Source organism: Juglans microcarpa x Juglans regia, chromosome 6D (genome assembly GCF_004785595.1).
Source record: "Juglans microcarpa x Juglans regia isolate MS1-56 chromosome 6D, Jm3101_v1.0, whole genome shotgun sequence".
Classification (NCBI taxonomy): domain Eukaryota; kingdom Viridiplantae; phylum Streptophyta; class Magnoliopsida; order Fagales; family Juglandaceae; genus Juglans; species Juglans microcarpa x Juglans regia.
In genome coordinates, this window is record NC_054604.1 from 15132123 (window position 1) to 15204211 (window position 72089).

At 37.5% G+C, this 72089-nt stretch overlaps 2 protein-coding genes and 1 non-coding gene across 3 annotated transcripts in view; 1 reads left to right on the plus strand and 2 right to left on the minus strand.

The window, feature by feature from the left end:
* Nucleotides 1-40798: 40798 nt before the first annotated feature.
* On the minus strand, nucleotides 40799-40905 carry LOC121236253. Its single transcript, XR_005934694.1, has one exon. It is a non-coding gene; the product is annotated as a small nucleolar RNA R71 (small nucleolar RNA).
* A 562-nt stretch (nucleotides 40906-41467) lies between these two features.
* LOC121235406 lies at nucleotides 41468-42313 on the plus strand. Its single transcript, XM_041131752.1, has 3 exons — nucleotides 41468-41795; nucleotides 41942-42059; nucleotides 42091-42313. The coding sequence occupies exons 1-3, from the start codon at nucleotides 41468-41470 to the stop codon at nucleotides 42311-42313; spliced, it is 669 nt and encodes a 222-aa protein (XP_040987686.1).
* Nucleotides 42314-70881: 28568 nt separating this feature from the next.
* LOC121235407 overlaps nucleotides 70882-72089 on the minus strand; it is a 2194-nt gene continuing 986 nt past the window's right edge. The window contains exons 2-4 of the mRNA XM_041131753.1: nucleotides 71860-72057; nucleotides 71295-71353; nucleotides 70882-71178 (exon numbers count right to left, since the gene is read on the minus strand). Of these exons, the coding sequence (XP_040987687.1) occupies nucleotides 70882-71178; nucleotides 71295-71353; nucleotides 71860-72057 (554 nt within the window). The remainder of the gene's footprint in view (nucleotides 71179-71294; nucleotides 71354-71859; nucleotides 72058-72089) is intronic.

The following is a 72089-nucleotide window of genomic DNA, read 5'->3' on the forward strand; positions in this document are numbered from 1 at the left end:
AAGCTAAATCGTTGGCGGGGTATTTTAAATTTTGATGCTTCATATTCTAATGGTGCTTCTGGTGGTAAGTTGTGGGTCTTTTGGCATGATGACGTTCAAGTTAACATTATTCAAGAGTCGAATCAACATGTTACTCTTATGATTAATTCTTTATTGATTGTGTCTGGTGTCTATGCAAAATGTACATGTATGGAGAGAAGGCAGCTTTGGGCTGATCTTCTTCCATTTGGAGATTTACAGATACCATGCATGATTATTGGGGATTTTAATATTATTTGTTATGATGGGGAAAGAAGAGGAGGGAGGGTGTCCACGTCTCCTAATGACAATGGAAGAATTTTCCTCTTTTATCCAAAATGGTGATTTGATTGAAGTGCCTTTGTCTGGAAACAAACTGTCTTGGCGTAATGGGCATGGTGGTTTGGCTCGAAGCTGGGATTGGCTAGATAGGGCTTTGTGTAATACACGACTTTTAGATATGTGGCCGATTGTGTCGATGAATTATTTACCTCGAAAATCGTCAAATCATGCGCCTATGTCTATTCGGTTGGTGAATTCCAATACGAGGTACAGTCCAAGCAATTTTAGATTCCAGCAGATGTGGACTTTGCATGAAGGGTTCTGGGATTTTGTTTCTAGTTTATGGAATCAGGAGGTGGGAGGAGTTGGTATGTGGAAGCTGGTCGCTAAGCTTAAAAAAGTTAAAAAGGCTCTTAAAAGCTGGAACCACGAGGTCTTTGGGTCGACTACGTTACATTTAAAACATTTGGAGGAGATAGTTACACAAAGGGAGTTCCAATTGCAAGAGTCTTACTCCTAGGAAGTAGAATTGGAATGGTTCATTGCTCAAGCAGAGTTAAACTCTTGGCTGAAAAAAGAGGAAGCTCGAGTTGCTCAAAAAATTAAAAACACATGGATAGAACATGGGGAGGTAAATGCTTCTTTCTTTGCCGCTTTGTAGACTAAGAAGAAGAGTAAAATTAACTCCATGCAATTGCCGGATGGAAGAATGTTGTCTTCGCTGGAAGAGATTCATAACGAAGCGGTTTTACAATTTGCTAAATTTTTGAGATGCAAGCCGATAGCTTCAGTGATTACTTTAACTAATGTTATTTGGAAAGAGGTGAGGGACGCTGAAAATTTGAATATTTGCTGGAGCCCAATGGAGCAGGAAATAAAAGATGCCTTATTTGATATTCCGATTTTTAGTAGCCCAGGTCCAGATGGATTTACTTCTGGTTTTTTTCACCATTATTAGGATTTTGTTAAGATTGACTTGGTAGAGGCTGTTTGGGATTTTTTTTAGGTACCTTGCTACCAAGGTACTATACCGCTTCCTTTATTGCTTTGATTCCTAAAGTTCTGAATCCATGCTCATTTGATAAATTTAGGCCTATTAGCCTATGCTCGGTCATTTATAAAATTTGTTCAAAGCTGATTGTGACTAGATTATCTGCGGTTTTGAGTCGCCTGGCTTCTAAAGAGCAAGGAGCATTTTTACCAGGGAGAAGTATTTTGGAGAATATAAGCCTTACGCAGGAATTGGTTCAAGTCATAAATAAGCCAATAAGGGGGGGGGGTAATATTATGATGAAAATTGATATGGCCAAGGCTTATGATACGATTGACTGGGAATTTTTGCTACAAGTTCTGAAAGCTTTTGGTTTTTCATTGGATGTTTGCAACCTTATCTCCATTGTGTGTCTTCAACTTGGTTTTTTGTGGTTATGAATGACACTTCTAAAGGTTTTTTTAAGGGTGGAAGGGGTCTCCGTCAGGGGGATCCCTTATCCCCCTACTTATTTATTTTGGTGGAAGAGGTGCTCTATCGGCTTTTGTACAATAAATTCTAGGATGGGCTTATCGGATATTATTTGCAGCCTCGTAATGGACTTTTAATCTCCCATTTGCTTTATGCGAACAATATGATTATTTTCTCTTCTGGTAGGAAGAATATTCTAGAAGTTCTTAATCTCTATGCCAGTGCTCTGGTCAAGTGGTCAATACTTCTAAGTCTTCTATTTTTTTTCTCAAGCCGTATACAAGAGTCAAGGCGACAGGAGCTGCTTAGAGTGTTTGGATTTTCAATGGGGCACTTTCCAGTGAGGTATTTGGGGGTTCCCATTTTCCTAGGTAGGTTGAAGTCATGCTATTTTGATGATTTGCTGCTTGAAATTTCCAAAATGATTGAAGGTTGGAAGATGAGGTATCTTTCCTCTGGTGCCAGATTACTCTTGATTAAACATGTTCTTTCTAGTTTGGCGGTACATTTATTGTCTGTATTACCAGTGCCTAAGCAGATATTTGGTAAGATTAACAGTTTAGTTAGCACTTTTACTGGGGTTCGTCGAAAGGATGAAGAAAGAGGAAATGGGTGAGGTGGGATTCAATTTGCAAGCCCGTGGATGAAGGAGGCATGGGGTTGAGAAATTTTGTGGATGTCCACAGCTCTCTTCAATCCAAATTTGCCTAGAAGCTCCTCTCGGAGGATACTTTATGGTCTCGTTTCTTTAAAGTCAAGTATGTGAAGCACCAACATATTTCTCTTGTCGGTTTGTCTAAAGGCTCTAGATTTTGGAAGATGCTTATTAAATCGGTTTCATTTGTTGTTGACAAATCTGTCTGGCGCGTGAAAGAAGGGAACTTATCCTTTTGGCATGGGAAGTGGATGGATTCAGGCCCTATTTGTCAAGCTGTTCAAATTTCTGATTTTCTGCTTTTAAAAATAAAGAATTACAAGGTGAAGACTTCTTGGGACTTGGATTTGATTATTCAACTAGTGGGTCAGGAGGTTGCTGACAATATTTTATCTCGTGTTGGTGGTACTAAACCAGGGATGGATACGTTAATATGGTTCGGTAGTAAGGATGAGAGATTTTCAACAGCTAGTGCTTGGGATTGGATTCATATTTCGGTCCTGAAGCATCAATGGACGGATTGGATTTGGCATTTTGCTTTGCCAAAGAAATTTTTAGTTGTTCTATGGAAGACAATGACCAATAGCCTGAGTGTGGATGAAAGGATTAGGCGTATTGGAATTCCCTTAGTTTCTAAATGTGAATGCTGTCCACATGGAGGTTTTGAAGATCTAAATCATGTTCGATACAATGGCAAGGTTGCGGCTAGACTTTGGCAATTGTGCTGCAGTTTCTTGGGTTCCCTATGTGCCTAATCGATCTTGGCTAGCAACTGTTGAAGCTCGGTTTCGAAGAACAAAGAAGTCTACAAAGGTTGGTAATTTGATTGGGCTGGTTCCAGGTATTTTAATATCGAATCTATGAATGTGGAGGTGTTCAGCTCGTAAGAAGGGACACAATGATTGTTTTAATTTTTTGTGGAGGAAGGTTAAATACTGGCTCCATTGGGTTGGTTTGAGGCTTAGGGAGTTAGGAATTTTGCATCATCAAGACCAAGCAATTTTAGAAGGCTTAAACTTGCCGGTTGTATCTCTTTCATAAAAAAAGTTTATTGCAATCTCTTGGGAGAAGCTGGAGGTGGATTAGTTCAAATTAAATACGGATGGTAGTAGTTTGGAAAACCAGGGGGAATCGGGTGTTGGGGGCTGATTAGAGACCATGAAGGAAATATGGTTGTTGCTTTTTTTGAATATATTGGATTTGGTTCAAATAATAAAGCTGAGTTGCTGGGGGTCCTCTTTGGTTTGTGCAAATGCAAGGTTAGGGGCTTGGTGAATATAGTTGTTGAATTAGATTCGTCTCTAATTGTGAATTGGCTGGAGAAAGGTAGCTGTTAGGTTTGGTACTTGGAGGATTTTTGGGAGGAAATAATCTTGCTCACCCGAGGTCTTAATATTCGGTTTAAACATGTGTTTAGAGAGGGGAATAAAGCTGCAGATTGGCTCGCTAAAGGTGGTAGCACTGGGATGATGCAAGAGTATATGTTGAATCCCATCCCAAGAAAGCTCAAAGGGATATTACGCTTGGATAAGTGTGGCTTACCATACATAAGATGGAGGTAAGTGGTCGGTTTGCCGCTCACGTTGTTTACGTGGGTTTATGTTGTTTACGTGGAGTCGCTCGCGTTGTTTGTGTTTGGTTTGGCATTCCATCTTCATTACTTTTACATTGGCACGATCATCCTAAGGGACCTCGTCTTCGTTACTTTTAATCTTATGTTGGCGCATTTCGTCTTCGTTTCTTTTACGTTGTTTATGAATTGGTTGGCTTTTTGTCTTAACTTCTATTGACTTAGTTTTGATCATTGATTCATAGGCTGTTTTGATTTGAATTTTTGTAATCCTGTGGATCTTGGATGTTGAAATGGTGTTCCTCCGCCATAAGTGAGGTTTTCCTAATAAAACTGGGTTAGGGTCACTATCAGACATGTGACCTCGTCTCTTCATAAAAAAAAAAAATGTAAATCCAATTACATAGCAACAGATTATCATCAGCTAACGAGTGCATATGTTAGCTAATAAGAACACAACATTCACTCAACATATACAAACATTATCCAAAGTAGGCTAAGAGTTTACTTACAAACATTATCCAAAGCAGGGTAAGAGTAAAAAATTAGCAAGTTAAAAATATATTAAACAATATTAGACAAAGACACACAAAAAACCCTAATCCGAGTGGGTGCATGTGTGAGTGTGTCGTGCCTAGGGTTCACTCCCCTCATGGCTTATGAAATCCATTTCACGACTAGAAAGTTTCTTTATGCATTCAAATTTCACTCTTAAGGCCGAAACTTTATAGAGAAAGGAACCCTAGTTCAAACTTAAAAGGGTAATCATGGTCATTCTTCCCTTCTAAAGTCTCATGCTCATGTGTATAATGCTAGTGGTGGTTTGGTCTTTCCCTTGAAGAGAAACCCTAGCCATTCCCGAATGTGCATCTCCAAAAGAATACATGAATCCAAACCCTTTCATCACCCTTTTCACTCTAAGTGGTCGTGCGTGTGTGTGTGGTAAAAATGGTTGAGTGGTCCTTACCGTGTGTGTTTGTTCCTCTTGGGTGGATTCAAGACTTCCTTTTTTACTCGTGAGATTGGTTGGATGAAGGTGGAGGATACGTACAAGGTGTTTGGATGGTGAGAAATGGTGAGAAAGTGAAGATATGAACTTCTGCCCAAGTTGGTCTTGAGAAAGTGAGAGAGAGAGAGAATCCGAAAATCAAATGGGCAGAGGTGTCCCCTTTGTGTGTGCCTCTCTTGGGCATCGGCCCTTGGTCTTCTCCATATATAGACTCTCAAGTTCTCACACTCCCAAGACATAGGGAATCTCAAGGTTGTATGCCATGTGTCATATGGCTTGGCTAAAACCCATCATCTTCCTCTCTTGGGAAGTCCAAGTGACTTCTATTGTTTGAGTAACAAGTGGCTCATCTTCCTGTTTATGAAGAACTGAATTCCTAAGTGCCCTTAGGTGTGTGACACAAAGTAGTCTAGGTTCATTGGACCTCTAAGGCCTGTTGTCATTTGACAAAACCCTAATCTTAGACCTAGGGCTTTTTAGGCGTGTGCATGCTTGCCCTTGGCAAAAAGTAGTTGGAACCCTTGAGAAGGCGTGAAGCCCTTCTTGAAACCAAAACCCTAATCCTCTTAGTGGGACGTGCCTTAGCTCCTTGAGCCCCCTATGTCCCACTTCCCACGGAATCTCCTTGGAACTCACATGGTTTTGACAAGTGGTATGAAAACGTGTGTGGTTGGTGAGTGGGTGCATTAGCTGAGTGATCCATGGTCTTCCCTAGGTGCCCCATGATTGCCTCCTTCTAGAAACCTTCTACATGTGTGACAAGTGTCAAGACAAGTGGCCTTTGCCATGGTAGGCATGTTAGGGCTTTTGGGTTACCGAAACCCTAAGTCTTTCACCCCTTCTTCACATAATCATGTTTAGATTTGTTGGGCCTTGCATGTGTGACACGTGGCCTAAAGGTGTGATGTGGTTGGCATGCCCCTTGTTCCCTTAGGGTTTTTGGCTTTAGCCCAATGGGTTGGTTGAATTGCTAAGGCCTAGTTGGGCCTATCTTATGGGCTCAGATGCCTAGTGCATTAGAACCAAATAGGGTCCAAGGTCTCTAGGTACTCTACTCCTCTTGCATGGCGCAAATTTAAACATAAACTATCAACGCAATACCGATGAAGACTTGGCAATATCTTGGTCTTATTTTTTTTATGGAGTATAGTTAACATTCTAATGTGTAAGTTTGATGAAGATTTGTTGCATGTTATAAGCTTTTGTTGAAAGTTTTACTTAGATCCAAAAAGTTGAAATCTTTATATGATGATCCTAAGAATTTGATTTACATTTTGGGATGTTAGTTAAGGGTTTTTGGTGTTGGTTTTTAAGATGAGCTTTTATGCATGAAGGAGTTCGGTTAGGTCATGTATTTGAGGTTTCCAGGTAGATTGATGTTTTAATTTAATTTTTTCCATTTGATCTTGATTTTGATACTTGGATATACTTTAGGACATGATTTTTAACCAAATGATGTAGTTGATTTGTGAGTTATTTCATGCTTTGATTCAGATCAAAGGGTTTGATCAAAACCAAACCATAAAGGAATCAGTTTTGGTGAAAGTGTTATGGTCGAAAGCTTTGTGATGGAGTTTTGTAATTTTGCAGTTTTTGTTTGATGACTCAAAGCATGTTAATTCTTAGGAGTGTGTTATGAACATATTGGAAGCATGATTTTGAACTTTTGGAGTTTTTAGAATTATTTTAAAAAGAGATAAAACCTTGAGAACCAAGGGTTGTGGTTATAGTTATAAAGCTTGAAACTTTGAATTAAAAAGATTTGTGATTTTGTTAAGTGAATTTTGTTTGCTTTTCTTGTATTTTATTTTAACATAGGATATGATTTTCTATGTTGCAATAATTCAGTTTAAGCATGAAAAATAGGTTGGATAGAATTGCAATAAAAATCAAGAGATTTGGCCTATGAGTGTTTCGGCCAAGGCATGTTTGATATAATGGTGATGTGCTTTAAATTTTTCTAATTAGATATTTGGATTTATGACAAACTTTACATGAGGAATGTAAATTTTGGTGATTTTTAGAGTTAGGATGTGAAATCCTTAAGTTAGGGGTAAAATTGTCATTTTTCCACATGTACAGGCGTAAAATGGTCATTTTACTCTAAGATAGTATTTTTATGTTTCTAAACTATTAGTGATGAGTTTCTAACGTTTAGAAATCTCAACCTATAATTTATAGTATTTTCCGCATTTTTACTTTGTAACGCAACAATCACTATTAGCTTCTAACTTACTTTCGGACTACTATGTATGTTTGTTGGTAAGGGAATAATTGTCTATGTTCTTACGTTATTATATATGTCATGCTATGCTATGTCACTACATGTATGTCTGTTACACATTATATTCTGTCATGCAATATTTATTTATTGCATATTATATTCTTTGACACAATGTTTATGTGTTACAAGTTATGCCATGTCACGAAACGTTTGTCCATTACATGTTATGCCATGTCACGAAATATTTTTCTGTTTCATGTCATGCATGACATACGTCTCACATTACGTTATGTCAAGTCATTTGTCCTTTTTTTTCATGTCAAGTCATGTCTTGAGTAACGAGTGTGTCTTAAAAATAGTTTGTCCTCTTCAAGTCAAGTCTATTTACGTTTATCATGATCCTAAATGCTAGGATGGGCCAATATTCTAGTGGAATTCCTTTGTTCACATTAGAGTATCTAAATTACTGTGAAATTCCCTGGGTTAACAAGGTAAAGATCAACGAGTTTCGAATTGAGCCTAACTGGTCACCAGAGTGGAGCAGGCAATAACACCGATGGTGCCCCCTACTTTCAATTTCATATTATACGTACTCGTGTTGATGCAAATACCTATCACGGGATACGTACATTATGTTTTTCATAGCTAATGCAAATACTTTTGAACTGGTATGTATGTTAATGCACTCACAGCTATTGTAGATACCTGTGTTGTGATGCGTTTATTGATAAGGACACACGGCTCAAAGGGAACCGTGTAGCACCCACATGGTCACTTTTATTAAGCATGCTTATTTAATGAACAAGCTTTCATGTTCATATATAGATAGAATTATAGCATCCTTGACCGAGTTGCACGAGATACTCGACAGATTAGCCGAGTAGATGTATCAATTTATGCATGCACTTATGAAGCCCTGTCTATCACTTTAGTGTTTATGTATTACTTTTCAAATTTTTTGGGATATATCATATTTGGTGCATAGTATTGCTCAAGGAAAAAAAATTATCCATTCCAAATATTGCATATGGCTAGATGCATGCTAAGTGTATTTTATCTTTAATTGTCATGAATGGATGCAGGTAATCTTGTATTGCATATTCCAACACTTGAGAGTTCGACCGATCCTAAGCGGAATCTGGGGGTGTCACAGACTAGGGCAGTGAGCGAAACATTCTCAAGAAACCTTGCTTGGGTGGAGCTATTCGCTGGGCCATAATGGGCCTAAATTGATTAGGCCTCATTTAGGGTTTCAATAGAGTTTTGTTTGGGTTTTCAATTTCCAACAAACCCAAATCTATTTTTTCATGGTCCAATTAAATTATTAAGGTATAAAAGAAGGGATGAGGGTGTACTAATATGAATTTGAGTGGTTAAAACTATGTAAAAGTGATTTATTTAAGTAATTCAACATTAAGCTAAAATCGGTTAACATTTAGGGTTTGGTATAACCATTTGACGTTTGGGGAAACCTTTTAGGGTTTCGGCTTTGAGTAAGGTTTAGGGGTTTCAATTGGATCTCAAAGGTTTGGGGTTTCACTAGGGTTGAAAGCCTCTTTTTGTTTTGGCACAAAAATGAATGATAGGACATAATAGTTTTTTGCTTAGGTGGCATAATCACAATACTTAATTTTCCTTCCTTTCTTTCATATTTCAATCTCATGGTTCCTCTTGATGCTAAGTGTCCAATACTTTTCTCCAAGTGTGGCTAAGATCTTACCAAGTTTCCAAATAAAACTTCTCTAGAGTGATTTGGACAATCTACACTGTGATTTGAAAACAACTGGACTAAATGCCACATGTTAACAATTTAACTCTAAACTGTAAAAAACGAATGTGATAATACCATACATTATGATGTTAATATTAATGTGATTTTTAATGATGCTTAACGATGAGGAAATGTTACATTTTTTTTAAAGTTGAATTCAAAAATATTCTCTGTAAGAAAATGTGCATCAAAACTTTTCTGAAAAAGTTAAGGAATCAAGATGGGAGACAAATACTGATTTTCTACATTGCATGCATCTCATGTTTATCATTAATCATACATTTATTATCTTTGTGCACATTGGTTGTTTAACTTACTGAAATTTCAAGTAAATCTCACCCATTGTGGACCCACTATCATTCCACTCAGGATGATAAAAGTTGTATCAGGACCAGACGAGGATGGATAGGATGGACCAGTGGATCCGAATAATTGAAGAGGAGTTGGACCTCAATCGAAGATTAGATCTTATTTTGACGTTCATAGCTCTAACCCTTCGTATCTTAGAGGATATAAAGGAGCTGATCTAATCATGGAGACTTATTTGAAGTATTTTGTATTGAGGATATGCTACCTTATCGTTTGAACTCATGTTGAATATTAATTTCTTTTTTAAAGAGTGGAAGGTCACATGTCCAATAGTGCCCCCCTCCCATCTTTATTAATAAGGTTCTCACTTGTGGCGGAGGAATACCATGGAAACAAAAGCAAGGCCCATGGTGAAACCGAAAGAGACCGCAACCAAGAAGAAGCAATCTATGACAAGCCTATGGAGGAAAATAAAACCACAAAAACTAGACCTAAACTCGTAACGAGGGAAGGCCTAAGAAATTCAAATGGAGCAAACCTCTAAGAATCTGCGGCATATTACAGTTATTAGAATAAGCCAATTCAGCACTCGAAGCCCTTTCCTTGGCTAACCAATACGCCACCCTATTACCTTCACGAAAAACATGCTAAAAATGACAGTGAATAGTGCAGGACAACCCAACAAGTTCCTCCCAAAAATCCTCTAGGTACCACACACCAAATCTCCCTCTAAGCCACCAAGAGATAACCACCATCGAATCCATTTCGACTACCACATTAGTGATATTTAAAGATTTACAAATTCTCAAACCTTGAAGTAGTGCCATGGGTTCTTGTAACGCCCTGGTCCCGCAGGGATCGAAGAGTTACTCCCTGTAACTTAAAACTCACAATTCCTCCATACATTTACAGACTCCAAAATATAAAGTTATCAGAATACTACAAAAATCTCTTAATTAAATCCGCCGATTCTCAGAAATCTTCTATGAGTAATCCACTATGCTTAAATAATTATCTCACCGATGCTCCATAATCCTGATCCTTAGGTGACCTATTCAAAATCATCTGAAAAAAAAAATTATGGAGATAAGGGGTAAGTTATCAACAACTCAGTAAGGAGAGGACATATACTAGTGTGTAAATATGAACATTTTCAAAGAGTTTAGATTGCAGAAACAAAACATTTCAGTATCAATATGCAAATCTCAAAAATACATATTATCAGAAAATCAGAGCAATTTTTCAAACATTTTATATTCAGAAACCAACTTTTCATATTCAAAGACTCATTTGGCACAACATGACTGAACATCTTCGTCTTATCATATCATATCAGAGCATCATATCAGAACAGAGACCATGTTTAACCCTCGTGGTAGGGTTGTGCATCCTGCGGAAAGCCAAGCAGAACATAAATCACTATGTTACCAAAGCAATTGCACTCAGAACAGAAAACTACTATTATATCCCGTGGCGGGCCATAGGTCACTATTATCTTCCGTGACAGGGCCAGAGGTCACTATTATATCCCGTAACAGGGCCAGAGGTCACCATTGTATCCCGTGACAGGGCCACATATCAGAGCAAAACAGAATCAGAATCACTATATCAGAATCAAAATCAATGTCAGAACAGAATCAGAAAGTCATGCCAAAGGTTTTTTAGATGCCACATCATATCAAAACAAAGTACTGATATTCAGATCATTTCACATTTTCCAAAACAAATTTGGACCATCTTCGTGTCAGATGCAAAATTTATCAAATTTTCATATTCGCTCATTTTTCTCAGTTCAATAATAGAATGCCAAAAATAAGTTCATGTCTACATCAGTCATGCCAAAAAATACCTTATTCTTATACAGAATTTTCATGCATATGCAGAACAAATATCTGAGATTGTTTTCAGATTTCTTTTCAAAACAAACATGCGCATTTTCAAAATTAACCTCGTTTCATTTTATTTTTATGTAAAGTCTAGCACAGGAACCCCGCTTACCTGGACTTCTTAGGTTATCAAAATTTTGCTCAAATCAATGCCGAGTCAACTATAAATCATCACCTATAAAATAATCACGTAATTCCATAAATTTTCAATCAATCACAAATTTACACCATTTAAGCCTAAGCTTTTACTATATCTATTTTAATTCTTCAATACCTAAAAATTCCATAACCTTAAAATATCTTCATTCTCTAAATTTTCTTGATATCAATCAACATTTAAGATAAGTACTAGTAAAAATTTCATTAAATAATAAATAAAAAAATAGCTTTAATCATAATTTAAATGTTCAAAATAAAATTACACATTATAAAAATAATTTGCTACCAATAGCAAAAAATAAACATCCTATTTATTTTCTATAAAAATTTCTTATACTAAAGTACCCATAACGTATTATAGATTAATAGAATACTATGGCTACTTAAAAATCCCATAAAATAAGGCCAACTTAAAAAAAAAAATGAGTTCAATTGAAAACTAAATAGTTCAAATTAACAATATAATCATTTTTTTCTTTATGTAAAATAAAAACCAAGCCCAATCATTAAATCACAACCAGTTAAACCAAACCCATTAAAACATAAACCCACTAAAACTAAAACCACGAAACCACATATTAGAAAACATCATACTAAGGGGCAAAACTGTAATAAAAATCTCAAAATTATTCTTCTTCCTACATAATGCTTTACGGGTGAAAACTATCCTAGTTTGAAAGCTTACCGTGAGGGAAGGGAGACGTGCGGTAGATCCTTGCTCACCAGAGGGAAGCTCACGATAGCGGATTGGGCAGGTACTGGGTGGTCGGCGACGTGAAATAACACTAAGAGAGAGAGAGAGCGAGAGATGAGGGAGAGCGAACGAAGAGGAGAGTTGAGTTTGGGGGTAGCTTACCGAGAGGAGAGCGACGAACTTGGATGGAGTGCAGCGCCCAACGATACTCTCTGTGCGGTGGCGATGATGTGGAAGAGGTTGGCGGCAGCGTCGCTCGGCTAGTTTGCGTCGAACAACGGCAAGTAGAAAAGAAATTTGCTTTGTTTTCGGGGACTAAAACAGAGGTTTCTTCAGTGTTTGTTTGACCGACGAGGAGGCAGGGTGGCTGGGCAGTGGGAGTTGTACCACGGTGGCTGAGAAGGGGTGCAACGGTGGTGGTGCAGGGACGACGCTAAGTGGGGACGTAATGCAGAGGCAGCGGCGGGGTTACGTGGGGTTCATAGTTTGCCAACGGGTTGGGCGGTGGGGCTATCACACGGTGACTTGACTTACGGCTTTTGCAAGGGTGCACCCTCCACGGCTGGGTTGTGGGAAGGAGGAGGTGTGCTCGGTTTGTTCTTGATTGGGTGGACACTGGTGGCAGCAGCTGAGGCCGTGAAGGAGGTGTGGCGCACGGTGAGGTTTTGAGCCTTGATGATGGTCGTTTACAGGGGAGGGTTGGGCGTCGAACTAGGAGGGGTTGGGTGGTTCTAGAGGCTGGTTGCAGCGACGATATAGGGCAATTTTCAATGGTATAAGATGCAAAATGTATATTTATATGAGTGATAAGAAGACCCTAAACAATGAAAAGGGAAAGACGTGCATGGCAGTGACATGTGTGGGGAGGGGGGGGGAAATTTGGAAAATAAAATAATACTAATTATAGTGCAACCATAAAATTATACATTAAAGCAAAGAGTAATTTAAATGCAAATACTAATTAATTTCAAGAAAGCACATCAAACTAAAATTCAAAACTTAAGAATTATAAAATAAATCCAACAAGAAATTCGATAAATTTTAAAACAAGAAAAACAATATTTAAATTAATTAAAATAAACCTTCACTAAAAAAAATACACTAAAATAAGGGGTATTACAGTTCCGTTTTATTATTAGAACTGAAACCAATATGAGAGGCGTAGGCTTGGACATGTCAACCTGAATCATTACGGATAACCCCACCAATGCTACAAGAACCTGGGTTACCGAGACTACTACAGTTCGTGTTCAATTTGTACCACCCCGATGGCGGCTTAACCCACCTAACCACTTTGCAACAAGGAACTTTAGGTACCACCGGTTTTATCCGTAGGGCCTCAAGGATCATGCCATCCTGGCGAGACAGTCTCTTATATTGCTTAGCTACCAGACAAAGGGATCCTAACCACACACAAATAGAATGAACAACTGTTTCATGAGTTTCCAGAATACCTTCCATCCGATCCTCCATAGGCGCCAAGTAACAATGATGGTTATGATGCCAACAATAAAACCCACCTGCAAAGAAGAGCTAGCACGCCTGAACCAAGTCCTAGAATTCTGTTTCCAAGATCTTCCAAGAGGAATACCAAAATGAATACCAAAAAAGGACCATACTTTTTCACAAAAATCAACCTAAAAAAGCACATGGTTAATGTCTTCAATATGACCTTCATTATAGCAATCACATTTGGAAACAAGAGGAATACCAATACGTCGCAGTCTATCGTCCACACTCAAGGCCATATGCCAAGCCCTCCAAAAATGGATAGACATTTTTAAAGGAAGACTATTATGCCAAATCCAAGCATGCCAATCAAGAGAAGAACCTTTGATACAAATACAATTGTAAGCAGATTTGGTAGAGAACATACCTGTCTCCGTAGGAGTCCAAACAAGAACATCCTTTCCAAAATTTGGCCCTAATAAAGAGATTAAAATCTCATCCACCTTATCCTGCCCTACTTAATTCTCCAAAAAATCTACATCCCTACTATCCGACAACATACAATCTTTAACTTTTAGCAAGGGAGAACCCATTATTGGCATCTCATTAACTAGGGGACCATTATCCCTCCATTTGTCACGTCAGAAAAAAAATATATCCTTCTCTAATCTTCTGCTTTGAGTTATTCAACAACAACGGAATACAATTAGCAACCATTCTCCAAAACCTAGATCTCTATGAGAGACCACGGCTTTTTTTTTTTTTTTTTTTCAAAAAGTTAGGGCTACATGTACAATAGGGACCCCTCCCCAATTTTATTTATAAAAACCTTACTTAAGGCGAAGGAATACCATATAAACTTATTGCTTCTCAAGAGAAACTAACAATGCTATAAAAATTAACAAAATCTACCGAAGCCTCTGACTATATACATCAACTACTGGTATCTGGCACCTTTGTAAAATATCAATCTGTCCGCAAGTGAGTATTTTTTCCTCTTCATTTTAGTAGATATGCTTCATTTTAGTCTTTATCCTCCATTCGCAATCTACATCAACGCATCCACAGTGACCATACAATTAAAACAGGCGTGATCCCCCATATATGTTCCAGTTGGGATGAGCGTTTTCCTTTAGAAACCCAGCTACACAATCTATCCCTCCAATTTTGTTGCTGATCATACTGAACCTCCAGCATCTCCAAAGCCTTCCTCCACAGTTTTTGCGCAAAGTCTCCTTCTCCCAACAAACGATCTATTGTTTCAATCTTAGGCTGCTCACAGCAGACACACGCAGAGCATAGAAATATTCCCATACGCTGAACATTTGAGTCCACACTCAATGCCCTTTGTAACCCTTTCCAGCATATAAAGGACATTCTAAGTGGAATAACAAGATCCCAAACAAACTTTGCCCACTTGACTTCCTCATTCTTTGATCGACACACCTCCCATGCAGATTTCACAGTTACCTTAGCTTCCTTCAACGGCTTCCAATAAACCTTATCATCTATCTCCAACCCACCCAGCTTCACATTAAAGTTAATATACCGAGCCTTGTCTCTTCCTATCAATGCCGAAATTACATCTTCCTTCCACTCTGCACCATTAATCACATCCCGCAACATCAAGTTAGGTTGATCAAAATTACTTATCTACTTACCTAGAATGCCAAGTCCAAACCAATTTTCCCACGAGAAGTGAATTTGCGCTATATTAATCTTCCAACTTGATTGATCAATAATGACCAAAAAACAAGCAGATATTGACTTCCATACAGGCAAGACATTCCACTGAACCCTTCCTTGAAAAGGGTGATGCTTTTTACAATATTTTTCTCTCATAACTTTCGCCCATAAAGAATTTCCATATAGAACACTCCATGCTAACTTCACTCTAATTGCCTTCTGAAATTCCCCTAAATCACGGATGCCTAACCCTCCCTCATAAACTGGTTTAGCAACCTTTTGCCAAGACACCCAATGCTTTTTACAACGCTCTTCCGTTCCTCCCCATAAGAACCCAACAAAAATGGAATTAAGCTTCCTAATAACCATCTTCGAGACACCCATCACTGACATAAGATGAACAGGTAAGCTGGATAACACATGCCGAAGCATAATAATGCGTCCCCCAACCGATAATAGCATACCTTTCCATCCATCTAGCTTTACCCATACTTTCTTAAACAAATCCTCAAAACAGCGTACTCCAATCACTGAAGGAGCTATCGGAATACCCAGATATGTACAAGGAAATTTTCCAAGTCCATAACCAGTTATCCTTTGTAGACCTTTTTTCCTTGAATGAGAAATATTCTTTGAAAAATAAATTGCCGACTTATAGGTATTTACCTTTTGTCCCGACCACTTGAAATAACGTTCAATTATTTCCATGAGCTCTTTCACTGATTTTTTATCTGCTTTTAGAAAGAATACGACATCATCAGCATAGATTAAATGAGACACCTACGTACTCACTCTAGGAATTCCAAGAGGTTTAGTTCTCCGAAGATCCACTGCCTGTTTAACCATCCTCGTGAAAACTTCCTCTGCTAGAATAAACAAATATGGTGAGAGAGGATCCCCCTGCCGAACTCCTCTAGAAGACTAGAAATACCCTCGATATGTTCCATTAAGCATCACAGAAAAACTGCAATTTTGAACACAATTTTTTAGAAGGCCAATCAACTTATTAGAAAAACCATAAGCATATAAAGCCTCCCATAGAAAGCTCCACTCCAACCTATCATACGCCTTCATCATATCCAGTTTTAACATAATATTCCCACCTCTAATCTTTCTGTTAAAGCTACGCAATAATTTCTGCACCAACAAAGCATTCTCAAAAATGCTACGGCCTTTAACAAACGCACCTTGTTCTTCTGAAATAATACTAGGTAATAAAGGCCGAATTCTTCCAACTAAAATTTTTGAGAAACACTTATAAATAACTGAACACAAACTTATTGGATGAAAATCAGCGAAACTGTCTGGGCGGTTTGTTTTAGGGATAAGCACCAAAAAAGTAGAAGTATAGTATGGACCCAAAGGCGCTCCTGAAAAAAATTCCTTGACTGCTTTAAGCACATCTGAACCCACAATGTCCCAACAAGAAATGAAAAAACTGGCCCCAAAACCATCAGGCTCTGGGCTACTATCCTCCGGAATTGACTTCATTGCTTTTAAAGTTTCCTCCATAGAAGGTAACTTAACAAGATTGACGTTCTCCTCCTCAGATACAGTCGATTAACCAACTTTCGTATGTCTTCTTTTGCACTGAAATGCACCTCAGACTGCAATAGCTTGTGAAAATAATCCACTACACCATCATGCACGTCAATTGGAGTCTGAAGCACCTGGCCACCCTGTAGCTCCATATGTCCAACCCATGCCTTCCGTCTATGATCTCTGAACACACCATGAAAAAATTTTGTATTCGCGTCTCCTTCTTTTATCCATTTCGCTTTAGCCTTTTGAGCCATGAAAATTTCTTCTCTATGAAGCCACTCATGCAACCCCTTCCAAGCTTCCTGTAAAAGAATCTCATCCTCTGCGTTTCCCATCTCAAGAATCTTTCCTTCCAGCTGAATAATCCGGTCTTCCCATCGTGAAATATTAGCAAAAATATTCCCAAAGGACGTGCGATTCCACACCTTTAACAATTGCTTCAGATGTTTCAACTTAACGGACAGATTCTGAAGACCATCAAAATTTGTCGACACCTCCCAGCTCTTGACCACTACCTCTCGGAATTGATCATGTGTAGTCCACATACGTTGAAAAAAGAAAGGCCTTGGACCATAAAACTGACGAGCAAGTGAATTCTTTAGATGCAGTGGACAATGATCCGAAGTGCTTCTGGCCAACGTAAACACTTTTGCAGACGAAAAACTCCGTAAAAATTCCTGATTTACCAGGATCCGATATAACTTTTCCCATATACTGCCACGCCCTTCTTGCCCATTTCACCACGAATATTTTGAACCTTCTTCTTGTGGTTTCATGAGACCACAATTTATTATACAGTGATTGAAATCATCTTTAACACCCTGTGATTTTAAGAGTCCTCCAATTTTTTCATGATCATCTCGGATGACATTAAAATCCCCTCCAACCACCCAAGGAATATCTTGTCTTTGAATCGACTCCAATTCTTGCAAGGATGAACCCTCCCAGCTTGAAAACAACTCTCATATATAAACGATAATAGCATCTCCTTCTCACCTTTCTTATATATACCAGAAATCTGTTGCTTTGTATTGGAAACCAATTGCATAGATACATTCTTCTGCTAGAACACCCATATTTTTCCTTCCTGCTATTGATGGGTCATAAAACTTGCAAACTTCAACTTCCTTGCCCATTTCTGTATACGGCACTCCTCAATAAATGGTTCCAAAATAGCCAACACATCAGGATGCGTCTCACAGATATGCTTCTGTAATTGAAGAAACGAACTACCCACCCCTCGAACATTCCACACCAATATATTTTCTAGCATATTAATCATGTTTAGATGACCGAGTAATCATACTCGGAAGAACATTAGCACCTCTTTTCTTCTTCTTCAACTTCACAACTGGCACCTCAACTTCCTGGTCCAACTCCATTCCTATTCCCTCTCTACTTTTTACTCATTCAATACCATTTACTTCCTGATTCACACCTTGTACCTCCAGTTCTACATTAAAAAGAACATTTGATTCCTCCTCAATTATCACATCCAGTGACCTAATATTCTCAATGTTCAACTACCTTGTCATTCCCTCCTTAACTCAGCATGACTCTAATACTTCTTCAACTAGGTCCTCCCCTACACACTAAATACTTCCATGTTGATCTTGCATGTTTTGTATAGGACACAAACCCATCTTTGTTAAGCATCCATGCTCCCCTGTTTTCTCATTAATATCCATGACACTCTTCGATCCAGAACCACCATCCACCACCAAATTAGCTATTCTTTCTAATTCAGTGTTGACTATTTCTTCCAGAATTAACGATGCTTCTTCTTGGATTTTATCAACCCCATGTGTATCCTTCAGAGAAATAGTCGTGTTTATTGAACAGCTTCTTCTTGTCTCCCCTTCCGCATTCAATTCCTCATCACTTAACTCCATTCCTCCTCCTTCAATACATAAACAAGTTTCCCCATCCTGTTGTATTACAAGTTGATCATTCACTGTTAAAGATGATACCATCACCCCATCCTGTCTCACGTACAAAATTGGTAGTTCAATTCCATTTCCCTCCTTTTGTTGAGATTGCACTAGATTTGTCTTGTTCACTGATTTCCACACCTGTTTATTCCTCTCAGATCTCTTCAAATCCACTTTAGATTAAGGGACACTTTTTTTTTCTGCTTTCTTGCATTCAACTTTTCCCTTCTACATGTATTTTTTGAATGACCTTGAATACGGCACGTTGAACAATATGCTGGTAAAGTTTCAAATACCACTTCCTGAAAATGACTTCCTGTTTTATTAGGAGGACCAATCCAGAAGTACCTCCTGTGATCTTTCAATACTTCCATATCCAAACACATTCTTGCACCCTTTGGCCTTGATCACAAGCTGTTGCATTATCTCTTCTTAGATATCTCCCATAAGACCCTGTAAAATTCTTTAACGTTGACTCATGGAAAAAATGTGGTTGTAGACTTGGTAAGAATATCCACACCGGAGCCAACACTGATTCCTCATATTCATTAAAGGCAGGAGTCTAGTGAAAGATTTTATAAGGAATGTATGCAATATCCATGACTTCCCTGGACATGGTCGTAACAAAATTTGCTTCATTAGTCAACCGCACCAACACGTTACAAGCCCACCTCATAGCACCAACAACCGGCATAGAGATCAATCCCCAGCGGTTTTTAATATACCCCTGAATGACGTCCAGAAAAGGGCGATGCCGCTGAAATGATAAAACTACAAAAAATCGAAACGGAGCCGCCGTTCGATTGATCTCATTTTTGTTGAAAACAAAACACAACTCCCCCTCAATCAATTTTGCCTCTCGCATATGAATCACAACCTCTGGCATAGGTATTGGATGATCCGATACAATGTCTGCAAGCGTCCTCGCCGTGACAGGCAAGGACCCAGCAACCGCCATTGCGGCCATGCGACGGCCAAGCCTTCACCAACCCTAGAAAATGACAAAAAACGTAATTTTCGTAGAGAGAAAAAAGGGTAAAACCGTCCCTTATTTTTGGACATTTAAAATATTTCAAAGACCACGGCTTCGATCCAACATATTTTGCTTTGAAAAAATTTTCCCATAAAGAATTACCTTGAATAAGGTTCCAAGCAAAATGCATATGTAAGGCTTTATGAGGGTCCTGAAGATTCCATAACCCGAGCCCCTATCATCCATAGGTTTGCAAATATGTTTCCATGCCACCAATTTCTTTTTATCTCGCCCATCGGATTCTCCCCAAAAGAACGAACTCATCAACCTGTGAATCTTGGAGATAGTAGCTTGAGGGACCTGTAAAATAGCAAAGAGATGAATCGTCATGTTGGATATAACATGCCTCAATAGAACAAGTTTTCCACCAGTAGATAGTAGCCTCATCTTCCTGCCACTGATCTTTCGCCTCACTTTATTCACCATATCTTCTAAATGAGCCTGCTTAAGTCTCCCCAAGATTATCGGCACTCCTAGATATTTAAAAGGAAAAGTCCCCTCCATGAAACCAATACGATATAATAGTCTCTGTTTTCGCCTAGTAGAAATTTTCTCCAAACAATACAATGCAGATTTCTGTATATTGATAGTCTATCCCACCCACCTCTCAAATTGACTCAGAATTTGCTAAAGAACTTGAACCGACCTCTAACTTCCATTAGAAAAAATCATTACATCATTGACATACATCAAATGAGAGACAATAGGCATACCTCAGGCCTGAGAGAAAAGGAAAAATTTATTCTCTCGCACACCGCCATGAAGCAATTGGGATAGTACCTCTAGTTCAACGATAAACAAATAAGATGACAGAGGATCACCTTGATGATGACCTCGGCCGTCGGGAAAGAAACCCTTAACTGTACCATTGATCATAACTAAGTACCAATGTCACAACCCAGCCCCGGGAAGGGCGGGATTGCGACATACATACCTGTCCTTTTCTTTTCTTATTTTTTTTCTAATAACATGCGATCGGCATGGACATGACACACGTGTACTCTAAATTTCTCATTTAATAAAGGGAACTCCTGATAGACATTCTATTCTAACATTCATCCATAAAAGACTCTCAGAGTCCATACGTTCATAAAAACATAACCCATCATCCATAAACATAATTGTTCTAGTTAGGGAAGATCCTAAGCTTCTGCCTCTCTGCCTTGCTCCCCAGCCTTTTCATCATTACCTGGATGTTTAAAACATTTAAAACAAAAGTGGGTCAAATACTCAATAAGCAGTACACCATGCAGTGAACATACTAGGCATCTATTCTTTTCCTTTGAAAACATGCATAACAATTTAATAAATAAGCTATACTTTCATGCATAAACATTTTAAGGAATAAGCAATACTTTCATGCATAAACAATTTAAGAGATAACTATATTTCATGTATAAACATTTTAAGAAATAACCATACTTTCATGTTTCACTTTCTTTGGCCGGTACACACTGTTATGCTCCGTGTGTTGGGGTTAGTGGTCTTCCTTCGGACCTTGATTCCAACCTTGGCCACAAGTTGGGAATCCCTTTCAGTTAGGGGGCAGCATTGGGTGCACTACTAGTACTATTTACCCGGCATTGCAATCTGCCCATTCCTTTGGTACCCTTTTCATTTATATGGTTGTTACGTATTTTCATACAATAAGAAATTCATTCATTCAGTCCTTTCTTTAATTCATTTCAGTGCTTTCAGTCCTTTTCATTTAAGAGTTCATTCATAGAAAGCGTCATTTAAACGCATGAACTTAAACATCATCTTTTCATTTAATAATGCATTCATGAAAAAATATCATTTTAAAAGCATGAGCTTAAACATCATTTTTTATGGAATCTATAAAGCGTCAGTTCATAGGGACAATCTAATCATTAGTTCATAGGGACATCTTCAATATAGGTCCCCTATTTCAATCAATAGCATAAGCGTGTTAATACCAATACAAGATTCTTTAGCTCTCCCTTTAAAAGAGAAAGCCATGATATTACGATCTAGCGTCCCTTCCATGCTTAGCATTAACCCAAATGACTACTCCTCACCTCAACTTATAAGAGAAATAACTTAAATATTAAGACATGCTAGCTGTCCATGGAATGGCTATTTTAAAAGCTTACATGAAGAGTAGTTAAGAATTCATAGGCTTCAAGCAAGGTCTCTTTGGTTCAAGCTCACTTTGGATTGTGGACAAGCTCGCAGAAACTCAAGAGCTCAAGTTAGATCCGACTAAAGAGTGAATGAGATGAATGGAAAAGAATGAAATTGCGTGTCTCTATCAAATGACGGTTTTTCCTTTCTGCTACCCCGTTCTGTTGAGGAGTATGTGCACGTTTGATGTAACATTCCATGTTGAGCAAAATGATTTTGAAAATCATGAGAAGAAAGCATTATCAGAACGTTTGGATGGAACAATTTCCAAATCCTTTCATTAAATATAACCAAGTACAAAGATAACAAAACCCAAGCAAGCTAGTAGGACCCGGAGATAAAACCTAGAAATTGTCAACAATGAGCTTTAAAATAGATTTAGGCATCTAAAGTAGGCTAAATAAGCTTAGGAAGCATACCCTTTGGATCAACTTGTAGTCCCTCATTATAAAAATGTTAGCTTATCAACCTTTTGGACTCTTGGGTTAGGTAGAATTTAATCAGACGAGGGACAACATAAATGGGCTAGTTTTACATTACGACATGGCATGACATGGGCTTAGGGGTACTTGGACAGCTTCACATATCATAATATATTATGCACAGTTAATCTCTTATATATAAACTAACTCAGCTATAACCATTTCACATAAGCAATATTTAAATAATTTAACTAGCATATCCCATTAAAATTAAACATAGCATAAAGTATAGCAAAGTTATCCATTAAGCAACTTTAAAACTTTTAAACACTCAAGCTTATGCTTTACCCCCTTAATACCTTTAAAGGGCAAGATATAAAATTATAGAACCAAGCAAAACCTTTAAACCAAACCTCTAGCATCCTAAAAATAGATTACCAACCAAACCTCAACACAAGGCACATGATACCAACATATATAATTTAAAATCACTATAATCATCACCTACGATTAAACCAGTTTAATAACAACATAGCATTTTCAAAATATGGGAAAATATATAGCAAAACAACTATAATACCATTCGGTTTGGGCCAAAAACAGGGTATACATATTTATTTGCAATATAGGAACTTAACGACATCAAAACACAAGCTAAAACAACTTAGTTGACTTCCAAAATCACATTAAAAACACATAAGTCAAATTAGGATTTTTACCTTAATCTCTTAGCTCCTCTCAAGAGGCAAGATAGAGGACCAAATACTGGTATAGCCGTGTGGATGAAGAGCAAAAATGATAGAACTATTTTAACCCCAAAATTGAAACATTGTGGGTAAGAAAATGGTGAAACTCGAAACCCACATGTAAATCATACTATGGAATAAATTAAATGTCTATTGCCTTCAATATTTCACCATTTGAAAGATGAAATCAAGTTTTAGTTCCAAGCTTTGAGGCAAAGCCGAAAATGGGCATGGAGAGAGAGTGTTCTTGTACGGTTTGAAGAGGATGAGAGAAAAATATTTTTCTTCTTCCCTTGCTATGGAGTCACAAAGTTTGGAGACGATGAGGGGAACATGGTTTCTTGAAGATGAAAAGAGAGTAGAAGGAGAGAGGATCGACTTTAGCTTGGAGAAGAAGATGAAAAATTTTCTTTTTCTTTTCTTGGGTGTGAGGCCGACGGGTAGGAGAAGGAATGCTTAGGATAGTTTTTTTTTTTCTTCTCTCTTTTGTTGTCTTAATCGATGGGTGCAAAGAAAGGAAAAAAGATAATTTGTGGCTTGCTTAGGAAGCCTACGAGCTCAAGTCCAAGGAAAGAAAGAAAAAGAAAAAAAAAAGGATTTAGTTGCTTCTGTTGGAAGCTTACGAGTTCAAAGGATTTAGTTGCTTTGGTCAAAACTTATCACATAAGCTTGGGAGATAGATGGTGGAGATGTATCCACCTCCAGGATGCTTTTCACCTACCAATCTAATAGTAGGGAATAATTGGACCATTTCTTAAATAAATAAAAATTAGAGGACTTAAGAGAAAATATTTCAAAGTCTTAAAAATAATAGCCTTAATTTATTTTAATAAATCATATTTTAAAAATAAAGCATACTTATCTTAAAATAAAATACTTAAAAGTAATAAAAATCTTTATCTCAAAATATTTAACTTAAAGAATTAATAAAATGATGTAAGGACCTACGTAGTAGGACTCGGGTATTACAACTCTACTCCCCTTAAAAAAATCTCGTTCTCAAGATTGAACGTACTTCAAAGAAGAAAGGGTGGGATACTTTTCCCTCATACCGTCCTCATGCTCCCATGTCGCCTCTTGATCAGTGTGGTGGTTCCACTGCACTCTGACCATCGGAATTGTTTTGCTACAAAGAACTTGAAATTTTCGATCCAGGATCCTGACCAATACTTCTTCATAGGAGAAATCCCTGTGTACTTGAAGGGTGCATACTCGATCACATGGGAGGGATCATGCACATACTTATGAAGCATTGAAATGTGAAATACATCGTGCATGGCTGAGAATTGTAGAGATAGTGCAAGTCTGTAAGTTACTACTCCTACTCTTTCCTAGATCTTAAACGGGCCAGTAAATCTGGGAGTTAGCTTGACTTTCTTTCCAAACCTCGTCACCCCTTTCTTGGGAGCTACCCTTAGAAATACTCTATCCCCAGATTCTTTTGCACACTCCTCCAAAACACTGACTTGAACTGCGAATCTCAATCCTACATGATCTTGGATGGAACCCCATGTAGTCTGACTATCTCCCAGACCTACAGTTCTGCTAATTTGCTCATAGAATAGGTCATCTGAAGAGAGATGAAGTGAGCTACCTTGGACAACCTATTGACGATCACCCATGCTGAGTCTTGTCCGCCCGGGGCTTTAGGAAATCCTGTCACGAAGTCCATGCTAATCTCATCCCATGGCCAAATCCGGATTGGTAATGGTTGTAGTGTTCCTAGAGGCCTTTGATGCTCAACCTTAACCATCGGGCACGTCAGACATTGAGCTACAAAATTAGATACATCTCTCTTCATTCTGCTCCACCAATAGTGTTTTCTCATGTCTCGATACATCTTGGTGCTACCCGGATGCACTATGTATAAACACTTCTACATCTCCCTCAGTAGTAGATCCAGTAATTCTTTCTCTACCGGTACACAAAGTCTTCCCTTGAATCACTGGGATCCATCTTCAGAAACAATCTGGTCCAATATTGTCGGACTAAGAACCAAGGTACTTAACCTCGCCTGTATATCCCTCACCATCTCCACTCCTAGCTTCTCCATGTCTAGGAGAATAAATTTCTAAGGGTTGTACATGCTTGCAAGGGTACCAGAAGAAAACTTCCTGCTGCAGGCATCTATTACAACATTAGCCTTGCCTGGAGGGTAGTTGATGGTACAGTCAAAATCCTTTATCAGCTTCTACCACCTACGTTGTCTCATATTTAATTCCTTCTGGGTGAGAAAATATTTAATACTCTTGTGATCCGTGTAGATCTCACAGTGCTCCCCATACAAGTAATGTCGCCAAATCTTTAAGGCGAAGACAACTGCTGCTAGCTCTAGGTCGTGGGTCGAGTAGTTGCGCTCATAATCCTTGAGTTGGCATGAGGCAAATGCTACAACTCTCCCTCGATGCATCAGGACACATCCCAACCTTTGGTGTGACGCGTCGTCATATATCATGAAACCACCTGTACCCGAAGGTATAGTTAGAATAGGCGCCATTACAAGCTTCTCCTTCAAATCTTGGAAGTTTTTCTCACACTCCTTAGTCCATATAAATTTCTCCCTTTGCCTAGTGAGCTTTGTCATGGGGGATGCAATGCAAGAAAACCCTTCGACAAATCTCCAATAATACCCCACAAGACCCAAGAAGCTCCTAATCTCTTGGACCGTCTTAGGTCTAGGCCATTCTACAATTGCCTCAACCCTCGAACGATCCACAAAAATTCCATCTTCAACACTATGTGGCCAAGGAAATAAGTCTTTTGTAGCCAAACTCACAGTTAGTTTGGCATACAGTTTCTTGTCCCTTAAAATTTGTAGGACCACTTCCAAGTGCTTTGCACGCTCCTTCGGTCTCTTAGAATAAAATAGGATATCGTCACTAAATATGATGACGAATGGGTCAACGTACTCCGGGAATGTATGTTTCATTAAATCCTTAGAAGCCACTAGAGCATTAGTCAATCCAAAGGACATTACTATAAATTCGTAATGTCCATACCTTGTCTTGAAGGCAGTCTTAGGAGCATCTTCCACCTCGATCTTCAACTGGTAATATCCCAAACGGAGATCGATCTTTGAGAATATATATGCTCCTTGAAGCTGATCAAATAGATCATCGATCCGAGGTAACGGATGCTGATTCTTAACGATCACCCCATTCAGTTCTCTATAATCGATACAAAGGTACAACGATCTGTCTTTCTTCTTAACAAAGAGAACTGGTGATCCCCATGGTGACACGCTAGGGCGAATAAAGCCCTTCTCCAATAACTCCTACAACTCATCCTTACGCTCCTCGAGCTCTACGGGTGCCATTCGGTAGGGTGTTTTGGAGATCGGCGTTGTTCCCAGTATACGATCTATTAGGAACTCAAACTCTCTATCCAAAGGTAAACCAGGTAGCTTATCCAGAAAGGCATTGGGGAACTCTCTCACTACCTCGATATCTAGAAGCTGAGGCTCATGTGGTTGAGACAACCAAATTAGCCAAAAATCCCACAAAACCCTTCTTCAACTTCTTGGTGACCTTTAACACAGAAACCATCTTGGGCTTAGGGCGCTTACCCATTGCATAGAAGCGGAACTCTGTCTCACCCGATGGTCTAAAGACCACTCTCTTCTCAAAGCACTCATGCAGGCATGGTGCTTAGACAACCAGTCCATGCCCAAAATGGCATCGAACTCTTCCATGTCGAATAGGATTAAAACGACACCAACCTTGTATCTCTATCGCGCATCCTTTCAATACAGAACTACTATTTACGGAGTCCCCAAGTGGAGTAGGAATGAACATCACACACTCTAAGGACTCCGAGATCCTTTCACTTAAGCATGCAACTTATGGGATATAAAGGAATGTGCAGCACCAGAATCGCCTAATACTAATGTACGATGGGGAAATAGGGGGAAGAACCGGTCAGTGAAAGCTTCTTTAAATATCGCCTACGAAATTCGAGTTGCCTCGCGTAACTCTTGCGGAATAAGCCCATAAGTAGACTTCCAACACCCGTTTGCCACATCAAATAAGTTGTAAGCGGCGAATTCCATCTTCTCTTGCTTCAGACATGAGACTATGCCGAAGATCTTCTCTAGGCACTTGATCAAGTTGTCAGCATCTGCTTCGCTACAGTTGCCATCAAACACCGAAGGGTGCAGTGTACCGAATAGTTCGAAGGTTGTTGAATGTTAGGTTTGCCTTTGCGTCTCAGTTTGTCCATCAATAACGATCTCTATTAAGCAAGCAACTGCATTTGTGAGGTCCCTTGTATCTCTGGGAACCTCATGTTGATTCTCTACACTAGGGGAACGGGGTCGCCTCCCCCCCCCCCCCAACATCTGTCTTTCTTAGTATTGTCTATCAATGCCATACTAAAACACGTATAACAGTAACAATAGCAATGGACTTATATGAAACAAATATGCATGACTTGCAATCATTCAAACATAATTCATGATACTCAATAAGAAAATACCTTTTAAACTTGTTGCGGAGCTTGACAAACTTTAGAGAGAGGACTTCAGCTTAGTTCATCCCTAAAGTCTACAGGACCTTATAACCTTTTGCTCTAATACCAAGATTTGTCACAACCCCGCCCCAGGAAGGGCCGGATTCCGATGTACTTACCTGTCCTTTTCTTTTCTTATTTTTTTTCTAATAACATGCGATCGGTATGGACATGACACACGTGTACTCTAAATTTCTCATTTAATAAAGTGAACACCTGGTAGACATTCTATTCGAACATTCATCCATAAAAGACTCTCAGAATCCATACGTTCATAAAAACATAACCCATCATCCATAAACATAATTGTTCTAGTTAGGTTGATCCTAAACTTCTGCCTCTCCCTCTGCAGTAATGCCTTGCTCCCTAGCCTTTTCATCATTACCTGGATGTTTAAAAAATTTAAAACAAAAGTGAGCCGAATACTCAGTAAGCAGTACACCATGCAGTGAACATACTAGGCATCCATTCTTTTCTTTTGAAAACATGCATACATAAACATTTGCTAATTTTGACAATGCTTTCATGCATAACAATTTAAGAAATAAGCCATACTTTCATGCATAAACATTTTAAGGAATAAGCAATACTTTCATGCATAAACAGTTTAAGAGATAACTATACTTTCATGTATAGACATTTTAAAAAATAACCATACTTTCATGTTTCACTTTCTTTGGCTAGTACACACTATTAGGCCCCATGTGTTGGGGTTAGTGGTCTTCCTTTGGACTTGGATTCCACCCATGGCCATAGGTTGGGAATCCCTTTCAGTCAGGGGGCAGCACTGGGTGCACTACCAGTACTACTTACCAGGCATTGCAATCTGCCCATTCCTTTGGTACCCTTTTCAATCATATGGCCGTTACGTATTTTCATACAATAAGACACTCATTCATTCAGTCATTTCTTTCATTCATTTCAGTCATTTCAATTATTTTCATTTAACAGTTCATTCAGAGAAAATGTCATTTAAAAACATTAACTTAAACATCATCTATTCATTTAACAATGCATTCATGAAAAAATATCATTTTAAAGCATGAGCTTAAACATCATTTTTCATGGCATCCATAAAGCGTCAGTTCGTAAGGACAATTTAATCATCAGTTCATAGGGACATCTTAAAACGTTTTCTTCGCATCGTTTAAAGTATCAATTCATGGGTACATTTTAAAACACTTTCTTCGCATGATTGAAAGCATCGTGTAAAGCATAAGGCATGAGACGTTCCTTTCCATTGCAATCAAAACATTTTCATCATCTTTCTTACTCCAATGCGCATGCATTTTTTTTTTTATGAAAAGATACATTTTCATGATATACTACATATATAAATAATCAATAAATTTATTGAGAGAGCATGTATGGAAATCTCATGACTTAGAACCTACGTGCTTGCATTACCTTATACACATACACACAATTATAATCGATAAGGTGCTTAATAGGGGCTATCAAAAAAGGGCTTGTACATACTATATACATTTACTTTTTCTTTAGAAGAACATTTGAAAAGAGAGAGAGACATTCTTTCATAAAGAGCCTTGGTGTAAGAAGCATGGTCATAGCTACTTACCTCTATGCTCTTCGATACTTCCAACTTCAATATAGGTCCTATTTCAATAAATAGTATAAGCATGTTAATACTCATACAATATTCTTTAGTCCTCCCTTTAAAAGAGAAAGTCATGATATTATGATCTAGCATTCCTTCCATGCTTAGTATTAACCCAAATGACTACTCCTCACCTCAACTCACAAGAGAAATAACTTAAATATTAAGAAATACTATATGTCCATGGAATGGCAATTTTAAAAGCTTACATGAAGAGTAGTTAAGAATTCATAGGCTTCAAACAAGGTCTCTTTGGTTCAAGCTCAATACAAGGCACATGATACCAACATATATAATTTAAAATCACTATAATCATCACCGATGATTAAACCAAGTTTAATAATGACATAGCATTTTCTAAATATGGGAAAATACGTAGCAAAACAACTATAATACCATTTGGTTTGGGCCAAAAATAGGACATACATATTTATTTGCAATATTGGAATTTAACTATATCAAAACACAAGCTAAAACAACTTAGTTGGCTTCCAAAATCATATTAAAAACAAATAAGTCAAATTAGGATTTTTACCTTAAGCTCTTAGCTCCTTTCAAGAGGAAAGATAGAGGACCAAATAGTGGTATAGCCGTGTGGGTGAAGAACCAAAATGATAGAACTGTTTTAACCCCAAAACCAAAACATTATGGGTAAGAAAATGGTGAAACTCAAAACCCACATGTAAATCATACTATGGAATAAATTAAAAGTCTATTATCTTCAATATTTCACCATTTGGAAGATGAAATCAAGTTTTTATTTCCAAACTTTGAGGCAAAGCCGAAAATGGGCATAGAGGGAGTATTCTCATACAGTCACAAAGCTTGGAGAAGATGAGGGGAACTTGGTTTCTTGAAGATGAAAAGAGAGGAGAAGGAGAGAGGATCGGCTTTAGCTTGGAGAAGAAGATGAAAACTTTTCTTTTTCTTTTCTTGGGTTTGAGGCCGATGGGTAGAGGAAGGAATGCATAGGATAGTTTTTGTTTTTGTTTTCTTCTCTCTTTTGTTGTCTTAATCGATGGGTGCAAGGAAAGGAAAAAAGATAATTTGTGGCTTGCTTAGGAAGCCTACGGGCTCAAGTTCAAGGAAAGAAAGAAAAAGAAACAAAAAAAGATTTAGTTGCTTCTCTTGGAAGTCTATGGGTTCAAAGGATTTAGTTGCTTTGGTCAAAGCTTATCACATAGGCTTGGGACATGGATGATGGAGATCTATCCACCTCAAGAATACTTTTCACCTACCAATCTAATGGTAGGGAATAATTGGACCTTTTCTTAAATAAATAAAAATTAGAACTCTACCCCCCTTAAAAACAATCTCGTCCTCAAGATTGAATGTACTTCAAAGAAAAAAGGGTGGGATACTTTTCCCTCATACCGTCCTCATGCTCCCATGTCTCCTCTTGACCGATGTAGTGGTTCCACTGCACTTTGACCATCGGAATTGTTTTGCTACGAAGCACTTGAAATTTTTTATCCAAGATCCTAACCAGTACTTCTTCATAGGAGAAATCCACTGCCCCTTGAAGAAAAGAAGAGAAAAATTCCACTGCCCCTTGGTGAACGCTTTCCGGAGTGCCATAAACCAACCCATTCGATCGCATTTCCAACACTCTTTTTCTTCTTTTGTTGGCAAGGCAAGCATGAAAAAACTTTGAATTCCAATCGCCATCCACCTGCCATTTTAACTTGGCCATTTGCGCCAATCTCATCTCTTCCTGTCGCCTCCAACCTACCAGGTCCGAGATTACATCATGTAGTTCCCTCTCCAAATTATCCTCCCAATTTAATTGAAGTTGTTGTTTAATCACCTCAACTTGTTTTTCAGGAGCATCAATACGACCCAAAGTATGACCAAAGACCCTCTTATTCCATTCCCGAAGCGTCACCTTTGTCTACTTTAATTTTCTAGTCAAAATCTGGATAGCCGACCCTTCCACTCGTAAATCCCAAGTTGACCGAACACAGTCCAAGAAATCATGGTGATCCACCCACATCTGATGGAATCGAAACGGTGCTAGGCATAAGAGAAAGGATCTTTCTTGAACTCAGTGAACATGGGAGCATGATCTAAAGTAGAATGTGGCAAATAGGAACAAATAGCATTAGGAAACAAAGGAAGGAACTATCCATTAGGGCACGATCAAGCCGTGCCCATGAGCGGGCAAGCCCCGATTGCTCATTACACCTAGGGCTGAGCACCGACAGTTTCGGAGTCGGAGGGCCCAACCTCCGACTCCGACTCCGACTTTGTCGGAGGTCGAATCCGACCTCCGACTCCGACTCCGACATGTAGAGAATCCGACTCCGATCCGACTCCGACATGTCGGATCGGAGTCAGATTTTTTGACTTTTTATTTTTATTTTTTTTTAACTTCATATTTGACCCATTTTAAAAAAAAATTGTGGTCTTTCAAATTTCAATTTTCTCAAAATTACAATCCAAACTTATTAAACTTTTGATTATAATAAAAAATACAACTAAATAAAACAAGTAACATACTAACATACATTCAAAAAATAAAAAGAAAGTCATATTTTTACATGTACTCCCATCGCCCATGATTCCATATCCACATCCAACTAATCACTACAATAAACAAAGGCACCGTATACGAAATGAAGATTAAAAAAAAGCATTGTATAGTTACTATAGTATACTATTATAATTACTATGAATCTATTTTTAATTATATTATATATATGATATATATTATTATATATGAATATTAAAAAAAAAAAGGCACCGTATATGAAATGAAGATTCAAAATATAGTATTACTATTTTATATATAATATAGTATTAATATATTATACTATTAGTCTATTACTATATCTTATAGTATAATTACTAATACTATAGTATCATACTATTAGTATGTTAGTGATTTAATATTATATATATTAAATCTCTAATCTCTTATACTTGATATATATATTAATATATATAAATATTAGTAATACACTAATAGTATTAGTATATTAATATTAGTATTAGTTATACTAGTAGTGACATTAGTTATACTAATAGTTATATTAGTATTAGTTATTATTAATACTATATATTATACTAATAGTGATATTAATACTATATATAGTTATAATGATTAGTATAACTACATTAGTTTTAGTTATAGTGATTTAACATAACTATATTAGTATAAGTTATAGTGAATCAGTGATTTAGTATAGGTATAATACTATAAGTTATAACTATAGTCTATAATAGTATTAGTATAAATATTAGTATTAGTTAAAGTGGATTACTAATAGTATTAGTATTAGACCATAAATCTAATTAATATACTAATGTATATTAGTATTACTAATATATTTATCAAAAGGAATATGTTGAGAATTTATTAAGTCAAAAAATATAATTAATACAAGATATTGTTATATAAATTTATATGAATAATACTTTAGTTATTATTCATTAGTATTATATGTTATTCTAAATTTATAGATTAGTGTTTATCCATTAGTATTACATGTTGATGTTATTATGCATCTTAGTGTTTATAGTATATTATATATACATTAGTATTACATGTTATTATATTTATACATTAGTAATTTAGTGTTACAACTTACATGTAACATGGTAATAATATTATAAATTTGTAATAGTATGATATTTACATATAGTCATATACTAAACTATTATTATTTATTAGTCAATTTAGTCTATATATTATAGTATAAATATATTATTTAACTAGTATATTATTGAGTTTAACTAACTATATAAGATATAGTTGTATAAAATTTAAATGATTAATATATAGAAAAACACATATATTTTTTTATAAAATATGTATAAAATCGGAGGCAGAGTCGGAGGACCAAGTCGGAGGCAGAGGCGGATTGTCGGAGGCGGATCGGAGCGGAGTCGGAGTCGGTTCTTCAATGACTCCGACTCCGACTCCGACTTCCAATAGGGAAAAAACTCTGACTCCGACTCCGACTTGTCGGAGTCGAAGCGGACTCGGAGCGGAGCCGGAGCGGAGTCAGATTCGGAGTCGGATTGTCGGATTTTTGCTCAGCCCTAATTACACTAGGTAAAACCACTCCCTTTCATAGACATTTCCATAAGACCCCCTCGGTGAATCCAATCATTAAAATCCTCCACAGCGATACTAGGCTGAGGCCTACCTCTCCTCCTTTCTGAGTCATTCTAGATAATATTAAAATCACCCACAAAAACACCAGGGTCCGAACCCAAATTATTAATGCTGAGATCTTCCCAAAGGTATCGCCTTTCCGCCATGGAACATTTAGCATAAATCACTGTAAACATAAACTTCGCAGCTCCTTCGCTTACTATAGCCAAAATAAATTGCATTCCCATCCGAACAAATTGCATCTTATAATTACTACTCTAGAAAATCCAGATTTTGCCCCCCTTCAACCTCATTAGAAATGAAATTATCAAAATCCAAACATCTTGCCAATTTACGAGCACCCTCTAAATGTTGAAAAGGTTCTAAAAGAGCAACAATTTTCGGTTTCAAGCTTCCAATTAGCTTCTTTAATCTACTTCTAGAGGTCCCAACCCCTCTAATATTCCATACTAAAATGGAATCAATCATTGAACATAATTGGAGATTCGGGCCTGAACCCTAGAAGAACTTCATATTTTAGCAAACATCTTTTTCTTATACTTTTTCTTACCTTCATTGGCCTCAAACTCTGTAAGATATTCTTTATCTTGTGGGAAGACCTCTGATTGAATTTCTAGTTTCAGCTCCGAAACAATATTTTCCATCACAAGCATCACTTCATCTAGTTCCCCTGTCGTTTCCTCTTCCACCAATGGCTCAATCTGCACCACTATCGGTTCCTTCACTACAGACGGGTCCACCCCCTCAATCGGAACCTCAAGTGTTTCAAAATTCTGATAGGTAGCCATTGAAGTCACCCCCCGAAACATACCCATATCATTCCCAGCACAATCTGGGCCATCATCTTCTAACACCATTTCCTTCGCACCCTCTATTTCATTAGGTAGCATCAAGTCACCGCTAGGATCAAGCTGTACAACTAGTGACTCCACCAATAGCACCGAGTGTTCTTCTTTCTCAAGTACAAGAACATTACCCATCGGCTCAAATGAAAGAATTAATTCAGACACCAATTCCTCCACAGCACCCTCTGTTTCCATATCGATCACCATAGTCTTTTTCACAACAGTAATAGGCAGAGGATTTTTGGCAGTATTAGATGCGCTTGGCTCTGCCCCAGGTTTGGCTACAAGTTTCTCAATCTCATGATGTCCTTTCCTCCCTACCCGAACATTCCCATTCTGCCCAGATTTTCCAATTTTGCATGTCCGCGAATTATGACCCTGCATTTTACATTTAGAGCAATATGCAAGGAGTGTTTTATATACAATCTCTTGCTTTCGACTCGAAGGCAAACCCGGAGCCCCAATTTAGAGGTGAGTCAGGGAAGATTTTATGGCATCAACTTCCACACATAATCTTGCCCCATCTGTTCTCGTATAGCAACGAGTCAGATTATCATAACGAATGAACGTCCCAATGGGCACCATAAGGATAGTCAGGAAAGCTTCACAATAAAAATTTGGAGGGAGTCCCGGCAAAGAAACCCATACCAGTACCCTCGAGGGCTCTTCAACCTCGTTAAATTCTGGAGTCCATCGAAAGGCACGATAAAAAATTCCATTGATCTCACAAACATCCTGAGACAAGGCTAGTAAAATCGGCTTCATTAGCCATACGCAGATACACATTGCGAGAATGCCGCATGGAAGAGACCACGGGTATGGCCGAGAGACCCCAGCAACTATGAATGAACACATGCACAGTGTCGAAAGAAAGACATTGCTTCAAGAACTTTAGCACAACAGAGTAGCTGAACATGCGGCTCTGCTGACCCTCATCTCAGGGATGGACTGAGGGACAACAGCCACCAGGTCAGCAAAGGAAGGCCGATCGGTGCCACCATCTGCGGCTGCCATGCAGCTTCATGTGAAGGCCAAATCGTGTGGCAGAAAATACAACCCTATTTCATAGAGAGACAAAGGGTAGAAACCTCGTGTTGGATATTATTGGTATAGAGATGTTTTAGTTCATTCTGGCATAAGTTTTAATTATTCACCCTTATTTTGCTGTAATTATTCCATACTGCTAATTGCATTCTAAGATGCATTACATATTAACTATCACAAACGGGGGTATGTAACCTTGTGTTGCATGTCCCAGGTTACATACCACTGTCACTCCAAGTCTCCATTACATCCCAAGCGGGAGATTGGGATGTCACAAGTTACGAAAATTATTATTGCACCATAAATCTTAAATTATCATTCAAGTCTAGTGGTGCAATTCAATTTGTAAAATTTGACTCCTAAGTGACTCGATTAAATCAAAAGGCAATCTCAAGTACTAATCATCCAGAAAGAGGGAAATGTATTATTGCATTGTAAAATCCTAAATAATCATCTGAGTCTAATGGTGCAATTAGTTTCACCAACTTATACTCTTAAGTGCCTTAAATAAATAAAAGGACAATCTTTTTCACATAAGCTGGTCGGAATCCAACTATGCTAACAAATTAAAACCTAATCGGTTGCTCGATTCATGAAATCTTTTCAGGATTTCACGACGTTACTAAGGTCTAATTAAATTCATCCACTGAATTTATTGTGGGCTGTTACAAGTCAGCTCGCCTGTACCCATCATAGGTCAACTCTCACACGAAAATAACATGTTGCATCGGAGAACGTCTACCCGGCCAACCAACTCAAAGACACCAACATGTTATACGCTAGGGGATTCTACATCCCAACTATCAAGTGAGGCTAACACGACATCGTCCCATCCCAATCATTCACGAGGAAGCCCTCTACCTGTTTGAAGCTCGTGGCGACGTTTAGCAAGAATGGTCCGGGGAACACCGTCTAGTCCCATGATTATTGACCCACAATACACTTACACATAGATATAGATATTCACACGTAGATCATAAGTTAGGGAAAAAACAGCAAACACATTCAAAGTCTGATAAAAAAGAAATGAACATAAGATAAACATATTTATTGAAACATATTTATTCATGTTTAGAAAGGGGAAGTTACAAAATATTCAAATGCCTCTTACATTCAACATTCTCCCCACATTCCTTAGTCTTGTCTTAGAAGCTAACCTACCTCACAGCATCAGGTTTGCTACTTCGTTGCACCACTTCTTCCTTGCCTTCTCTGTAGAATTCAGCTCCACAAGATTTCAGGTGTTTAAGATCTTAGAAGCGAGATTTTGTCCCGTGTCCAAATCCCTTTTATAGGGCGGGATTGTCAGACATCCTTCTAACATACTTATGACTCCAGATATGCTTGGATAGGAGTCCTTCAACCTCATTTGTCGTAGTACATGATGATAGAGACAGACAACCAGGGCATGGTCTGTACTTCCTTATGGCCTACCAACTCCTCAATCCTTCCTTGAACGGGGGTCTTCTATGTGGCGTCAAGCCATACCTCTGGGTTCAGACGATATGACTTTCTGAGTCATAACCCCTTCAGCAAACGCACTCTGGATGTGACTATTTAGATGGAGTGTGGGCTTCTACATATGACATTTCCACTCTTCTAAGTATTTTCCTTGTGATTCTAGAAAGCTCCTATATCTGCTTCAATATGTCCTAGACCATTCCTCACCTTGGGCAGCTAGCCCTTATCTCATCAAAGCCACCAGCCTCTTCAACTCCTACTCGCCTTCATGGCATGCAACTTTTCTAGCTCACCTACCATAAGGCAAGATGCTCAACTCCACCTTGTGCTAGGATGTATCTACCAGGCCTTTTGCAAGGTGTTTGCTCGCTCACATTTTGGACTAGGTACACTCTATAGCACTTGCAGTATTTTCTTCTCCAATTTAATGGAGTGTTCCTCATCTTTCATTCCACTCAACCCCATTGGTGTTTTGTACCCTTGCGATGACAGGGCCCTCACACTCAAAACCGTAACCATGATGCGAGAGAAAAGAACTGCATGAAGGGCAACAATACCGTTCGAGATAATGTGACAGTTCCTAGAAGAATGATGAAAAACAACAAGGTTTGGAAGCTGAGCACTAGCAAGCAAAGAAGGAAAGCCGCCAAGATGAAGAGAGTTGTTGGAGGGCAAGAGCCTTTGGAATAGAGATGTTGAACCATGATGGTATGATCGGAGCACAACGTGGGGAGAAACGAGTGATGTCAAAACCTGATGAATAAGAGAAGGGTAAGGGTGAGGATTCACCACTGTCCTACGAAGCCGAATCTAGAGGAAGAGCTAGGATACAAGAGAACACAATTGGTGGACGATGCAGAATAAGTCGACAGAGGATACAAGAGGAGGAAGCTCTTGTCTCCATAGTTGATAATGAAGGTTCACTTATGAATCGATGTGAGCGAAGGGATGCACTTAAAGCGGTGTCGACAGAGAACACCATAAAGAGCCTAGCCTTGTGAACCTCCCTTGGTATGTCATATTGAAAGATGGTCCTCACTAAATTTTGAAGATTAAATGAGGAGGAGAGGATATGAGGACCGCACCAACGAAAGAGGGCAGACCACCTTGAAATGACAAAGGGAAGGCAAAGAAGAGAGGCTTTCCTTGACAAGTGGAAGGCAAAGATGATCTTCCCTCATTGGTTTTGTGAAAATGAGGAGACGTGGTCTACCAAGTGCAGCTAATCCAATAGAGGGGCGATTGGCACCATTTAGGAAGTTTGGCAGAAGCATCTCAGCACAGTATGTAACAAAGAACTTTTCACCCTGTGCCGGGTGAGCAAGTATGTGACGACCAAGACTTTCTAGGCTTTTGTATATCTTTTTTTATTTAAACAACAGCCCATGAGAGTTTTGACCTTTATAAGAAATTAGGGTTTGAAGCTCAATGGAATTAGGGCTCACGCCTAACTCAAGTTCGTACACGCCACTTGTTATCCAATAAAAGCTATGTTTAGGACTTGATGAATCTAGATGAAAATGAGGGAAGAGAAGTGAGAAGGATCTAGGGTTGGTTTTACATGCCTACCATAGGAGATCAACTATTTTTTCTTGTCTTGTGTCACGCATGCATGAAGGTTTCCTTGTAAGAAGAAGCTTGGTGACACTTGTCACAATGAGAGAGAGATTCTAGAAGGAGAATGATGAGGTTATGGAAAAGTGGAACCTAGGGAAGGACAAGAGGCCTTACACAACAACCATGGGAAAAGGGAGATTTGTTTTTTGCCATGTGTCACACATGCAAAAAGGAAGGTGAAAAGTTTGTCTTGGGAAAGGGCAAAATCAAGCTTGAAAGGGGAGAGCCACACGCCTAGGGTTTTGATAAGTGTTATTTTTATGTGATTTTTATCACTCTTTTATTTATGAAAAATGTCATTTTCCCTTCAATACTATTGATTTTGTTTTATTTCTACATATTTTTATTTATTTTCTTGGATTTGAAGGAATTAGAAGATTTAGTGCTAAGGTACAAAAGAATAGACTATAGATCTAGACCGATGAGAGGCAGTGAGATCTGAAGAGAGCCGATGAGATTTGGGCGAGGAGCTTTGTCCCGTGGGCAGCAAAGAGATATTTCTCACCTAAAGGCGAGAAGACTTACCTCTTGGTAGGCGAGAAGACTTGCGACTAGAAGGTGTGAAGACTTGGCGACAAGGCTCTAGGTGGTTAGATTGAGCGACTAGTCTAAACGACCAACTTAAACTACATCGTGGGTAACAACTAGAAAAGGTGAGAGGAGTCTTTCATCCCGGTCGGGAGTCTTTCTACTCGGTAGGCGAGGAGAGGGCCGTGTGGTCTTTGTGACCTCCACACCCATTCATTTGTGACCCCCACACCAATTATATTCAGCGCATACGGCATCTACTCAGTGGGATTACTCCTCCCGATTGGGATCAATTTGCTGTTGACCACCAAATCTAAGTTTTGAAATCAATCTATTGGCGACCAAATCCTCATGAACTCCAAAATTCAAGCCACATATCACTGAATCTTCCATTTAGATAATATCGTCATTCTTGGGATAATTTCCTTTTATGTTAACATCTATCTTTAGAAATTATTTTCTAGATTTTAGCCGCAGTTATGTTATTTCCAGATTTAAATTTCGACATCTATTTAATCTCGACTTGTGGGATGAATAGAAGGTTCGAGTTCTGAATCAGAGTTGAGAGTTTTTATGTTTTAGAGTCTAAGTCTGTGTTTAGAGTTCTAATTTTTATTATTAAAGTGTTCTTTTGAGAAGGTGGAATTGGAGGGCAGAGGCGAGAGTCGAATGCTTCATCAACCAACTTCAACAAAGAACACTAGTTTTACTCTTTTTCTTTTTAATTTCATTATGAACTAGATCTATTTTCTAGAAATTTGATGTAGCCTAGCACTGAACACACAATTTATATTCTAAGTTATTTTATTTTCAATATTTCCATGATTGAGTGTTTATTCTTTGTTCTTAATGCTTGCAATTTTCTAGCTAACTATTATTCGATCTATTGAATCACAATGAGACCGAGAGGTGATTTGTGATTAAGTTCTAGGATTAAATACTATTAGTTGAGCGAAAACAGAGATGCTTTACCACGATTAGTATGATTTTCAAGAAAAATCTAAAAAACTTAATGAGTCTCCAATTAGTTAAATTTACATAGAGATATGAAGTTATTAGTTGGAGATATTTTTGGTATTGTTCGAGAGAAAATATTGAATAGTTAAGGGGTTTTTATCATCAATTTGGGATAATTAGGATTCTATAATAAGGAAGAATAAATTGTGTTGGATTTGCTAAGTGAAGTCAAACGTTCTAGATCTATTCTCATTATTTTTAAAATCGTAATTTTAATGTTCTTTTCTTCAGTTTAATTAAGATAAACCATTCTTCAAATTTTAGTTTTTCAAATAGTAATTAATTTAGTCAATTTCAATACTCAATAGTATTACTATTCTCTGTGGGTACGATAATTGTTTTCTTTAAAACACCTTACTACTTGTTACGATTCTGTACACTTGCAGATTATATTTTTAAGCAAACAAGTTTTTGGCGTCGTTGTCAGGGAATAGTTATCGATATTGATACCAGCTAGATTTTTACTACTTTGAATTTTATTTTATTTTATACAAAAAAAAAAGATTATTTTGATCTCAGTTTGATCTTATTCTTTTTAGGAATCAGAAATGCATGCACCGATCTAAATCGTTAGAGCATACGCTTTTTTATCCAGAAATTGATAGGACCTTACGTCAATTTAATAAAGAGAAAAAGAAAGAGGTCGCCACCTGTAAAGTTAATATGATCAACTGGGAGCATAAGGCATTAAGAGACTATGCGATGCCCTCTGTCAATGGGGCGACGTCTGGTATAAGGCGACCAGCTATACAAGTCAATAACTTCGAGATTAAGCCGGCGATCATTCAAATGATCCAACAAACCGTCCAGTTTGGGGGGGCTTGTCACAAGACGATCCTAATATCCATATTGCAAATTTCCTAGAAATTTGTGATACTTTTAAACACAACGGAGTGACAGATGATGCAATCCGATTAAGACTTTTTCCTTTTTCACTGAGAGAAAAAGCAAAAGCTTGGTTGAATTCTCTACCGCCCGGCATCATCACCACTTGGGAGGAGTTAGCACAAAGACTTTTAGCAAAGTATTTCCCTCCAGCCAAGATAGCAAAATTAAGGAATGATATTACTACCTTCGCCCAATTTGAGGGTGCATCATTGTATGAGGAGTGGGAGAGATACAAGGACTTATTGTGCAAGTGTCCACATCACGACCTCCCTACAATGCTTCAAGTACAAACATTCTACATTGGTTTGGGACCCACAAATCGATTTATGGTTGATGCAGCAGCTAGAGGAGCATTAATGAGTAAGACTCATGAAGCCGCCTATGGACTTTTGGAAGACTTGGTGTCCAACAATTATCAATGGTCTACAGAGAGAGCAATGCCAAGAAAGACAGCTGGAGTTTTTGAATTTGATTCTATTACCACACTGGCGGTGCAGATGGTAAATCTTTCACAACAACAAGGTAAGCTGAATGTAAATGTTATTCAAACTAATGTTGTTTGTGATCATTGCGCAGGAAATCATTCAAGTGTAGATTGCCACGTGGGGAATTCTTTTGTCCAACCGAGTCAAGAACAAGCCTACTACGTGTCCAATTTTCAATGTCAAAACAATCCTTATTCAAGCACGTTTAATCCTGAATAGAGAAATCACCCTAACTTTTCATGGAGCAATAACCAAGGACCAGTTAGACCACCTCAACAATTTCCACAACAAGAGAAGAAGTTGGCACTTGAAACTATGTCCATGCAGTACATGTAAAAGACTGATATGGTGATCCAAAACAACTCGGCATCTATTTGCAATCTTGAGGCGCAAATTGGTCAACTCTCCAACATGCTTATTGAGAGGACAACAGGGACTTTACCAAGCAACACTATGACCAGTTCGAAGGTGCATGTCAAAGCCATGACATTGCGAAGTGGGCGGACATATGACCAGCCACAAGTAGTAAGTAGCGAGCGAGATGCAGAAGCTGAAAATGTGGAGACCAAGATGAAGGAAACTGAGGGCGAGATGAAAGAAACTGATCGGGAGGCAACCGACCAGCAAGGACTAGAGAGAATAAAGGGGATGCAAAATCCAAGAAATCCAGGGAGTTTACTTCTGAAACTTATTCTCCTTCAATTTATAATCCACCAATTCATTTTCCACAAAGATTAAAGAAAAATAAAATTGATAATCAATTCTCTAAATTTATGAGTATATTTAAGCAATTGCATATTAATATTTTTCTCATTGAAGCCTTAGAGCAAATGCCTAAATGTAAAAACTTTTTTAAGGATATCTTATTAAACAAGCGGAAGTTGGAGGAGCCTGAGATTGTGATGCTGAGCGAGGAGAGCAGTGCAATTTTACAAAGGTATTAATCTAATGTCACTCTCTGTTTTCAGGAAATTGGGTCTTCGAGAAGTAAAGCCAACCATCATCTCTCTACAGTTGGCAGACAGATCTATCAAATACCCGAGAGGACTCATTGAGGACGTACTGGTGAAAGTTGATAAGTTCATCCTCCCTGCTGACTTCATTGTTGATGATATGGAGGAGGACAAAGAGATCCCTTTGATAATGGGCCGACCTTTCCTGGCGACGGGGAGAACTTTAATTGATGTCTAAAAAGGGAAACTCGTTTTGAGGGTTGGCGAGGAGCAAGTCACTTTTGATGTATTTAAATCTATGAAATTCCCTTCTGAGGCACATTCCTGCTTTCAAATAAGCGACCAAGACATGGTCAAGGACGACGAAACTTATGGATTTGAATTTCCAAAACTACCACTTGAGGTATGTCTTACTCACTCTACATCTATTGAAACCAAAGATGAAGAGATTAGGAAGTGTGAGAAATATTTGGAAGCTACACCATTCCTTTCTCCTTCAATAAAATCGAAATTCGAAGAGCTACACTTATTTCAGCAAACGTCACCCAAGCCTGAACTCAAGTCACTTCCATCAAATTTAATGTACACTTTCTTGGGCCAGGACTCTACTTTTCTAATTATTATTAACAGTTCATTGAGTGATGTAGAGGAAGAGAAGTTGTTGAGAGTCTTGCGAGAGCACAAAATGACTTTGGGTTGGACCATCTCGGACATCAAAGGAATTAGTCCTTCATTTCACATGCACAAGATTTTAATGGAGGATAATTTTAAACCGATCGTCCAACCCCAGAGGAGATTGAATCCATCAATGCTAAAAGTGGTGCATAAAGAGGTATTGAAGCTTTTAGATGCCGGGATCATTTATCCAATCTTAGATAGTGCATGGGTAAGTCCAGTGCAAGTCATTCCAAAGAAAGGAGGGATAACCGTGATAAAAAATGACAACAATAAACTCATACCGACAAGGACGGTCACGGGATGGCGAGTATGCATAGACTATCGAAGACTGAATGATGCAACTCAGAAAGACCATTTTCCCTTACCGTTTATTGATCAAATGCTAGAAAGACTTGCCAACCATGCCTACTACTATTTTCTAGATGGATATTCAGGGTACAATCAAACAACCATTGCAGTCCAGGATCAAAAGAAGACCACTTTCACCTGTCCTTACGACACTTTTGCATATAGGCGCATGCCTTTTGGTCTTTGCAATGCGCCAGCCACTTTTCAAAGATGCATGATGTCCATTTTCTCGGACATGGTGTAAAAATTTTTAGAAGTCTTCATGGATGACTTCTTGGTTTTTGGTCACTCTTTTGATAACTGCTTATATAATTTAGGAAAAGTCTGAAGGCAAGCGGTTTGCGAACCAATGCGCACCAAAGTGCTGACATGTAATGAATTTAATGAAACGGTGTGTTTCATTTTAGTCGTTTGGGGCGGGAAAGAAGTTTGTATCGAATTGCAAAAATGAAGGGAAAAAACACAGGTGCAACGCACCGTTTCGTCCATTCTCGTATCCCACCTTCTCCTCCATTCTCGCATCCTAGATTCTCCTGAAGGCTCCTCCATTCTCGCCGAAACGGTAAGGCTCTCTCTTTTCTCTATTTCTCTTCACTTCAGCAATGTCGATTCTCAGTCTCTCCTCCGTCAAATTCCATTTATTTCTTTGAGATTGTTATGAACCCTAACCCTAAGCACAGATGTCCTCTTCCCTCTTTGGTTCCAAACCCTAACCCTAAGCACAAATGTCCTCTTCCCACTTTGGTTCCAAACCCTATCCCTAATCAAATTCCATTTTTGGTTCCGAGCCCTAATCCCTACAAATCCCTCTTCTCCGTCGACGCAACTCAACATACAGGTATCTCTCTCTCTCTCTGCTTCGCTCTCTTTGCTTTTTGTTTTTTTTGCTTCATCTGAGGAAATGTGGGAGCTGTTTAATGGAGTTCAGTCTATGAGGATGAAGTAATATCCTCCATGCCCTGAACCAGATAAGTACGCACTGTAATCTGGACTGCTCACTGTAATTTGTATGCACTGTAATTTGTATGAACTAGAAATAAGTATGCACTGTAATTTGTAGAAAAAGATTTGTGCCCAATTGATCACTTTAGTCATTCGTTGTTAGAAGCATACATAAAAGAAAATACCAGCAACAGCATGATGTGTCTCCTGGTAAATTTGTGGACTTAGAAATGGTTGATGTCTTTTCCTATTGCTTTGTTTGGTGAAGCGCGTCATGTAGTGGGGTGACCCTTGCTACAAAATAGAACTCATTGACTTGCTCTTGTGTTCTGAGCAGCATGTGAATTGTGTGTGATTTGCTTGTACATGGACAAGCATATTTTCTTTTCTTTGATGTAGTGGTTGTACTCTATACGAACTTTCAGACTCGGTACAGGTATACTCGAGGTTTTGCCTTGGCTAGCTTGACCACGTTGTTTCTGTGGCGTTCTCCATCCTGAACTTATGTTGCAGTGAATCACATGTGTAGGGCAAGTAGAAACAAAACAAAGAGGAAAAAGACCAAAAAAATTAAAGATTTGTTTCATCCTGGACTACTCACTGTTATTGTGATCCTAATTAAGATATCATCTATAAAGTGCAGCTATCAAGTTAGGCTCCTTTCATTATATCTTGTCTACTTGATTGTCTCTATTATTTTGTTTGTGAGAGTGACTGTTTTGTCATGTGCACGTAGATTGGTAACTTGCAAAGTTTTGGTAATATAGAATTGAGCTAATATTCAATGTTTTGCAAAGTTTCGGTAATGTGTAAAGTTTTGGTAAACTTATAGAAGAGTTGTGATATCTTGTGCTCATAGATTCCACTTCACATGCACCATGCTACATCAAACTTGGATTTTAATTGCCTTACGTTCTCCATTTTTTTTCCCTTTCCAAAGCAAAGTTAGGCCTTATGTGCATGTGCACATACGTTTGGGAGTGCATGTGCATGTTTTGTTCAGTAGAAAATTTAGAAACAGGAAGTAGCACTAGACAAGGAGTGCCAAAATACCATCATATATACACCATAAAATACAAAATGAAAGACTTCATATGTTTCCTAAGATGCTACAGTTCAATAGAGTTTCTGAGGAGAAGATATTGGTAAAGTGCCTGGTATTCCCCAAATAATGATAGGGAAACCAACCAGAGCAACACAAATTTTGGTCATGTTGGGCTCCTTTCATTATATCATATATAATTAAGATATCATATATAAAGTGCAGCTATCAAGTTGGGCTCCTTTCATTATATTTTGTCTACTTGATTGCCCCTATTATTTTGCTTGTGATATGCAAAGTTTTGGTAATGTATATGCAAAGTTTTTGTATTCTTTGGTTGATTTGTTGACATTGTCTTCATTAGGATGTCATCCTCAGCTTCTTCATGGATTTCGACGAACAACCCAATGTACACTTGTGGGAAGCCTGCAAAACTTAGAACATCGAATACGCCAAAATATCCGGGCCGATCATTTTTTGGGTGTCCAAACTACAATACAGAGGTAGATATGTTTTAGTATAACTTTGACGTGCATTTGAGTTTCTACAAAAGTTTGATATTTTACGTTTGTTTCTTTATAATTAGGGATTACCACACTGTAACTATTTCAAATGGGCAAATCACAGTGAGGAAAGAGAAAGAAAACTTATGAAGATAGAAATTGAGTTGTTAAGGAATGAGGAAGAGCTTCGAAGAAGAGATGAAGAGATTGTAAAGTATAAGTTGGGAATCCACAATGACCAACTTGATATTCAAAGGCAACAAGCAGACATCCGGCGTGAACGCACACTACTTCGTGTCTGTTGGATTATTTTTATATTAATTTCATCGTATTGCGTCTGTAAACAATGAAACCATATTACTAGAGGGAACTTTGTATATACTTTTGTGGTCTTTGTTGTGTCTAACCTTAAGCAACTAGTTGAGAAATTGAGATGTAAACGATGCAAGTTATATATGTATGAACTTGGAAAGTGTGATCTTGGCGTTATTTGTTCCCATGAAAGTACTTTAAATAGGTTGATACCAGATATTGTCCTAATATATCAATAGAGAGATCATGGCAAATTGGTTGGCAAAAAGAAACCAAGCAACTATTCACAAAGTACATAGAAAATTCCACAACACAACTCAGTAGCATAACTTCAAGTCCCTGATTTCACTTTAACAAAATATAACTTCATTGGTTGGCAAAAAAAAACCAAGAAACCATTCACAAATTATATGAAAAATTTCACAACTCAATAGCATAACTTCAAGTCCCTAAATACACTTTAACAAAATATAACTTCTTTGGTGTCCCTGATTTCACTTTAACAGAATATAACTTCATTATATACAAGATTTCATTGCATATACGTGTAACATACCACCTACTTCTACATGTATTAATTAACACGTACAACTCAAAATCCAAACCTCCCATAATTACACCAAATGAGTCCTAACATAAACAAATCCCAACCATGGAATGAAATACACCAACAAAATTAATTACATATAAAAGTATTTCAACATCTTCAGTCATGCACGTGTCCATGATCTTGAGTCCCATCTAGAGCTTTATGAAGTTATGGTCGTCTCCCATCCCCAAGTTGGGTTTCACTGAAGTCCAACACTTCGGTAGTGTTTTGAGGAGGCTAGCAATAGATAAAAAAGTAAAAAAATCAGAATCATATTACCAAACATTGCAAAAAGTAAGAATAAAAAAGTAAGACAATAGAATCATGAGTTGCCTGAATGACAACACTCTCTTGAGTCCCAACTACTGTTTGCCCAAATAAATTCCTACATGTGTCAACCCTATCGATATCTCTTACATGTGGCTACAAATCAATAAAAAACTAGAATACGTCTAACAAATAAATACACAAGATAAAAATATCTACCAGATTTATAATGGAACACTGAGTTGACCTGTTTACGTTTTCCCTTCTGAGTAGTCTTCTTCGTCGTGGGTTTGACTCTCTCAATCATTGATTTTTTTCTGAGGCATGGCGGTCTTCCTTTGCCTCTAACTACAAGGGGACTTAGGAGTCTAGGACTTTCTTTGAACTCCCAGCTGTACTTGCATCAATAGTTGTATCTGCAACATGTTCCAAGGGTCGTTGGGGAGACTTCTTGGTGCGATAAACGATGTTCATTGCATGTAACTTATCTATCATATCATCAGCATGTTCATCACATGATGCTGCATTTGTGGCAACATCATAGCATTCCTATTCAATTTTTTTTTTTGTTAAGTTCAAAACAAAATAAGAATGTCACAATCCGACCATGTAACAAACCACAACCAACAAAATATACGTGAAAATAAGAAAATAGCATACCTTCAATATACACGAATATCTGCTCACTTCTGGCCTTGCATCAACTGAGTCATAAGTACTGCGTATGAGAGTGTATGTCCTTTTAATATCATTTCTCCATCGATCTAATATATACTTTTCTGGCACCTTTTTCACTTACTTAACTCTCATAATGGCTAATGCATGTCTACACAATATCCCTCTCATTTTGAACAGTGAGCATGAACACTTCACATCAACTTCGGCCTCATTAAAATACACCGCTTGGGTCACCTCCTTGATGAAATCATCAACTTCTATTTCATCTTCTACATGGTACGTTGCAATTACATCATCTTTTCGGTGTAGGGTTGGAAGAACACCAAGCATTCTCACTACTTCTTTTTTAACTTCTCTAAATTTAGAGTTAGTATATGTGGCTTGAAATATCTTCTCAAGTGGAGAAATAGAGACGGTAGGAATTGTGACGTTTAATGAGTGAAAGTCCGCTGCATTTTCATTCTCAACGCATTATCGAATTGATCAACAAACTCTTTTAAGTTTGTCCTAGCATGAAGGTACACATCAAAGAAAGCATTCATGCTCTCACTTCGTTGGGTTGTGCTCATTCCAGCCCAAAAAATTTCTTTCAGGAATATCGATGCCCAATAGGTACGCTCAGTGTATAAACTCTGCAACCAAGCATTTTCTTGCAAGTTGTATGTTGTAATCATCACTTCCCAACAACTCTCAAACTCCTCTATTGTTTGAGAGTCATACACACACTTAAGCAACTGACTTTTCAACCCATCTTTGTATGCACCATGTGAACCGAGTTTTTCAGGTAATTTCTTCAGTATGTGCCATAATCAAAATCGGTGTCGGGTATTCGAAAAGGCAAGCACAATCACATTTTTTATGGCTCTATCTTGATCTGTGATAATAGCCTTTGGAGCTTCACCATCCATACAGTTCAACCAACTCTGAAACAACCATGTGAACGTTTCTGCATCCTCATTAGAAATCAATCATGCCCCTAAAAGGATTGATTGTCTATGGTGGTTTACACCAACAAACGGTGCAAACAGCATCCCATACCTATTTGTCATATATGTAATGTCGAACGTGATAACATCACCAAAATATTTGTATGATGCCCTACTTTGTGAATCTGCCCAAAAGACATTTTTTAACCTCCCATCATCATCCATATCCAGTAGGGAAAAGAATCCATTATTCTTGTATTGCATCCTAGCAAAATACTCATGGAGGGCTCCAACGCCACCTTTCCCAAGTCGAAGGTGGCATGCCTTGTCAATGTAGCTACGACAGTCTTTTTCATTGAATGGCAAGTTCTCAAACCCACCTGCTTCGTTCTGACACCAGCTTGATCATTTGTACCTAGCATTCTCTTAACAGACAAATTCACTTCTCTATTGCACCGAAAGAACCTCGCCTTTTGTGGACTTAGCCCGTGATTGTGGGTATTGTGAACAATCAACAACTTCAACATCCCTTTAGAAAACGTAGCATTTATCCTTGCTTTACAGCCTGTCTTTGATGTCGAACATGGTAGAGCGACATTTGTGGTCCGATTCCGTGCCTTCCCGCCACGAGCACAACCTAATGTGATATATCTGAGCCTCCCATTCTCAAACCTATGCTCCTTTGTGTCATTATCCCAAAACCGCATTGTTTTCCATAGCTTTTATAGTAAGAAATTAACTCTTCTTCAGATTTAAACACCATCCCTAACTTCGGCTCCTCAATGATATCAGTCTCCTCAGTATGCACTATTGTCCCTTCTTCATTTTCATCTTTGGATTCAGAGGGCGTAGACAAAGTTTCAACCTCCCTCGAGTCAAGTGTGGGCTCCTGAATTTCTTTCACATGGCTTGAGCTTGCAGAGTTTAAACCAATCGAAGAGGGGGCTGATGACTGAAATCCCTACATAAGATTTACATTCAGTTTACAACAATATTTTGAATCAATTTAAACATTTTGAAAAATACACACGCTACTTAAAAATTTAACTCATCACCTAACAAGTCCATGGAGATGGGTTGGCATTAGGACGAGGTAAGAATGGTGGGAACCAAGCATGTGGCATTGGTGCATGGCCCTCATGCATATAGCTTGAGAAATCCGGATAAAAAGGCATTGGTATCACCTAACATATATATCAATAATGACAATTAATCAAAGATGTAGCAATAAATATAGACATTAATATAAAACAAATTATATATACATTAATTCAATCATCTAATGCGCGTGATCGACCAATCGATCCTTACAAAACATGATATATAGGTAATAATTAATTAATAATGAATTATAATCTGTTTTATATTAATGAAATTCATTAATATAAAATAGATTATATATACATTAATTGAAAAGTGTTAGGAAATATTCTGGCATCCAGCTTCATCTTTTTCTTATTCACTAAATTAATTTGTTGTCTTGCAAAGAAAGCATCTAATGTTATTTTTCCAATTAATTCATATCTATATATATACCAATCCAAACTAAAGATTTGAAGATAGATCAAAATCAAAATTAAATCTAATGGTTGGCCTGTTCTAAATTTTTTATATTCATAATACCTATGGTATCTAATGTTAGTATTTATAATACCTATGTTGCTAGATTGATAGATGGATCTATGTTAGGAGGTGTTGACAAATATGTATAAAATGGTCTTGGTATAATTTGATTTGATGGATTTGTTGATGGATTTGCGGTAGGAGGTGTAATAGGAGATGCGTGTTCTTTCCCTTTCTCCATCAGAATACTTTATTGGAAGACCAGCCACTATATATTAATTTTATTGATCAGTGCTTGAATGTCCTGCACAAGAATAAGAGTGTAAACTGAAAATTAATCGAATACAATCACTAAATGGATAGAATAAAGCTTAAAAGCATAGAAGTTGCAGCGAAGCTTTCCAACATTAATCATGAAGAACAAGTTACCAAATAAAAAACAAGTTATATCAAAGGGACTACACAATCATACAACCAGATTTGTCGCATTTACTCATTTTTAACATACTTGGGATTCCAAATCCAAGCAATGCAAAAAAGAACTTCAAATGTTTGAAACTTCTTAAAAATCTCAAACTAAGTTCATAACAAGTGGATATTCTAAATTCTACAAATGCTAAACATAGATAGAACTGCACAACTAATAAAAGTTTTGCTTTAGATGATTTTCTTGAAGCATGAAATTCCCCAAACTAGAATTTTCATGAAGTTCCAAACTAAGGCTTGAATCCAAAAGCAGCCATAATTGAAACCACTCATTCAAACTTTTAGACTTAATTATTTATGTACGATTGCACTCATAGACAAGGAACTAAGCCAATTAGAAATATCACGTATTCTGTAAACTCAAAAGACTTTGTTGTGGTCTGGTATAGTGAAAAGGATATTAAAGTTAGAGATAACTACTCCAAATGAATCTAAATAAAAATTAGTTAGCAATAATAGTCTAAAACTCCTAAGGCAGGCTAAAGAGCCTCCATGAGAAAGGATGCAAATGCAAATACTTTGTTCTAACGTTTCAATAATATATGGATATCTTTTTATTAGCAAACAACACCTATATAAGTCATGAAATACCAAATAAAACAAAATGTACTTCAATACATCCATGTTGGTTAAAATATAGGCGCACATGCTGTCTTCATAAGTGCTCATGCTGTCTTCATAAGTGTTGGGCATAAAACACAGATTTTACACAGATTATGAAGAGGACCAAAGCTGAACTTAAAACTAATTTTCCCTCAAAAGCAAGAACAGAGAGTAAAGTAGTGCCCACTGCCTTCATCAGAAAAGAGAAAAAAAATGCAAAAATCTTAATTAATCCTAGAAAGTGGGCAACTCTTTAAGAGCAAAAGCTCCTCTCTTTTTCACTCCTCATGGCTGATATTTAACCCCTTCTTACGGGAGTTTTAACACTAAAGCATGCTTCTTTTTGAACATTCAGATGGTTCACATTTTTCCCTCTTAGAAATTTTAGTAGCAAAAACCGAATAAATAAATAAATAAATGTGTTATTGTACACTTACTTCACATCAATCTCGCCGTCGCGAGCAAAGGAAGAGATTTGGGGAGCCTTTAGAAGAAATTTAGGAAGGAGGGAAGTGATCTGGGAGGGAGACGAACTGAGTCAACTGACGAAGGATCCTTCTTTCTTTTGTTTTAATTGCTTTTATTTTTTTTGCTTTCAATAATTACGTAAATACCCCTGCTGCCTGCCATGTCACACTTGAGTACGCAGTTCGCTTGTACCCAGCAAAATTGTAAAATTTATCATTGGTTTTGCAGAGATGGAAGGAGACAAATCTTGTTTTAAATTGGGAAAAATGTCACTTCATGGTCGAGGAGGGAATAGTGCTCGGCCACAGCATTTCCTTCAAAGTAATTGAGGTCGACCAAGCAAAGATAGAAGTTATTCACAAACTCCCACCACCGACCAATGTGAAAGGCATGAGGAGCTTTTTGAGTCACGCCGGGTTCTATCGTCAGTTTATCAAGGATTTTTTCCAAATTACTAAACCTCTTTGCACTCTGTTGATTAAAGATACTCAATTTGAATGTTCTATTGAATGCTTGCATACTTTCGAAATATTGAAAAAGAAATTAATCTCAGCACCTATTATCGTATCACCAAATTGGAATTTACCTTTTAAATTAATGTGTGATACTAGCGATTATACTATAGAAGTTGTTTTGGGGAAGAGTAAAGATAAGATTTTTCATGTTATTTATTATGTAAGTCAAACCTTAACAGAAGCTAAACTGAATTATGCTACTACTGAAAAAGAATTGTTAGCAGTTGTGTTTGCCTTTGACAAATTTTGTTCTTATTTGATAGGTTCAAAGGTGAACATCTACACTGATCACTCGATTCTTAAATATTTGTTGCCGAAGACAGATGCTAAACCAAGACTGTTACGATGGATTCTACTACTACAAGAGTTTGATTTGGAAATAAGAGATAAGAAAGATACCAAGAATGTAGTGGCCGACCACTTATCTTGTCTTGAGCTTAAAGAGGAGGCTGGCGGGGACAATTTCTCAATTAATAAGACCTTCCCGGATGAGGAATTAATGGCTATACAAGTTGTTCCATAGTATGCATACACGGTAAATTATTTGGTGTCCAAAATTCTCCCGACCGAGATGACATATCAATAAAAGAATCCGACTTGAAATACTATTTTTGGGAGGAACTTTTTCTATACCAGCACTGCGCAGATCAGATAATTAGAAGATGTATGCCTGAGGAAGAGATGAGAGCATACTCAGACACTGCCACTCTTTAGAAGCGGGCAACCACTTTGGTGGAGCAAAAACAGCAGCAAAAGTTTTACAATGCGGCTTTAATTGGCCGGGTATTTTTAAAAACTCTTTTAATTTTGTTACTTTATGTGATTATTGTCAAATGGTTGGCAACATTTCTAGGAAACATGAGATGCCTTTATATAATATTTTGGTGATTGAATTATTTGATGTTTGGGGTATCGATTTCTTGGGTCATTTTCCATCCTCATATTCTAATAAATTTATTCTAGTGGCTGTAGATTATGTCTCCAAATGGGTGGAAGCGATCGCCTTGCCAACCAATGATGTGAGGGTCGTGGTGAAGTTCATGCGGAAGCACATATTTTCCCGATGCACTCCGAGGGCCATAATCAGTGATGGTGAAAAGCATTTTTGCCATCGCCAATTTGAAACGGTACTGACTAAGTATGAAGTTACCCATCATGTGGCGACACCATACCATCCTCAAATGAGCAGCCAAGTCGAGGTGTCTAACCGGGTGATGAAGCGCATACTGGAGAAGACCGTGAGTGTCTCTCAGACAAATTCGGCAAGAAGGTTAGATGATGCACTATGAGCCTATCAGACAACATTCAAAACACCAATCGGGATGTCACCTTATCGGCTCATTTATAGAAAAGCCTATCATCTACTCGTGGAGCTAGAAAATAGAGCCTATTGGGTGACGATGACATTGAACTTTGATTTACAAGCAGATGGTGAGAAGAGAATACTGGGGATCAACGAGATGGATGAGTTCCGCAATGATGCTTATGAGAATACTCGGATTTTCAAAGATAAAAACTAAAAGATGGCACGATAAGCATATTCTAAAAAGGAAATCTGAAGTCCGGAAGAAAGTTCTATTATTTAGCTCAAGACTTCGACTCTTCCCAGGAAAGCTACACTCTCGGTGGTCGGGACCGTGTATGGTGACCCGTATTTTTTCCTATGAGGCGGTTGAAGTCCATCACGAGACAAAAGGCACATTTGAAGTAAATGGGCAGAGATTAAAACCCTATATGGATGGAGACTTTAACTCAAAAAAGTGTTCCATCAATCTCGCCAGTAATAAATGATGAGAGGACAATATCTAGCTATAGACTTTAAATAAAGCGCTTTTGGGAGGCAACCCAAGTTTTTTTTTTATTAATTTTTATTTTTGCTTAATATTATTCCTTTTCTTTCATTTTGCAGGAATGAAGAGGCGAGGAGATCTCTAAGAAGTACACGGTTGCGTCTTCAAATGACAAAACTGGACAAAATCAGAGAGCATCTCTTACCTTCTCTCATTCTCTGATTTAGTTTCTCTTCCTTTTTTCTCATTGAGGACAATGTGATATTTAAGTTTGGGGGAAGGATATTATTTTCTATAATAATAATTATGATAAAAACAATATGGTTTGATGAATAAAAAGCCTATGATAAGAATATGATTGAAATTGATTATAATTTTTAGGAAGAATTCTCATTCCTTAAGTCTAGTTGTTAATTCTTTACTTGATCTTACTTAATTTGATATTTTCTATTTTCAATGAATGCTTATTATGATCATTAATTGTTTTCAGTACCTAGAGAAATTTTATGTGAATTTTGTGAATTTATATGGTCTCAACTTACTCTAGAACTTGTTTGATTACACTTGAGGCAAAATCCTAGACAGAATATTATTGGGGAAATGATTAAGGCATTCGTTAGACTGATTGAGCCTTTCAAGCTTACCTATTTATTCTCTTTATCTCTAGTCGCCCCTTTGAGTTTTATTGAAATATATTTTGGCATTATATGTTTCTTTCTTGTAAACCTCATATTACCTTAATTGAGCTTAAACACTTATTTCCTCACCTTTCAATAGAACTAGGTTTGCAGAAAGTAACAGACTCACAAGAGCAAGAGAGGTAGAAGGTCTACAAGTAAAGTAATTATAGCAATATTATCAAAATCATAAGTTTCAGGGTGTGAAAAGTCAACTCGTCTACTATGTGGCCAACAAGAAAAAGCAAACGAGAGTCGAGAGTCATCCAAAAAGGCAGTCAAAAAAGTATGGAATATTCCACACAAAAAAAAAAGATGTCTGACCTACCGAATAAAGGGGTAAAGAGAGAGATACTTGAAAGTACAATAAAGAGAGGTATGTTGAGAGATTTGCAATGATTAGGAAGAGATATTTGTGAGAATGTTCTATTTATTATGTTAGTGTTCAAACTTAAGTTCTTTTACTTTATTTGAATCATACCTTTTCTTTGTAGCCATCACCCTAGCATTACATTACAAGCTTAATAAAGACCTACTAATCCCTAGTGATAGTTTCTGTTCAACATTAGTAGAGAGTAATTTGGAAAGCAAGCCTATGGAGTTTTTAGAGATCCATTATTGATTTACTTGTTTGCATAAAACTATCTGGGAGCTAATGATGAAGTGAGAATGATGGATATGCATGAACGTGCGGATGGATAATGCGATGGTATTGAGTTTTAAATTAACTTTTGGACTTGATTGATCTTGAATGATTCCTTTGAATTATAGACTTTAGACAATTTTTTAAGCAATAAATTTTGTGAATCAAACCAATGCCTGTTTTAATTATCTTTTTTCTTATTCTTTGCTCGAGGGCGAGCAAAGCTTAAGTTTAGGGGTATTTGATAAGTATTATTTTTATGTGATTTTTATCACTCTTTTATTTATGAACAGTGTCATTTTCCCTTCAATACTATTGATTTTATTTTATTTACAAAAAGTGTCAAATTCAATACTTGAATTTGAAGGAATGAGAAGATTTAGTGCAAAGGTACAAAAGAAGAGACTATGGATCCAGACCGATGAGAGGCAGTGAGATCTAAAGAGAGGCGATGAGATTTGCGAATAGCCTTGTCCTATGGGCAACAAAGTGCTCTTTTTCATCCAAAGGCTAGAAGACTTACCTCTCAGTAAGCTAGGAGACTCACAACCAAAAGTCGCGACCAAAAGGTGCGAAGACTTGGTGACAAGGCTCTAGGCGGTTAGACTGGGCAACTAGTCTAAACGACCTACTTAAAAGACCAACCTAAACGATATCGTGGGCAACAACTAGAAAAGGCGAGAGGAGGCTTTCATCCCGGTCGGGAGTCTATCTACTCGGTAGGCAAGGAGAGGGTCGCGTGGTCTTTGTGACCTCCACGCCCTTTCATTTGTGACCTCCACTCTCGTTCATTTGAACGTCCACTTCTATTCATTTGTGACCCCTACGCCAATTATATTCAAGGCAAATCGCATCTACATGGTGGGATAATTCCTCTCAATTGGGATCAATCTGCTGTTGACCACCAAATCCGGGTTTCAAAATCAATCTATTGGCGACCAAATCCTCCTGAACTCCAAAATTCAAGCCGCATATCACCGAATCTTCCATTTTAGATAATCCCGTTATTCTTGGGATAATTTTCTTTTATATTAACATCTATCTTTAGAAATTGTTTTCCATATTTTTAGGCTATATTGTAGTCGCAGTTATCTTGTCTCCAGATTTGAATTTTGACATATATTTAATCTCAACTTGTGGGATGAATAGGGGGTTTTTCGAGTTTTGAATTAGTGTTGAGAGTTTTTATATTTTAGAGCCTGAGTTTGAGTTTAAAGTTCCAATTTTTATTATTCAAGTGTTTTTTCTAGAAGGCGGAACTGGAGGGCAGAGGTGAGAGCTGAATGTTTCATCAATCTACTTCAACAAATAACACTAGTTTTATTCTTTTTCTTTTTAATTTCATTATGAACTAAGTTTATTTTCTAGATCTATAATGTAGTCTAACACTAAACACACAATTTATACTCGAAGTTATTTTATTTTGAATATTTCCTTGATTGAGTATTTATTCTTTATTCTTAATGCTTGCAATTTTCTAGCTAACTATTATTCGTTCTATTGAATCACAATAAGACCAAGAGGTGATTTGTGATTAAAGCTCTAGAATTAAATACTATTAGTTGAGCAAAAGCAGAGATGTTCGGCCATGACCCTTTCTCTCCAACTTTCTATCATTTTCTCACCATCCAAACAACCTCTACAATATTCTCTTCTCACCTAAACATTCTTTTGATGATAAGCAAAGTAAGAAGATACTTCCAAGAGGAGAATCATAGAAGGTATGAAGCCAACGTCACCCTTCCAACACACACACACACAAGGTTTCAAGGGGTGGAGTTTCGGTTTCTAGCAAGTTCATCTAGAACTCATGCTCACACACACACACATTTGAACTAGAATGAGTTAGCTTGTGTTTTGAGAGATTTTTCCATATGAACCTACGTTTTTATGCACATGGTCAAATTAGGGTTTTTCTTCAAGAAAGATGGATTCAACTCTACTTGCTTTAAACTCATAAGCATGTTCTTTTGATGAAAGAATGTCACGGCTCTAGTATCTTTATGAGCTAGGGTTTTGTTGGAGGTAAGTTTCAGATTCAAGGAAGGAAGTTCTGAATGTTTGGAGTCTTTTCTCGGAAAAAGGTTGTCTAGAGCACAACACTTAAACACACGGGTTAGGGTTTTTCTTGAATGATGAACCTAACTAGTATTGTTTGTATTTTCAGCTTGCTTGCTATCTATTGTGGATATTTTTATAAGTAAACTTCTAACTTGTATTTGGATATTTTATGTATATGTCATGTGAGCTTGTTGGTTGTTAGGTTTTATGTGATTATTTGTGATATTGATGTTCTTCCATGTGTTGTGATATTTTCTTAGTATGACTATCTTATGTATGAATAGAATGGACTATGGAATGTAATCATGTATGACAATGGAATAAGAAGCCATGTTAGGGTTTGGATTGCACCATGTTTGTTGTATGTGAATGTTTGTTACTTGACCTAACCTAGTATGGGACTAAGTTCAAGAAAATATTTCTCTATGATCACTAGATTGTTTCGGCCACCCATGAGTATTCATTGTAAAAGGTTTTGCTTAACACATTAGAAGATTCTAAGTTCATGAAAATTGATTGGAATGCATGTTTTCAAAATAAGAGGTTTCGGCTATTACTATGGATGAGGTATGATCTTTTTGTGATTGAAGTTTAATGAGCTAAGACATATTCTTGTATGTTCTGGGACTTATATGTTTCAGTCACTACATGGAAAATGTTGAATGTATGCTTCTTGATTGATATTGAATGTCTTATAATTTTTATAAAGGAACATGTTTGCATGTTCTAATATTTTCAAGGCGTAATGCGAAATGTATTGCAATTGCATGTATGAATGTCATACGGTTATTATGAAGCATTCGGCATTTGCATGTGTCTCATGAAAGTTCCAAGTTTCATTGTCATGTCACATGCATTGGGATTGTGAAAATATTTTGAAAAATGAAAAGAGTCATTTTGTTACAAAGTTTTTATCACGATCCCAAAGGCTGGGACGGGGGAATGTCCTAGTGGAACTCCTCTGTCCTCTTAGGAGTGTTTAAAATAGAGGGATAACCTCTGGATTGATGAAGTACTGTCGACGGATCTCAAATGCTTCCTAAAAGAAAATGACACCGGAGCAGGATCGCACCTAAATCTAGTGGGTGCACCTACGGTGAAGGTGAAAAGCAAATTATCATATATGAAAGTTTATAAACAAGACGTAGTCACCTTGATCAAAGTGGCCAATGGTTGATGAGGTGACTAGTGGGGAACACAAGGTGCATAGGGGGAGTCGTGAGGTATCCAATTATATGTTATAAGACAAGAAAAGGCCTCGAGCTCACAAGTATGTTAATGAACAAGAATGAAATGAAGAAATAATATTTTCAAAGAAAAGGTTATGAAAGTCATGATTTACACGATGTCTTTTTGAAGAGTCAAATGCATAAGTAAAGTTTCATGTCCATGCATTCATTGTTAAGTTTGCTTTCATATGCCTACGGTTATGTGTTTTTTGATTACTTACTGAGATTTCTAGAAATCTCATTGTTATAATTTTCACTATCATTCCCCTACTCAGAATGGTAGAAGTTTTGCCAAGTACGCAAGACCCTTAGACATGGACGAAATATGTGAAATAGTGGAGGATGAGTTCATAGTGGAGGCTCGTCATCAATCCACCCTAGAATTACTTAAGGTTTCAGTTCAGCAACTCAAGAAAGTTTTGGCAAACCTTAATGAGGCTATTGTTGTGGTTTCATCCTTGGATCGTAAGGGGATTTTGAGATTTAAGCACGATGTAAATTTTGTGTCAAGATATTTGGAGCAAGCTAAAAACTCCATTGTAGAAGCTAAGTTGCTACTAAGTTGGGTTTGCTGGATTGGGATCACCGGAAGACTAGGAGAGTGTTCTTAAGTTTACTTGAGGATAGAACCTTGGTTTGGACCCACGCCACTTTTGGGAAATGACTCTTTTGAGGTTTTGGATGTATTGGTCTCTTGTTTTGTGAGTTCTTTTGGAAACTCTTAACTACTTTTAATGACTCTTATGGAATATGAAATATTTTGGGATTTTATGTTCTAAGGTACTATGATTATTGTTCCATTATTTGACTTAAGTTGAGTTTCCACTGCAATATACGGCATACTGTTAATCATCATTAGGTGCATTGCATCTTATCTATCATGTACGGGGGGGTATGAAACCTTGTGTTGCCTATCCCGGTGCTTCAATTTTCTGCCAAATCCCAAGCGAGGGCTGCAGGCGCCACTAAGTAGCCACGCAAAGAACAAGAATGTGAAAAGGCTCATAGTTCTTGAAAAGACACCATTTGTACGGAAGGTGAGGAACAAGCCTAGGGAGAGTAGCAATCAAGGATAAGACCCGTGCCAGATGTATGATCTTTCTTGGATAACATGGATATGCTCAGAGGGTAGCATTGTCGTAGGCAAAAGCCCAAACTCCATTTAAAAGGTCATATCTGATGTGGGTCTACAGGGAAAAGGCTACGCAATTGTAGACCATACCGTCTGAACCCAAAGATACAGTGCCACATGGGAGGCCCTCACTCAAGGAGAGACTACGGATTGGACCCAAGGCAGGACGTAAGGACGTGTGTACCTTGACCTATTAGTTTGTCTTTGTCATCCTACAGTGGGACAACCGACACCAAAGTGCTCCTATTCAAGCATGTGTAGAGTCAAAAGGACACCTAACGGTTCCATTCTATAAAAGGCTTAAGATAAAAGCCAAAATCTCACTTTTGAGATACTAAGGCTATGTTTGGATGTAAAGATCACTTCAACCCATCTCAAACCAATCATTGATGGGACTCAATACTTTTTCAACTTCCCATAAAAAGTTAAACTCATCTTAACCTACTTCATACATTCAAACATATATCTCAACATATCTACATTCAAACATATCTCAATGGGAACCACAAAATACTATTATTCACAAATCAACTCAGATCATCTGATATCACCTTAGCATCCAAACGCAGCCTAATAAGTGTTGGATCTTCTTTGAAGCTGAAATCTTCAAAGAAAGCAAGTAACTTCAAGAGTGCAATGGAAGAGGAGAGCAGTGCAATGGAAGAGGAGAGCAGTGCAATGCTGCCATAGTTATTTTACTAATGTAAGATAGGTTAACTTCTAAGACAGTACTGAGAAATGTGGGATAAATGTTATGAAAATGTCATGAGATTTGCATTACATATTTAGTAATCTTTCTCCTTTCTGAAAATGAATAAATGAGTATTTTCCCTCATTATGTTTACGATTATTTTTACTTCGTGATTTTAAGATATTGTTGTTTGAATGGCACAAATTTGTGATGTGGTGATTTCAAGTGAGTGTACGTGGGTCTTACCATGTATCAATCATCATGGACGGGTAGACGTTCCTCGGGCTATTCCTACGACATCTTGCCACTAATATCATACAGGAAGGAGAATGCCTCTTGATGGTTGGGGTGGAACGTTTTCGTATTGACCTCACTTAATAGATAGGAAGGAGAATACCCCGAGTGTATCATGTGTGGTGTCCTCGAGTTGGTTGGATGGTTGTGTGAGATTTGGTGATTTGATCATCTCTGTGTGAGATTTGTTGATTCGAAACATCTATGTGTGAGATCTGGTGATTTTAATTATCTCTCTGTGAGAACTGATGATTTGAAACATCTTTGTGTGAGATTGGATGATCTGAAACATCTCTGTATGAGATCGAGTTAAAACATCTTTGTGTGAGATTGGAGGATTTTATGTGTTAAATTCTAGTTGTTGAAATATGATGAATTTTACATGCTTGAAAATAGGGTGATTCCTCACCTCAGCGATGTGTGTGTGTGTGTGTACACTTGAATTTTGCACAGAGGGTAATTCTGCAGAGGGTGATTACTCGCCATACTTATGTACTCATGTTTTACTCAGAGGACGATTCCTAACCATAACCATGAACGCATGTGTTTTGCTCAGAGGGTGAGCCCTCTGTGTTTTGCTCAGAGGGCGATTCCTAACCTCTAATTAGCAATTTTGTCATAGTTTTTTAACCTACATATGGTTTCATTTATCAGAACCATAGACTTTGATGTAGAGGTAGATAGATCTAGGAGAGGTACCCAAGGAAGAAGGATAACCCCGCGAGAGTAATAGACATGTTCGGTTTGCCATATTTGGATTTAGAGAATAAACAAATGGGTCTGTATAGTATTTTGGGAAATGAAGTGATATATAGGTATTTGGGTGTTTATCGAATGAATCTATTTACAATTTAAACTTTGATACAGATAGCACTTAACCTTTACTTATTCCGATGCAGTTTAAACAACCATTCACTTACACATGCACTTCCTTGTAAGTATTGCACACCTAATCTTGAGCTAAGTCCTCGATGTTGCTGACCAGCTGGCAAGCTTGGAACCACGAATCCTTGCCAAGTCCCTTATTGAGGAACAGGGCGCCACAAAGATGGATTATAGACGTCCCGCCTCAAGCACATACCTCGTAATTCCGCCATGAGGGTTAGTCCTAAAAGTTTCAATGAAAAAATTCTTTGCTAAGGAGGGGAGGATGTGAGGACTGCACCGAAGTAAGGGAAGAGATCCCCTCTCGAGAACAAAAGTTGGGCAACAAGGAGGCAATCGAGCGAGCAAAGTGCATCTAGTCTAGGACAAGGGCAAGCACACTATCTAAAAAGCCTGAAGGACTGTTCACCCCACACTAGGCAAGGAAATTATGTGACAAGCAACGAGCTGGTACAAACTCAATGCAGACATGGGAGCTCTCTGAGATAACACGAAGGTGCTCAAAGGCAGTAGGTGTCATGCGCATAGGCACATCCTCCATAGGTAAGAATTAAGCACTTTTCGCCAACCTATCAACAAAGACCCATATGGAATTCTTTCCAAGAGAGGTCCTTGCCAATCCTGCTACAAAGAAATTTCAAGGGATGTGCCTAATACTAAATGTACCAGAGATTTGTACTAAAAAGAAAATTTAACCTTCAATAGTAATATCCATATATCATCGTCACTTCTTCCCAAATAATATTGTACACTACCATTAGTTCATCACATACATCAAAATACAAAGAACAATACATGAGTCGTTGGAGACAGGCCTCTGTATCTACACCTTGGGTGGGGCTAGTCCTTCTTCCTCGAGAAACTCTTCATGGGCTAAATCTGTATCAAGATCTACAACTCCAATAAAAGAAACTGTAGGTGGGACCACCATAGTCAGACTTCTAAGAAATCTCAGTAGGTTAAAACCCATGGTAGTATATTAGTGAGAGACAATTGAAATAAATATGCATGCACTGCTTCATGTAAATATATCCATGAACACATATTTATGCATGGCGAGGAATCACCCTCTAAGCAGAAATACATGTATTCATAGTGATGGTGCGGAATCACCCTCTGAGCAAATCTCATATATGCATAGTTATCATTAAGGTGAGGAATCCCCTCTTATCAATCCACATCAAATCCACAATATCTTATTATATAAGTACCAACGGGAAATCGCTCCACCCATTCGATGCAAAGAATCACTCTACCTGGCCAACATGTGAGCTCATTCACCAAATCCAACCCATATGACTCAAGGAATCACTCAACCCGATCAACACATATAAGGACATCCCATATAATCAACCCGGGGACTCTCTCCACCCGTGTTATCAAGTGAGGCCAATACTAAGACGTTCCACCCCAATTATCACGAGGAGTCAATCACTCCACTCGTTTGAAATTCATGGCAACGTGCCATATGAATGGCGTAAGGACTGCTCAACCCGTCCATGATTACCGGCACACGGTGGGACTCAATAATTGAAAATCACATCATCATCAGCAAATCACAACATTCAAACTCATCAATAAAAATCACTAAATCACTGCGTAAAGGTAACCGATAAACATAACGAAGAAAATGTATTTTATTGAAAAGTAGGTGAGTTACAAAATATGAAGACCCTAAACTTACAATATACTCACAAGAATTTAGCCCACATTCCCAATATGGTCATGGGAGCTAACCAACCTGAACAGTCTTCCTAATATTATAGTAGCGTCGGTGCCGATCCTTTCGTTGCAAACTTTGAAGTCCCTTGCTTTCTTTAAGACTTTGACTGGAAGTGAGAGTAAACTCTTTTTTATCTCAAAAGTGAGATTTTGGCTTTCGTCCAATACCTTTTATACCGTGGGACTGTCAGCCCTAGTTCTAACATCCTTCTGACTCTAGGTATACGTGAATGAGAGACTTTCGACCTCGACTATCCATTTGCCCTCTGGCCTTGAGAGATGGCAGAGACTAATGGGGACAAGGCGTACACATCCTCTACATAGTGCCACTCACCTGTCTTCTAGACTAGCTGCACTTTGCTCAACCGGCTATCTCCTCGTGTCCCGCCTTTCGTCCTTAGGAAGGGATCTCTTCTCTTACTTTGACACAGTCCTCACATCCTCAAAAGACAATGATTATCTGAATAAGCTTCAAGATGATTGTTTCATTGATAATTGTCAGTTAAATATAAATACACACTCTAGAATTGGACTCCACAACTAACTACTACTAATGCCCTAAAAACAAACATTACCTGACCCATTCAGCTAAGAGACTCAACTAACAACCCAATGATCAAAACTTAAGGCCCATTTGTTTATATCATGGGCCATCAAAGCTAAAATAAAAACCCATAACATAATATATAATTATAAGCAAGAAACATTCTTGACCCTACTAACATAACTAAAGACATAACTGTAATAGCCCGCTAGAAATTCAATGGTGGAATTTCTTTAGGCTTTAAGAACCTTGTGAAAACTCCATAAGTTCATGAATTGACCAATCACGTAGGTTCTAGTCTGTCAGTATAGTCAGTGTTGCCACTCACTATGGTGCCAGAAGCGTGATTTTATTTATTTGAGATAGTTAGAAGTGTCAGAATTTGATATGGTTTATGCCATTAGACTCAGTTGATTATTTAGGATTTTATAGCACAACAATCTCATTTTCAGTTTTCAGATGAAACGCTTATTCGAATACACATTTTATTTACTTTAAGGAAGAATTTTGATAAACGAATTGTATAGTTAGTTTAGAATGTATATTTTGGATTTTTGAATGCAGTTTTCACTTTTTCGGAGTGAATAGTAACCTCAATAGTAGCAGCTTACACAGTGTTTTTAGAATCACAGTGTTGAATGTCCAAATTAGGTTAGAGAAGTTTTATTTGGACACTTGCGTGATATTAGCCACACTTGGTGAATAGTATTGTATACTTGGCACTAAAAGGAATCATGAGACAGATTGTGAAGGAAATCAATATGTGAGATCATGCTACCTAAGTAAAACCCTATTACATCCAACCATCCAATTGTGCCAAATCAAAGAAGGTTCAACCCTAGTGAACCTAAATAGTTGGAATCCAAATGAAACTCCAAAATTTTGGTTGGAACGAAACCCTAAACGGTTTCCCCAAACCCTAAAGTTAGCATCCAAGCCCTATTCAATCCGATTTCTAGCATTATGTTTAATTACTTGATTAGATCACTTCCACATACTATTACTTCCTCAAATTCATGCTATGGCATCATTATACACCTCTTTAAACCTTGAAAATTTGATAGAAGAATGAAAAGTTAGATTTGGGCTTAATAGCATCTCAAGCCCTAACCAAACCCACTTTAAACCCCAAATGAAGCCCACTTGTTTAAGGCCCATTAAGCCTCACAAATTTTGGCCACCTTGGCAAAGCTTCTAGAAGAAGTTTTCCCACACCCATGGCAAACCAATCTCTGCCCATGACAGTCTCAAATAGCTCTATGATGTGAGAGGGAAACCCACTTCATCACCCCTTCTACATGGCAGCAGCAGCAGCCCACTCTACTATTCTTACCTTTTTGTGACCGAACCACCATGCCTCAAGATTTCATACAAAGTCATACCTCCCTTTTCAGAATTACTTGAGGCATGCAGGTCACCACTTCCCTCACTTCACCACTTTTCACTCGTATTCTTGTAAAGAAACCCTTAGAAGCTCTCTTCAGCAAATTCCAAAGGCTTTTTGTGTGTCATTTTTGGAACCTTTTTAATTATAGTCTCACAATGATTCCTTCATTAAAGTTATTCATCTTTGAGTCTAGTTTCCGTTGGTATCTTGTTGTTTGGTTTCATGGTAATTTGGATGGTCTGAAGTTTTTTTAACCTTGTAAAGGTAACTCTAGGGGATAATCTAGATAGTGTATTGTATTTTGGATTTTTTTACCAAGCAATTGGACAAATCTTGGTCCGAACATATTATGGAGTGTTGTTAACATGTATATATGCATGTTGTTGGAGATTAGTTGCATGTTTAAAGCTTTTGATGAAAAAATTTCTCAGATCTAGAAACCTAGAAACTGGAAAAGGAAAACCAGTTTCTATTTTAAGAATATTTGAGTCTTTTGTGATTTAATTTTACTCCAATGGCTTTTATTTTTATTTGATGATCCTAAGCCTTTTATCTACATGTTAGGATGTTAGTTTGAAGATTTTTGGCATTGGTTTCAAAGATGTGAATTTTTATGCAAGAGATTATACAGTTGGGTCAAAAATTTTATGTTTTTAGTTAGATCCATGTTTTGAATTATTTGTAGCTATATGATTTTAAGTTTAAAGCTTAGATCTACTTTAGGACACTTTTTAAACCACATGATGTTTTGGTTTGAAGATCTCACCATAGAATGACTTGGATCAAGTGTCTGATCAAAGCTAGTTGGGAAAGAAATTTTGTTTTTGGCTAAGGGTATGAGTCGAGTGTGCAATTTTGTGATTTTTGGTGATTTTTATGTGTTGATTCAAAGCATGTTAGTTCTTAAGAATGTGTTATGAACATGTTAGAAGAAAGTTTTGGATTTTTGGAGTTCTTGGAATGTTTTGAAATAGGTCAAACCTTATGATTCAAGAGTTTGCATTTTAGTTAAAGAATTTGGATCTTTTGCTTAAAAAGTTTTATGTTTACGAGAAGTATTTTGTTGGATGTTTTAAGCATGTTTTTAAGCTTAAGATAGGAGGATTTTTGTTGCAATATTTCGGTTTGAGCATATGTTTTAAGTTGGATAAAATTACAACAAAAATAAAAAAAGGTGGCCTTTGATAGTTTCGACCCTATGGTGTTTCTCATAGTTGTGTTTGGTTATAATTTTTTCTAAATTTATATTTGAGTTTAGGACAAGATTTACATGAGGAATGTAAAGTTTGGTAATTTTTGGAGTTAGGATGTGAAATCCTTAACTTATGGCTAAAATTGTCATTTTCTCACATGTAGTGGGTAAAATTATAATTTTACTCTAAATTAGCATTTCTTCATGCTTATAATTGTTAGTGATTAAGTTTCTAACATTTAGAACTCTTACTTACAGTTTCTCGTATTTCATGTTTTGCCTTGTAAAACCCAACGATCACTGTAAGTTAATTATTAACTTACTATCATATTACTGCGTATGTATGATGGGTAATGGAACTACAATTTATGTATGTATGTTATCATATATGTCATACTATGTCATGTTACTTCATGATTATCTATTAGACAATTTATTCTGTCATGTATTATTATCTATTACAAGTATATCATAGTATATCATGTTACATAATGCTATCTGTTACACGTATGTCATGTCCCATAATATTATTTGTTACATGTCATGCCATGTTGTGAAATATTACACGTTACCTGTTATGCCATGTCACAAAATGTTGTTTGTTACGTATTATGTCATGCTACGAAATATTTTTTGTCTCATAGTTTGCCATGTCTTTCGTCTCATGTTCATGTCATGTTACGTTATGTCAAGACTTATGTCATTTCATTTCATGTCACGTTTTGTCTTGAATATAGTCTGTGTATCTCGAGAAGAACCTTTCAAGTCATGTCAAGTCTGTTTACGTCTATCACGACCCTAACTGTTAGGATGAGGTAATATCCTAGTGGAACTCCCTTTTCACTCTTGAGTGTCAAATTAGTGTGAAATTCTCTGGGTTGACAAAGTAAAGGTCAACGAGTTGTGAATGGGGCTTAATTAACTAGTCACCGGAGCGCAGCAGACACGAACGCTGATGGTGCTACCAACATTTCAATTTCATTTTATATGTACTCGTGCAGGTGCAGATACCTGACACGAGATACGTATAGTACGTGTGTCCATAGCAGGTGCAGACACATGTGAATTGGCATGTACAATACGTGTGTCCACAGCAAGTGCAGATACTTGTGAACTAGAACTTATCTTAACGCACTCACAGCTGGTGCAGATACATGTGTTGTGATGCGATAATCGGTAGGGACACATGGCTCAAGGGGACTCGTATAGCACCCACATGGTCACAATTATTTATCAAGCTTATTGAACAAGATTTCAAGTTCATATATTTCGCATTCACACTCATGCTATGTTCAAGTTTACGTTCAGTCATGTTTCAAGTTCACGTTCAGTAATGTTTCAATTTCACATTCAGTCATGTTTCAATTTCACATTCAGTCATGTTTCAATTTCACATTGAGTTCAGGTTTCAGTTCAAGTTCATGTTATTCAAATAAAATTTGTACCTTGTCAAGTTTCAAGTTCAGTTCAAATTTCAATTCAAGTCATGTCATTTTATGCCATGTTACAAGCCAAGTTATTTTCTGCTTGCTTATGACTTTGATTATGCATTCATGTCTTTACTATCATGCATGCATGACTAACCTGTGTGAAAGTTCTTTGTTAACTTGCTGAGATTTGTATTCAAATTTCACCTTGGTAGTCTCAACTACCATTCCGCCCAAATTGTAGGAGATGCATCAGGTCGAGTAGAGGGAAAGGAGCCTAGCCGATTAGAGGAGGTTGATTAGGCGGCACCGAAGCAACACGAACCTTATGGGCTCCTTAGTTAGATTTTTGGATAGTATTATGGCATAGTTGGCCGAGTAATGAGAGTTAATCGATGAGCTAGCTCAGTTGTTATATTTTTGATGATGTAATTATGGAGCTCGATCACTCATGTTTTGAGATTATAGTCTTTTGGACCTATCTTGTAATCATGAATGTTTATCCTTTCAGTATGTATGGATCATGTTTTAAGTATTTGGGATATTGTTAATTTGTTGCATAGTGTTGCTCAAAAAAAAAAAATTATCCACTGCGAATATTGCATATTGCTAGATGCATGATAGGAACGTTGCATCTTTATCTGTCATAAACAAGAGCAGGTAACCTTATGTTACATGTCCCGACGCTTGAGATGTTCGTCCAATCTCAAGTAGAATCTGGAGGCATCACAATGATTGAATAAAATAACATCAATAAACACACATAAATTGCTTGAAGACCGAATAGACACGAGCTAGGATTTTAAAATATTTGTTACTTTCAAGAATATGTTAGAACTTTTACAAAATCTTATATTACTCAAGCTAGGATTTTAAAATATTTGTTACTTTGAAGAATATGTTAGAACTTTTACAAAACCTTACATTTTAGTGATAACCCATAAAAAAGGAATTTTGTATGAACAACTTTTCAACAAACTTTCAATCTCATCAAATAGATGGGAAAAAAAAATTATCGTGAAGAGAAATGATATTTACGATTTTATGGTATACAAGTCCTGCACACTCATTTGAAAAAAAAAAGTAGGTAAATCTCGGACCTACATGAAAAAATTATTTTTTTAATAGTGGACTTCACTTTGTTTCAAAGGGAGAGAGCAACACTTACACACTCTTGGACTGTATCTAACATTACTCTATAATCAATTCTATTGAACAGAAGATAAAATATATAAGATTAATAAAAGAATAAATGTTGTCCCAAGAAAACTTACAGGTCAACGTTTGCTTGTCAAAGCCAAGAAATAAATTAAAAACCAAATTGATAATACTTGTTATGGCTTACGACGTTTGGCAAGCGATATATATAAAATAATGTTGTGACAAGATACTAAAAGAATCTTGAAAAAGGAAATCGAAAAAAATCAAATAGGGACAAATTTGGAGCAGCAAATAAACTTTCCCAAAAACTAATAATATTTATTACAAAACAAAATTTTAAATTGAGAATTTTATAAGATCAAAACAATTTAAGAAAATTTATTATTAAATGTGACACCCCCAACTTCCACTTGGGATGGAACGGAGACTTAGAGCGTCGAGATATGTTACACAAGGTTACATACCCCCGTACATGACAGTTAATATGCAATGCATCCTATAAGTACAACTAGCAAAATGTAATATTCGCAGTGGATTAAGGGTGGTAATAAAACTTATGTCAGAATAACTAAAAACATCCCAATGCATTAATGACCATTATAAGTTCAAACTAGATCATTGCATAAACTTAGCACAGCTAAGCACAAAAGTCTCCAAAGCTAAATCAATCGCTTCATGCTATCTAGAACATGAAGGACTAGTGCTATAAATATAAGGATAAGGTCCAGTCTTTTCTCGAGGTCTGGCTCCTCCTTAATCAGTTAGATCCAATGTTCCATCCAGTCCATCCTCCTCGAATCCTGACACAACTTCTATCATTCCGAGGGAAATGATAGTGGGTCCATAAGGGGTGAGACTTACTTGAAATCTCAGTAAGTTAAACAACCAATGTGCGCAAAGATAAATTATGCATGAAGAATGATAAATATAAAATGCATGATATGCGAAAAATCAATGTGTGTTTCCCATCCAGGTTCCTTAACATTTTCAGAAAAGCTGAGATACACGTTATCTTTCAGAGAACATTTTTTCACTTTACTGGCAAAATAATCATAACGTTTCATCAAATTAGAATTAATATTTAACATCATAACATGTGGTATCGTCACATTTCCCCATGTGCATTGTGAGTACCTGCTGATGACTGTAGTACAACTCACGTGGAAACTACGTTGTCTGCAGACTCATTCTCAATGCATTGGTAACATAACATAATATCATAACATGTACACCTACAAGCCTTAGGTGTCATAACATTTAACTTCGCTCTGGCCTTTTTCAAAAGAACCCATTCGAAATCCATTGATTGTTCTTCATCAACCCAGCGATTACCACTCCATAGTGGATAGGAGAGTTCCACTAGGATAATACCCCATCCTAGCCTTTGGAGTTGTGACAAAAATTATTTTTTATGCTATTTTGTAAAATGAATTTCATGACATGTAGCAAGTTTTCATGTGAAAAGATATTTATAGATGCAATATGCTAAAATGGTGAAAATATCACATCTCATGTAAGTATGCACTCAATGTATCATATAACATGATATTTTATGCTCAAAATGAAAATTGAAACATGAATGTAGCATTTATCAATAAATCATAAAAAACTTATCAAGGTGAAAGTTAGAGGCCAATTTTTTTTTTTTTTTTGAGAAAGAGTTAGGGCCATGTCCAAAAGTGACCGCTTCCTATATTTATTAAGAAGGACCCTCACTTATGGCGGAGGAATACCATAATTACATCACAAGCACAAAAGATTAAACAAAATGCCACATGCCGAAAAATAACAACCTCACCAAAACAAAACCCAAAAAACTTGACACCAAGAGAAAACAACTCAATGACCTCTCAAGTAAGGCAAGGACAATTTATCCATTCGAATCAATCCTTTGAGGTACTTTGGAACATGCAAAAGAGATCTCCAACCAAAGGTCGAACCTTCAGCACCTATTCTTGCTAAATAATCAGCTGACGCATTTCTTTCTCGATAGATATGATTAATAACAAAATCCTCACCTACGTACAATCTCATCACCTCTTCTAGATTTACTACACACCACAATGCTTCTTCTGAATCCAAGAAACACAAACCAAGGAATCAGACTCAATATCCACATGATGCAATCCCAAAGCACGATAATATTTCAGCCCTATTAACAAGGCCTTCAACTCAACAAGATTATTAGAACCCTCCCCAAGATAGCACGAAAAAGAAAGCACCATATCACCACGCAAATCCCGAATAATTCCCCCTGTGCCTAAACTCCTCGGATTGCCGAGGCTACACCCATCAACATTCAATTTAACTCTTCCATGCCTAGTCCTCACCCAACTAACCAATTTAGCCTACACAGATTTAATCCGAATAATCTAAATGTTCAAATCTCTCAACCTCTCCTCATCGGCAAAGCCAGTCTTTGTTAATTTAAGCAAGCTACTTTGCACTTTCCTTAGCCACTCACAAATAGACCTCCAAAGCTCTTCCGTCGAGATGCATTTACCTTCCATCCTTGCCGTACATCTGCATTGCCACAAATTCCAAATAATAATAGAAGGAAGAATACCCAAAATACAACCCACCTAGGACTTGGTAGACTCATGTCTAAACCAAAGTAAAGCTAACCCAAACCAGCGTTTATTTGGGTCATAAGGAATGCCCAAGATAACAGAGAACCTCTTCCAAATTCCTGAAGCCAAATCACTTGCATCAAGAACGTGATTTAAATCCTCAATAGGAATACCAACTCTCTACAACCTGGCATCAATACTTAAGTTGTTATGAAAAGCCTTCCACATTAAAATGGAAATTTTTTTTGGTAAAGCTTCATGCCACACCTACTTAGCCCAAGGTGCAGCTGGCGCCGAAACCCAAATACATTGCCATGCACTTTTGGTGGAGAAGTCGCCGTCTTTATTATGAAGCCAAAAAAGTAAATCTTATCTAGCTTTGTGAGCACCCAAGAAACTATAAAATCTCCTTCGTTTTTTGTAATCCCACGAGCCTCTCTAAGACTTTAATGTCCCAACCATTTTCAATTTTTAAGTCAGCTAACACCAACTTTGGCATATCCACCGCAGTAAAAGAATTAGCATGAGGTCCTTCATTCAACCAATGATCCCACCAAATCGAAATATTCCCATCCTGGACTCTCCATTTTGAATTTTCTAACACCGCCGGAATACACTTCACCACCATCTTCCAAAACTGCGAGCCCTTTTTGGGATCTGATAAAGAAACATGTTTATCTCCAATATAT

Excerpts from the sequence above, each read along its gene's own strand:
- LOC121235406 (XM_041131752.1), top strand. The coding sequence starts at position 41,468 with ATGGTGATCCAAAACAACTCGGCATCTATTTGCAATCTTGAGGCGCAA. Across the intron at positions 41,796-41,941 it reads AAATCCAAGAAATCCAGGGA|CCTTAGAGCAAATGCCTAAA; the intron begins GTTTACTTCTGA and ends TTCTCATTGAAG. Across the intron at positions 42,060-42,090 it reads AGCAGTGCAATTTTACAAAG|GAAATTGGGTCTTCGAGAAG; the intron begins GTATTAATCTAA and ends CTCTGTTTTCAG.